The 72,089-nt window shown below is 37.7% G+C and overlaps 2 protein-coding genes across 2 annotated transcripts; one reads left to right on the top strand and one right to left on the bottom strand.

The window, feature by feature from the left end:
- Window positions 1-23,058: 23,058 nt before the first annotated feature.
- Window positions 23,059-53,978, top strand: LOC107817701 (uncharacterized). The gene is made up of 24 exons (XM_075232275.1): window positions 23,059-23,447; window positions 23,587-23,696; window positions 25,029-25,101; window positions 25,297-25,358; window positions 27,408-27,549; window positions 28,296-28,514; window positions 28,687-28,747; window positions 38,320-38,719; window positions 39,649-39,796; window positions 39,881-40,041; window positions 41,377-41,476; window positions 42,908-42,982; window positions 43,110-43,244; window positions 45,224-45,313; window positions 45,813-45,989; window positions 46,070-46,174; window positions 46,250-46,408; window positions 46,900-46,944; window positions 47,057-47,278; window positions 51,936-52,042; window positions 52,154-52,210; window positions 52,303-52,363; window positions 52,449-52,692; window positions 53,623-53,978. The coding sequence occupies exons 1-23, from the start codon at window positions 23,307-23,309 to the stop codon at window positions 52,608-52,610; spliced, it is 3,012 nt and encodes a 1,003-aa protein (XP_075088376.1). The 5' UTR covers window positions 23,059-23,306; the 3' UTR covers window positions 52,611-52,692; window positions 53,623-53,978.
- Window positions 33,898-35,485, bottom strand: LOC142170369 (uncharacterized). Its single transcript, XM_075232268.1, has 2 exons — window positions 34,315-35,485; window positions 33,898-34,211 (listed from the first exon to the last, which is right to left on the bottom strand). Exons 1-2 carry the CDS (start codon window positions 35,345-35,347, stop codon window positions 33,958-33,960), a joined length of 1,287 nt encoding a protein of 428 aa, XP_075088369.1. The 5' UTR covers window positions 35,348-35,485; the 3' UTR covers window positions 33,898-33,957.
- Window positions 53,979-72,089: the final 18,111 nt, after the last annotated feature.

Raw genomic sequence — 72,089 nt, 5'->3', positions numbered from 1 at the left:
GTACTGAGTTTAACTGTTGAACTTAAAAGCATGCCTACATTTCTGTACTGTTATTTCTATATTGGATTGTACATGTGGAGCTCGTCACTACTTTCAGCCCAAATATTAGTCTTGTTACTTATTGAGTACATGGGGTCAGTTGTACTCATACTACACTATGCACTTCGTGTGCAGATCCAGGTACTTCCGGACATAGCGGTTGCTAGTTTTTGGAAGATTATCTGTTGGAGACTATCGAGGTAGCTGCTTGATATCCGCAAACCTTGACTCTCTTTCTTTTTAGTAATTTGTATTGTCCTACTTTTCCAGACTATGTTTGTATTAGTCAGACTATATTATCATTTAGATGCTTATGTACTCAGTGACATCAGATTTTGGGAGTGTATTTATATGAGTATGTGTGGGATTTTTTATTAAATCTAAATATTATGTTTTCAAACTTAAAAGATTATAGTAATTTATTGAGGTTATCGGCTTGCCTAGTATTGAGATAGGTGCCATCACGACATGCAAATTTTGGGTTGTGTCAAGTAGGTATCAGAGCCTAGGTTACATAGGTCTCATGAGTCATGAGCAGGTTTAGTAGAGTCTTTTGGATCGGTACGGAGACGTCTGTACTTATCTTCGAGAGGCTGCCGAACCCTTAGGAAAATTTCACTTTCTTGTATTTTGTCGTGCGAATTTGTTGATTCACTATAATCTTTTAAGTTTGAAAATATAATATTTATATTTAATAGAAAATCCCACAAATACTGATATAAATACACTCCCAAAACCCGGTATCACTGAGTACATGAGCATCTAATGATAACATAGTCCGACTGATAAAACACTGTCTAGAAATATATAACAGTATAAATAACTGAAAGGAAAGAGAGTCAAGGTCTGCGAACACCAAGCAACTACCTTGATAGTCTTCATCAGATAAAACTCCAAAATCTAGCACCCGCCGTATCCGGAAGTACCTGGATCTGCACACGAAGTGCAGAGTATAGTATGAGTACAACCAACCCCATGTACTCAATAAGTAACAAGACTAATCTTTGGGCTCAAAGTAGTGACAAGCTCAATAGGTACAATCCAATATAGAAATAACAATACAAAAATATAGGCATGTTCTCAAGTTCAATAGATAACCCCAATACAAATAAAATAGATAAATTCTGCATGATATGAGGAATATGACATCTCTATATCTATATGCCAAAATACATGATGTATGTGATATACCATAATGGAAACCTTGTGTACTCATACTCTCAGAATACTCAATCACTCAATATTGTATATAGCCAATCTAGCCCAGGGAAGATCTATCCCCAAATATATATCACTGGCAGTCAGTCACTCAGTATTGTATAAGGCTAATCAAGCCTAGGGAAGATCCATCCCTCAATATAGATAATTAGGCAAGATCCATGCGAGGAAAAATCTATCCCAAAAATATAAATGATTCGGGCAAGATCCATGCCCAGGGAAAATTCATCCCAAAAATATAAATGATTTGGGCAAGATCCATGCCCAGAAAAGATCCATCCCTCAATATAAAATCAACCGCGCTCAATGTGTGGGATGCAGACTCCAGAGAGGCTCCTTCAGTCCAAGCACTATAATAGCCAGATCCAGGTATAAATAAATAAAATATGTTGTGGCGCGCAGCCCGATCTCATAAATATCACTCACAATCTCCAGTCTCCCGGGCTCACATGACATGAAAATCAACACGACATAATGATATGATGTATCAATGAATGACAACAGAAACTGAGATATGATGTGCAAATAATAGATGTGACTAAGTATGAAATTTATATTTTTAAACAAATAATTCAATAGCAATACGAACTATGTGGGTCCCAAAAATATCGGCACGTAGTCTAAAAATAATCTTTAATACGAGTCTCAGCTCAATTTCTCTAACACGCGGAGGATATGTGGATAATGACATGATTATTTGATTAGGCAACTCCATAGAATCAATTAAGCCATAATTTCTATGGTGCACGCCCATAAGCCCGTCACCTGGCATGTGCGTCACCTCCAAACAAATCAAATAACATGTAGTTCAGGGATTTATACCCTCAAAACAAAGTTTAGAAGTGTTACTTATCTCAAACCGTGCAAATTCTTTATACCAATAAGCCCTTTCCTCACGATTCGGCCTCCGAACGCCTCGAATTTAGTCACGAATAATTCGATACAGTCAACACAAATTATAGGAATCAATTCCATATGAAAATACTAAATTTTCCAACAAAAATCTGAAATTCAACTTAAAAATCATCAGTGGGGTCCACGTCTCGGAACCCGACAAAAGTTACAAAATATGAACGTCCATTCAACCACGAGTCCAACCATACCAAAATTACTCAAATTCGATCACAACTCGACCTTCAAATCTTAAAATTATAGTTTATGAAGTTTCTACAATTTCCCCAAATTTTCATCTCAAAATACTAATTAAATGATGAAAATAATGATATACTCATGTATATTAACCAAATCCGAGTTAGAATAACTTACCCCGATGAATTTCATGAAAAACCCATAAAATATCGCCACAAACCGAGCTCTCTAGGTCCAAAAATGAAAAATGAGATGAAACCCTCGTTTATATGGTACCAATCTGATCTCCCAATGTGCTGACCACACATTTTTTGTGTGGTCCGCACATTCCAGGTTTCGCAGCCGCAATCCAAATTTTGCGGTCTTACTTCCGTAATGACTGCACTATGAGGCTTCAGTAAATTGGCCATAACTTTTGGTACAAATATCCAAATGATGAATGGTTTATCTTTCTGAAAACTCGACTCAAAGGTCTAAAACTTTCGTTTTTGATTCATCTCCAAATTCCTTGTAGATTAAAAGATATAAGCTTCTGAAGTGAGATCATCAAACCTGCATATTCTCTTTTCTGCGGCCGCAAGAGGATTTAAGCGGTCCGCACATTTTCTCTGCGGTCCGCACCTTGCCTCTACGGTCCGCACATGAGGCTTTGCCTCAGCACTCCAAAATGTGCCCTCCGCACTCCAATTGTTTCCACAACATAATTAGAGTGCCGAAATGCCCAAACTCATTCAAAACTCACCCCGAAACACACCCGAGCTACTCGGGACCCCATCCGAATATATCAACAAGTCCCGTAACATAACACGGACCTACTCGAGGCCTCCAATCTCGTCAAACAACATAAATTCAATGAATCGCAACCCAATTTAAGACCAATAAAAACTACAAAATTCCAACTTCTACATTCGATGCCGAAACCTATCAAATCAAGTCTGATTGACCTCAAATTTTGCACACAAGTCATAAATGACATAACAGACCTATGAAAATTTTTAGAACTGGATTTCGACCCCGATATCAATAAAGTCAACTCCCGGTCAAACTTCCAAACCTCCTATTTCCAATTTTGCTATTTCAAGCCAAAATCAACTACGGACTTTCCAATAATTATCCGGACACACTCCTAAGTGTAAAAAATCACCATATGGAGATATTGGAATCATCAAAACTCTATTCCCGAGTTGTTTATACATAAGTCAACATCCGGTCAACTTAAGCTTTAAATCTTGAAACTAAGTGTTCCAATTCATTCTGAAACTTTCCCGATAAATCACGTAATCACAATTGAGTATAAAATATTCAGTAAATGGGGAAACGGGGCTGTAATACTCAAAACGACCGGTCGGGTAGTTACATTCTCCCCCTCTTAAACAAATGTTCATCCTCGAATGAGTTTAGAATCATACTTGTAGTCTCAAATAGGTGTGGATATTTACTCCGCATCTCCCGCTCAATCTCCCAGGTAGCTTCTTCGACTGGATGGCCTCTCCACCGCACTTTCACTGAAGCGATATTCTTTGATCTCAACTTTCGAACCTGCCGGTCCAAAATGGCCACCGGCTCCATATCATAACTCAAATTACCATCCAACTGCACAATACTGAAATCCAAAACACGAGACGGATCTCCGACATATTTTCGTAACATAGATAAATGAAATACTAGATGAACATCCGATAGACTAGGCGGCAATGCAAGTTCATAAGCCACCTCTACAATCTTCTTAAGTATCTCAAAAGGCCCAATATACCTATGACTCAACTTGCCCTTCTTTCCGAATCTCATAACACCCTTCATAGGCGAAACTCAGAGTAGTACCTTCTCTCTTACCATGTAAGCAACATCGCGAACCTTCAGGTCGGTATAACTCTTCTGTCTAGACTGCGCCGTGCGAAGTCGTTCATGAATCATTTTAACCTTTTCCAAAGTATCCTGAACTAAATCAGTACCCAATAGCCTAGCCCCACCCGGCTCAAACCAACCCATCGGAGATCGACACCGTCTTCCACACAAAGCCTCATACGGAGCCATCTAAATGCTTGATTGGTAGCTGTTGTTATAGGCAAACTCTGCAAGTGGTAGAAACTGATCCCAAGAACCCCTAAAATCTATAACACAAGCACGTGTCAAATCTTCCAATATCTTAATAGTGCGTTCGGAATGTCCGTCCGTCTAAGGGTGAAATGTTGTACTCAACTGAACATGTGTGCCTAATTCTCGTTGCACTACTCTCTAAAACTGTGATGTAAACTCTGTGCTCGATCTGAAATGATTGACACTGGCACACCGTGTAGGCGAACAATCTCGCGGATATAAATCTCATCCAACCGCTCCGAAGAATAAGTAGTACAAACTGGAATAAAATGTGCGGACTTGGTCAACCGATCCACAATCACCCAAATAGCATCAAACTTCCTCAAAGTCCATGGGAGTCCAACTACAAAGTCCATGGTGATACGCTCCCATTTCCACTCTGGAATTTCAAGTCTCTAAAGTAATCTGCCTGGTCTCTGGTGTTCGTACTTCACCTGCTGACAATTTAAACACCAAGCGACAAACCCCACTATATCTTTCTTCATCTTCCTCCACCAATAATATTGTCTCAAGTCCTAATACATCTTTGGCATCACCGTGCTGAACTGTGTCCTTGAGGACCAGTAAATGGGGATCATCATACTGGTGCTCTTTGATGCGGTCATATAAGGAAGACCGAGAAACCACACAAGCTAGAACTTGATTGGGCTTTGAAACATCTAATCTCACAAAATGGTTGGCCAAGGCCTGAACAATAACTGCAAGAGGACTCTCACCAATAGGAATGAATACAAGGCTACCCATAATCAAAATGACTAATTTTTCGGACACACTACTAAGTCCAAAATCACCAAACAAGGCTATTGGAATCATCAAAACTCTATTATTGGGTCGTTTACACATAAGTCAACATTCGGTCAAGCTTTTCAACATAAGCTTTCATCCTTGAGACTAAGTGTCTCAATTCACTCCGAAACCTCACCAGACCTGAACCAATTACCCCGGCAAGTCACATAACAACTATAAAGTACAAAATGAGCAGTAAATAGGGATAACGGGTCTGAAATACTCAAAACAACCGGTCGGGTCATTACATTCCCCCCCTCCCCCCACTTAAACAAATATTCGTCCTCGAACGGGTTTAGAATTATACCTAGAGTCTCAAATAGGTGTGGATATTTGCTCTGTATCTCTCGCTCAATCTCCCAAGTAGCTTCTCTAACTGGCTGTCCTCTTCACCTCACTTTTACTAAAGCGATGTTCTTTGAGCTCAACTTTCAAACCTGCCGGTCCAAAATGGCCACCGGCTCCACATTTAAGTCAAATCACCATCCAACTGAACCATACTAAAATCCAAAATATGAGACAGATCTCCGACATACTTCCGAAGCATAGATACATGAAATACTAGATGAACACCCGATAGATTAGGCGGCAATGCAAGTTCATAAGCCACCTCTCCAATCTTCTTAAGTATTTCAAAAGGCCCAATATACCTAGGACTCAACTTGCCCTTCTTCTCGAACCTCATAACACCTTTCATAGGCGAAACTCGGAGTAGTACCTTCTCTCCTACCATGTAAGCAACATCGCAAACCTTCCGATCAGCATAACTCTTCTGTCTAGATTGCGCCGTGCGAAATCGATCCTCAATCAATTTAACCTTCTCCAAAGCATCCTGAACTACATCAGTACCCAATAGCCTAGCCTCACCCGGCTCAAACCAACCTACCGGAGATCAACACTGTCTTCCACCTCATATTGAGCAATCTGAATGCTTGATTGGTAGTTGTTATTATAGGCAAACTCTGCAAGCGGCAGAAATTGATCCCAAGACCCCCCGAAATCTATAACACAAGCACGTAGCATATCTTCCAATATCTTAATAGTGCGTTCGGACTGTCCGTCCGTCTAAGGGTTAAATGTTGTACTCAACTGAACTTGTGTGCCTAATTCTCGTTGCACTACTCTCCAAAACTGTGATGTAAACTATGTGCTCGATCTAAAATGATGGACACTGGCACACCTTGTAGGCGAACAATCTTGCGGATATAAATCTCAACTAACCGCTCCGAAGAATAAGTAGTACGAACTGGAATAAAATGTGCGGACTTGGTCAACCGATCCACAATCACCCAAATAGCATCAAACTTCCTCAAAGTCCATGGGAGTCCAACTACAAAGTCCATGGTGATACGCTCCCATTTCCACTCTGGAATTTCAAGTCTCTGAAGTAATCTGCCTGGTCTCTGGTGTTCGTACTTCACCTGCTGACAATTTAAACACCAAGCTACAAACCCCACTATATCTTTCTTCATCCTCCTCCACCAATAATGTTGTCTCAAGTCCTGATACATCCTTGGCATCACCGTGCTGAACTGTGTCCTTCAGGACTAGCAAATGGGGATCATCATACTGGCGCTCTCTGATGCGGTCATATAAGGAAGACCGAGAAACCACACAAGCTAGAGCCTGACTGGGTTTCGAAACATCTAATCTCACGAAATGGTTGGCCAAGGTCTGAACAAAAACTACAAGAAGACTCTCACCAATAGAAATGAATACAAGGCTACCCATAATAACCGCCTTTTTACTCAGGGCATCGGCCACCACATTGGCCTTCCCGGGATGATACGGAATAGTAATATCATAGTCCTTTAGCAACTCCAACCATCTACGCTGCCTCAAATTTAGATCCTTATGTTTGAATAAGTGCTGAATACTCCGATGATCCGTAAATACTTCACTGGATACACCGTAGAGATAGTGCCTCCAAATCTTTAATGAATGAACAATAGCTACCAACTCTAAATCATGAACATGGTAGTTCTTTTCATGTGGCTTCAACTGGCGCGAAGCATAATCAATCACTTTACCCTCCTGCATTAAGACACACCCAATACCGATCCGAGAAGCATCACAATACATTGTATAAGAGCCTGAAGCTGAAGGCAAAACTAGAACTAGAGTTGTGGTCAAGGCAGTCTTGAGCTTCTGAAAGCTCTCCTCACACTCATTCGACTACCTAAATGGAGCACCATTATGGGTCAATTTGGTAAAGAGTGATGCAATAGACGAGAAAACCTCCACAAAGCGACAATAATTACCGGCCAAGCCGAGAAAACTCTAACTCTCAGTAGTTGAAGACGGCCTGGGCCAACTCTGAACTACCTCTATCTTCTTCGGATCTACCTTAATTCCCTCACTGGACACTATGTGTCCCAAGAATGCCACCGAACTAACCCAGAACTCACACTTAGAGAATTTGGCATAAAGTTTCTCCTCTCATAGCCTCTGTAGTACAATATTCAAATGTTGTGCATGTTTCTCCTGGCTACGTGAGTACACCAGGATATCATCAATAAATACTACGACAAACAAATCAAGATACGGCTGGAATACACTATTCATCAAGTGCATAAATGCTGCTGGGGCATAGGTCAGCCCAAAAGACATCACGAGAAATTCATAGTGACCATAACAGGTCCTGAATGCCGTATTTAGGATATCCGAATCCCGAATTTTCAACTGGTGATACCCAGATCTCAAATCAATTTTGGAGAACACCCTCACCCCCTGAAGCTGGTCAAAAAAACCATCAATACGTCGCAAAGGATACTTGTTCTTGATTGTAACTTTATTCAACTGCCTGTAGTCGATGCACATCCGCATAGTACCATGTTTCTTTTTCACAAACAGAACCGGTGCACCCCAAGGTGACACACTAGGCCTAATAAACCCATTATCAAGAAGTTCCTAAAGTTGTTATTTCAATTTCTTCAACTCAGTTGGTGCCATGCGATACGGAGGAATAGAAATGGGTTGAGTACCCGGCACCAAATCAATACCAAAGTCAATATCCTTGTCGGGTGGCATACCCGGTAGGCATGTAAAAAATACATCCGAAAAGTCTCGCACTACCGGTACAGAATCAATAGTAGGAGTGTCTGTATCAACATCTCTCACAAAGGCCAAATATGACAAACATCCCTTCCCAACCATTCGTTGGGCCTTTAAGTAAGAAATTACCCTGCAGGGAACAAAATATGGAGAACCTCTCCACTCGATCCTTGGTAACCATGGCATCGCTAATGTCACTGTCTTAGCGTGACAATCCAGAATGGCATGATATTGAGACAACCAATCCATACCCAAGATCATATCGATATCAACCATACTAAGCAATAAGAGATCAACTTTAGTCTGCAATCCCCCAATAGTTATCACACACGACTGATACACACGGTCTACAATAATAGTATCGCCCACCAGTATAGATACACGAACATGTGAAACTAAGGACTCACAGGGTATTTCCAGACAACTAGCAAAATAGGATGATGCGTAATATTAAGTACAACCAGGGTCAAATAAATTGGAAGCATCTTTGTGGCCCACTAAAACAATACTTGTAACCGATGTATCTGAAGCAACGATCTCTGGCCTGGTAGGAACAACATAAAATTGAGCCCGACCGTCGCCTGATCTGCCTCCCCCTCTAGGGAGACCTCTAGCTTCATGTGCCCCACCCCTTGCTGGCTGGACGGATGGCAAAATAATTGGTGCAGGAGTCGTAGCCTGACTCCTCTGCTGAACTGGACCTCCCGACAGGCGGGGACAATATCTCTTCATATGACCCAACTCTCCACACTCAAAGCAACCCCTCTCTGAAAATGTCAGCAAGTACTGAGTGGACCTCGAGAACCAGAATAACTACCATAAGAACCTAGTACAGATGAACCCTAACCTGATGGTGCCCGAGATGAACTCTGAGATAGAAGTGCACTAAGAGAAGACTGACTTGGTAGAGCACTATATGAACCATGGCTAGTTGATGCACCACAATGAGCTGGTCGAGCCATCCGAGCGGGCCTATAAGGTCGACCCCTGTTGTGATAGGACTGTCCCCTAGAAGGAACACTGCCGGAATTACCCGGACCATGAGACCTTTTGGACTCCCTCTCCTCATGCTCCTGAATACGGACCATCTCTTGCCACCGAGCACTATCAACCACCTCGTCGAATTTAGCAACTGCTATATTTCCCAAGGTCATAACAAAACAGAACTACTGGTTGAGGCCATTATTGAACCTCCAGATCTTCTCCCTCTCAGTGGGAACCAACCAAACTACATGACGAGCCAATTCTGAAAATCGCATCTCACACTAAGTCACAGACAAGTCCTTTTGAATGCTCAAAATGCCTGCGTAGTTCCTCTCTGCGGGTCTGTGGCACAAACTTCTCCAAGAATAATACGGAGAACTCATGCCATAAAAGTGGTGTTGCACCAACTGGTATGCTTCTCTCATAAGTCTCTCATCATCTGAAGGCTGCTCCGGTCAGCTGAAAAGTAGTAAATGAGACCTCACTGGTCTTCAGAATACCCGATGTACGAAGAATCCGCTGGCATCTGTCCAAGAAATCATGGGCATCCTCCGACTCAGTTCCACTGAAGGATGGAGGACGGAGTCTCCCAAACCTCTCTATTCTCTTTTGCTCCTTGTCATTCATAATAGGACCCACATGGGCCTGAGCAACTACAACTGGTTGGGCTGGTAATGCCCCCGGTATCTGAAGTCCCTGCACTACCTGTTCTGGAGTACGGGCGACAAGGGTATGAGTACCTCCCCCGACCTGAGAAGTGGCTGGTGCGTCCTGAGCCGAAACCACCAGAGCAAGGCCAGTGCAAACAGTCAATATGTGGGCCAAAGCCTCCTGAAGACTTGGAATCACAATAGGCATAGCTGCTGCCTAAGATGGTCACGCCGGCTTGACTATATCTGGAACCTGCTCCTGAGCTGGAGCAACTGATGGTTCTACAAGTTCTGCTCTAACAGTTGTACGAGTTACACCTCGGCCTCAACCATGACCCCGACCTCTCGTGGCCCTAACTGGTGGCACCGATGGTTGGCCGTCCGATCCGGTAGTACGTGTTCTCACCATCTGTGAGAGAATAGAATAACAAAAATTTAGTTTCCGTAATCAACAAATTCGCACAACAGAATACAAGAAAGTGAAGTTTTCCTAAGGGTTCGACAACCTCTCGAAGATAAGTACAGACGTCTCCGTACTGATTCGCAAGACTTAACTAAACCTGCTCATGACTCGTGAAACCTATGTAACCTAGGCGCTAATACCAACTTGTCAGGATCCAAAATTCGCATATCGTGATGGCGCCTATCTCAATACTAGGCAAGTCGATAACCTCAATAAATTACTATAATCTTTTAAGTTTGAAAACATAATATTTAGATTTAATAGAAAATCCCACAAATACTGATACAAATACACTCCCAAAACCCGGTGTCACTGAGTATATGAGCATCTAATGATAACATAGTCTGACTAAAAAAACAATGTTTGGAAATATAGAACAGTACAAATAACTGAAAGGAAAGAGAGTCCGGAAGTACCTAGATATGCACACGGAGTGTAGAGCGTAGTATGAGTACAACCGACCCCATGTACTCAATAAGTAACAAGACGAACCTTTGGGCTGAAAATAGTGACGAGCTCAACAGGTACAGTCCAATATAGAAATAACAGTACAAAAATGTAGGCATGTTCTCAAGTTCAATAGATAAGCCCAATACAAGTAAAATAGATAAATTCTGCATGATATGAGGAATATGACATCTCTATATCTATATGCCAAAATACATGATGTATGTGATGTACCACAATGGAAACCTCGTGTACTCACACTCTCAGAATACTCAATCACTCGGTACTGTATATGGCTAGGGAAGATCTATCCCCAAATATATATCACTGACAGTCAGTCACTCAGTATTGTATAAGGCCAATCCAGCCTAGGGAAGATCCATCCCTCAACATAGATAATTAGGCAAGATCTATGCGAGGGAAAACCTATCCCAAAAATATAAATGATTCGGGCAAGATCCATGCCCAGGGAAAATTCATCCCAAAAATATAAATGATTTGGGCAAGATCCATGCCCAGGAAAGATCCATTCCTCAATATAAAATCAATTGCGCTCACTGTGTGGGGTGCAGACTCCAGAGGGCTCCTTCAGCCCAAGCTCTATAATAGCCAGATCTAGACATAAATAAATAAAACATGATGCGGCGTGCAAGCCGATCCCATAAATATCACTCACAATCTCTAGTCTCTCGGGCTCACATGACATAAAATCAACCCGACATAATGATATGATGTATTAATGAATGACAACAGAGACTGAGATATGATGTACAAATAATAGATGTGACTGAGTCTGAAATTTATATTTTTAAACAATTAATTCAACAGCAATACGAACTATGTGGGTCCCAAAAATATCGGCATGTAGCCTAAACATGATCTTTAATACTAGTCTTAGCTCAATTTCTCTAACATGTGGAGGATATGTGGATAATGACATGATTATTTGATTAGGCAAATCCACATAATCAATTAAGCCGCAATTTCTATGGTGCACGCCCACACGCCCGTCACCTAGCATGTGCGTCACCTCTAAATAGGGGTGGCATGTGGGCCGATCCAGTCCCTAAATGGGCCAAGTGGACCGGTCTCGTAGGTCGCGGTCCCGGTCCCTAAATAAACGCGCTTAGCGGTCCCGGACTAAATAATCTTTTTGTAGGAACCAGCTGGGACCGAGCCCACGAACTCATGGTCCCTGGCTAAACGGGTCGAGCCCGCGGGCTAAGTGGGCCCAATGGTTAAATCATGATTTTTTTCAAAAAATTAAATAGAAATTAGAGACAAAAAGATGTTAAAAAAATATCTAAGGCAATGCCTTGTAAATTTATTATAGAATTGTGACCTAAATTTTTTAATTCAGATTTAAACACAAAAATATTATAAAAAGATATTCAAAGCAATGCCTTGTAATTTTATTATAGCATTAAAAAATATGGCAATATCTTTTTTAGTCTTCCTCCCCCTATGGAATTAGCACAATATCATAATTGAGAAGAAAAAGAAACTAATCAAGATGTGCCAAAATACAAGTTACATAATACATACTAATTTTTGTTCATACAAGTTACATGGTATCTCTTACAAGTTTCATAAATCCTTCAAGGTTCGAAAAAAGTTCCGTTTGTGGTGGCGGAAATGTAGCTTGGTCATCGCCGCTTCCATTGTCGGGCGAAGCAGTATCCTCAGCAAGTTCAGCTAGCATTTCTTCGTCCATTGCAAAATATTAAAGGAGCCGTCAGGATTCATTTCCTCAATTTGCTGCGACAAATAAACTTCAAGCTCATTTAGTTGTGAAAAATAATTACTACTAGAACCAAAAAATCCCTAAACCCCGCCCAAGCACTAAGTGCTCTTACTCTCACAGTTCTTTTAGATGATTGAGAATCAGAAGAAGAAGGAGTTCGAACATTTGGTCTAGATTATTTAATGCAACTTGATAAGCATTATAAATTATTAATTCCCGGTTGAAATTGATTTGAACCGGTACTATGGTCAGCCGGACTAGGACTAGGTACACTTTTCCCCTCGGCCAAAGCTTTCAGCAGTTCGTATCTCACTCTATCTTTAGGGTATTTTTTTATGTGTCTAGTCAAAGTCCCTCCCCCGCGATCCAAAATATTTAAAAGCTAACTCCATACCACAAGTTTTATACTTAGACTTATTTTGTGGAACTAGTTAAGTAAAAAATGGCCAAATAGGAGATGTTTCCTGCCGTTTTGTAGGTTGTCTAGAAAAAGTAGGGGAAGTAACAAGAGTTTGGTCATCATTTGGATTAGCAGCGTTATCACTAGTTGGGTTAACACCAGGAGCAGGACTAGTGGGTGTATCATCATCCGGTTGAGTTTCATCAAGATCAATTTCCTCCTCATCATTTTCATCAATAGTATTATAATTATTAGAATAGAGATCATTCATTAATTCATGGTCTAATTATTCACCGGGTGCAATATTATGGCAAAATTGACTCTCGATAAATTGTAATAAACTATTATCGGTATCAAGAATAGCAGGTGTAGGATGGATATGGGATTTGGTTCGAGGAGCCGGGGGCAGGGGAGGAGGAACAACAGTACCACTAGATTCGCCAGTCTTGGATTTTCCCTTATTCTTATTTTTACCAAAAATATATTTTAAGGAAGACATCTTAATTAATCAACTAATAGCAAATAAATAAAATAAATAAAACAATAATATTAAGACTTAAGAGTTGGAACAAGTTTACCGAATTGACGAACAACTTGTTGATAATTGATTATCGTTGAAGACTTGGAGACTTCAATTCAACAACTTCACAATTCTTTCACAAATTGTAACAACCTCAATATTTTTTACTATTTTTTGGAATAAAGTAAGCAATAGCAGCAAGTATAGAAGAAAATTAGAGAGAGATTGTGATAGATTGATATTGATTTTGTAAGAAAAATGAAAGAATGAAGGGGTATTTATAGTTGTAAATAGGGAAAAAGTGTAATTATAAAAAGTTTGGGGTTAAAACAAAGTTGGGGGGGGGGGGAGGGGGTTAAATGGCTATTTTTTAAATAGCCAACGACTATTTTTTAAAGCCAACAACTCTTTTTTTAAATAGCCAAACGACTAGTTTTTTTTAAAAAAAATTACCGTTGGGCCCGTTTGGCCCGCCAAGGGACCAGTCCGATCCTGGTCCCTTGGCGGGCCAAACGATCCCGGTCCTAACGGTTCCTACTCATAAACCGGCCCACGAGATCGGCCCAAGCCCACCTCTAGCGGTTCTACCGGTCCCGGCCCACTTAGCCCTCTTAGCCCGGGCCCGGCCCATATGCCACCCTTACCTCCAAACAAATCATATAACATGTAGTTCAAGGATTTATACCCTCAAAATAAAGTTTAAAAGTGTTACTTACCTCAAACCGTGCAAATTCTTTATTCCAATAAACCCTTTCATCGCGATTCGGCCTTCGAACACCTCAAATCTAGTCACGAATAATTTGATACAGTCAACACAAATTATAGGAATCAATTTTATATGAAAATACTAAATTTTTCAACAACAATCTGAAACTCAACTCAAAAATCATTAGTGGCGCACACGTCTCGGAACCCGACAAAAGTTACAAAATATGAACGTCCATTCAACCACGAGTCCAACCATACCAAAATTAGTCAAATCCAATCACAACTCGACCTTCAAATCCTCAAATTATAGTTTATGAACTTTCTACAATTTTCCCAATTTTTCATCTCAAAATACTAATTAAATGATGAAAACAATGATATATTCATGTATATTAACAAAATTCGAGTAATAATCACTTACCCCGATAAATTTCTTGAAAAACCCATAAAAAATTGCCACAAACCGAGCTCTCTAGGTCTAAAAATGAAAAATAAGATGAAACCCTCGTTTATATGGTACCAATCTGATCTCCCAATGTGCTGACCACACATTTTTTGTGTGGTCCACACATTCCAGGTTTCGCGGCCGCAATCCAAATTTTGCGGTCGTATTTCCGTAATGACTGCACTATGAGGCTTCAGTAAATTAGCTATAACTTTTGGTACAAATATCCAAATAATGAATGGTTTATCTTTCTGAAAACTCGACTCAAAGGTCTAAAACTTTTGTTTTTGATTCATCTCCAAATTCCTTGTAGATTAAAAGATATAAGCTTCCGAAGTGAGACCATCAAACCTGCAGATTCTCTTTTCTGCGGCCGCAAGAGGATTTATGCAGTCCGCATCTTTCCTCTACGGTCCACACATGAGGCTTTGCCTCAACACTCCTAAATGTGCCCTCCGCACTCCAACTATTTCCAGAATATCATCAGAGTGCCGAAATGCCCAAACTCGTTCAAAACTCACCCTGAAACACACCCAAGCCACTCGGGGCCCCATCCGAATATACCAACAACCCCCGTAACATAACACTGACCTACTCGAGGCCTCCAATCTTGTCAAACAACATAAATTCAACAAATCGCAACACAATTCAAGTCCAATGAAAACTACGGAATTCCAACTTTTACATTCGATGCCGAAACCTATCAAATCAAGTCTGATTGACCTCAAATTTTGCACACAAGTCAGAAATGACATAACATACCTATGAAAAGTTTTAGAACTGGATTCTAACCCTGATATCAATAAAGTCAACTCCGCTCAAACTTCCAAACTTCCTATTTCTAATTTTCACTATTTCAAGCCAAAATCAACTACGGACTTTTAAATAATTATCCGGACACACTCCTAAGTTTAAAATCACCATACGGAGCTATTGGAATCATCAAAACTCTATTCCCTAGTTGTTTACACATAATTCAATATACGGTCAACTATTTCAACTTAAGCTTTAAATCTTGAAACTAAGTGTTCCAATTCATTCCGAAACTTTCCCGACAAATCACGTAATCACAATTAAGTATAAAATATTCAGTAAATGGGAAAACGGGGTTGTAATACTCAAAACGATCAGCCGGGTCATTACAAATTATGAGGATTTCATAAGAGAGGGACCTAATGTTTACGATACTCTTGAAGAGTACGCCCCATGTTCATTCTGGCACTTGCATATGAAGTTTAAGTAACATTCAATTCAAAATCATATTTACATAAGCCGGAAAATTTATAAATTTGCTTAAGTATATAAAGCTGCCAATACATGTGGCTAACTTATACAACTTGTTTCTACGAAGCTAGTCATACAGTCCCTGGTCCTGACTCGAGGTCTTTCATAGCAACTGAACTTTAAAAGTTCAAGAAGTAATTGCCAGTTCTAGTAGTCCACGATCCCATTTGACACTTTTAATGTTCTATTATACAATAGATCCCCCTAGTGTTCAGATGCAAAGTATGAGAATTCGAACACTGGAGTTCTTATTGCTATCAACGATCCTTCTTCGGAGTACGTTTTACATTGATGCCTCATTACAAATCTTGCTAGAAAAATCCATTTTGGACAAAAATTGGACGAAGAAAATTAGTTGATATGACCCTTTACCGGTTATAGCTAAAATCTGACAGGGTCCTTCCCGGGTATTATGAGTCACCTTTCATAAAATCAAGTCTCCAATTTCGAAATAACGAATATTTGCTCTGTGATTATAGTATCATTATATCCTTTGCATTTTTGCCACCATTCTTACATAAGCTAAGTTTCGATGCTCCTCAAGCAAGTCCAACCTAACCAACATTGCTTCATCATTCTCTTACTCGTTTGCTCGGGAATACATCATGGTTGTTCCCCAATCTCTACCGGAATCTAAGCTTTTGCACTGTACACAAGGAAAAAAGGCATTTTCCTGTGCTCCACTTTGTCGTTATTCGATGTGCCCACAATACTCCCGGTAGCTCTTTTGCCATTTGCCTATAGCATTCTCTAATTTCTTTTTGAGGTTTTGAATTATACCTTGTTGGTTGACTTTGCTTGACCGTTAGCACTTGGGTGGTATGGGGAGGATGTGATCCTTTTAATCTTCAATCCCTCTAGGAATCATGTAATTTTGGAACCTATAAATTGTGGCCCATTTTCACATGCAATTTCTTTTGGTACTCCAAACCAGCAAATGATATGATCCCAAATGAAATCAATCACTTATTGATCTCCAATCTTCTTGAAAGCACTTACTTCAACCCACTTAGTGAAATAATTAGTCAAAACTAAAAAGAAATTTACCTACTCGGGCCCTTGAGGCAAATGACCGACTATATCCATCCCCTATGTCATGAATGACCACAGTGACACTGCTTAATGCAAAAGCTCTGCCAGTTGATGTACCAATTGAGCATGACGTTGGCACTTATCACATTTTTGTACAAACGCCTTTGTATCTTGTTCCATATGGGGCCAATAGTAATCGACCCTCATTAATTTGAGCACCAATGAATCCACACCAGAGTGATTTCTACAAATCACTTCATGAACTTCTCTCATCACATGATTAGCCTTTGATGTTCCTAAACACCGAGCCAACGGACCCTGGAAAGACCTTCGGTACAATTGTCCATCTACGAGACAATACTGGGCAGCTTTTGTTCGTAATGCCCGGGAGGCTTTAGAATCTTCATGCAGTTTTCCGTGCCTTAAATATTCTATAAACTCATTTGTCCAATCCCAGATTAGGTTGGTTAAGTTAACTTCGCAATAGCCATCCACGTCTAGGACTGAATGCAACAGCTGGACAACTATACCATAATCAACTCCTTTTATTTTTACGGATGAACCTAAATTGGCCAACACGTCTGCCTCCACGTTTTCTTCTATTGGAATATGAATCACTAACCACTCCTTGAACTGGGAAAATCAATCTTGAACTTTATTCAAGTACTGTTGCATGCGCCCTTCTTTGGCATCAAAGATTCTATATATCTAATTTACCACTAGATGGGAGTCGCACTTTGCTTCAATCACCTTGGACCCTAGTCCTCAGGTTAATTCACGTCCTGCAATCATAGCCTTATACTCGACTTCATTGTTAGTCAATGAAACAGTTATAATGGCATGTCTCAGGGTTTCTCTCGAAGGAGTGATTAGTACGATCCCAAGACCGAAACTTTTTACATTGGAGGCTTCATCCGTAAACAAGGTCTATACACCAGAGACAGTTCCAGATACCAGAACTACTTCTTTAGCAGCTAAAGGCATCATTCCCAGACTAAAATCAGCCACAAAGTCGACCAAAACTTGTGACTTAATTGCAGTCCGAGATGTATATTCAATATCAAATTCACTAATTTCAACTGCCCATTTAGCCGGTCGACCTAATAATTAAGATTTATGAAGGACGTTCCTCAAGGGAAAAGTCATCACAATAACTATTGGATGACATTGAAAGTAAAGTCTAAGCTTTCGAGAGGAGACTACGAGAGCTAGAGTCAACTTTTCTAAGTGCGGATAATGTGTTTTCGCACCCGATAATACTTTACTAACATAATATATAGGGAATTACGTACCTTCTTCCTCTCGGACTAGGGCTGCACTTACCGCAACCTCATACCGCTAAATAAATTAATAATTATTCCCTCTCATTCAGTTTAGACATTTACGGAGGACCGAACAAATACCTTTTCAAGTCTTTCAATGCTTACTGGCATTCTGGAGTCAACGAGAAGTCATTCTTCTTCTTTAATAGTGAAAAGAAACAATGACATTTCTCTGACGACCTCGATACGAATCTGCTAAGGGCCGCCAATATGACGTTTAACCTTTGCACATCCTTAACACTTTTCAGTTGGTCGGGAATATCTTATATTGCCTTAATCTTGTCGGGATTTACTTCAATTCCTCTTTGAGAACCCAAAAAGCCAAGAAATTTTCAGGACCCAACTCTAAAAGTGTATTTCTCCGGATTGAGCTTCGTGTTGTACTTCCTCAAGATGTCGAATGTTTCTTGAAGGTGGGTCAAATGATTCCATGCAATGAAAGACTTAACCGGCATGTCGTCAATATAAACTTCCATGGTTTTGCCAATTTGATGGTCAAACATCTTATTAACGAGCCTCTGATAAGTAGCTCAGGTATTTTTAAGCCCAAAAGGCATCACATTATAGCAATATATGCCAAATTTGTGATAAATGAGGTTTTTTCTTGATCCTCCAGGTGCATCCTAATTTTATTATACCCGGAGTATGCATAAAAAAACTCATCAACTCATGCCAGCAGTAGCATCGATCATTTGGTTGATGTTTGGCAATGAAAAAGAATCATAGGCAAGCCATATTTGGATCTTTATAGTTTATACGTATTCTATTCTTATTATTCTTTTTTAGTACAACTACTGCGTTAGCTAACCAATCGGGATAACTTACTTCATGAATTAAACCTATATTTAGTAACCTGGTTACCTCTTCTTTCACAAACTTGTTCCTGACCTCGGTTATCGGCTGCTTCTTCTGCTTTATCGGAGGCAAATTAGGGTCCAAACTTAACTTGTGGACAACCACTTCTAGTGGAAAACCTATCATGTCTGAATAAGACCACGCAAAATAATCAATGTTAGCTTTAAGAAATTCAATAATTCTAAGCTTGTGTTCGGGGCTCAACCCCTTTCCCAAGTAAACCTTCATTTCTGGGAAATCTGCAAACAAAGCGATTTGTTCAAGCGCTTCTGCGGTTGACTTCGTTGCATCCACTTCTTCCGATACCTGGAATGATATGGACACCTGGTAAATATTCGATGTTTCTTCTTCTCCATCGTCCTCTACCTGTAATGGAAGGGAAGTTGACACTGGTTCATATAGTTGCTATTTGCAGATTTCTTCGGCCTTGCTACTAGATAAGGTGACTGTATTTATCTCCCTTTGCAACATGTTGATCACCCCTAATCTTCTTGATCTCATCCGGTGTAGGAAACTTCAGCAATTGATGATAAGTTGATGGTGCAACCTTCATTTTGTGGATCCATGGCCTACCAAGAATCACATTATAGCCCATATCGCCATCCACAACTTCGAACAAGGTGGATTTTGTTACCCCTTCGACATAGGTAGGCAACACGATCTCTCCTTGAGTTGTTACGCCTGTTAAGTTGAATCCATCCAGAAGCTTTGTCACCAAAAATATGTTTCTAGTTACATTTGCTTGTTCCAAAGCCCTCAATTGGATGATATTGGCCGAACTATCTGGATCAACCAACACACGTTTAATTTTAAAATATAAAACATTTAGAGATATTACCAGAGCATCATTGTGTGGTAAAATAAGGCCGTCCACATCTTCCTCCGTGAAGGTGATTTCATCATATTTCGATACTTCTCGGATTCTTTTTCCATAGGTTATTAATATCTCCGTCTTCTTCGCGGCCGAAAACATCACCCCATTTACTTCACCCCCACCAAAAATTATGTTTATTGCTAAACGGGGTGACCTTGTAGTTGGTTTTGCCAGTTCCGTTGCATCTCGACTCCTCTCGTGGTTGTTCTTAGCCCAGTTACTTAAAAATTCTCTTAGGTGACCATTTTTAACAGCATTTCAACCTCTTCACAAAGACATCATCAGTTCCCAATCCTATGACCATGTGTTCTGTGAAATTCACACCACAAACTAGAATCCCTTTGACTGAGATCTGATAGAATTGGTTTCGGGAACCTTGCCTCTTTGATATTTCTCTTGGCAAAACCAGCTCTACCAAACTAATGTTGAAATTGTAATCCGATAACGGGGGATATAATGAATCCCGAGACCTCGATAGTTCTTTATCCTTTAAAGTTCTACTACCCCGACCATGATCTGTCCTTCTATCCAGTCCGAATCTTTTTGATAACTGAAAACTTTTAGCTCCATGCCCATAAGTTTTTTCATTTGAATAAGGCTGGAAATGGTTCCTGGATGATCTCCAGTCTGCATCAGAATTATTTTTGAACTTTTTCTGATTCCGATCGTCATTATGACCCTTGGATGAAACTGAAGAACTCAACTGATCATCTTCAATTCTAATCTTTGATTCATAACGATTATGGACATCAACCCATGTGGTTACCTGGAATTTTAATAGGCTCTCTTTCAATTTCCTCGAGGCATTGGAGCTTAAAGGATTGAGGCCTTTGGTGAAAGCCTTTGCTGCCTATTTATCCGGTACTGCTGACAATAACATCCTCTCCTTTTGGAACTGGATCACAAACTCTCGCAGCAACTCCGATTCTTCTTAAGCGATTATAAATATATCCGCTTTCCTGATTTGAACTTTCATTGCTCCAACATGAGCTTTGATAAAAGAATCTGCAAGCAATTCAAAAGAATCAATTGAATATTCTAGTAAGAGTGATTACCAAGTTAGAGCTCCCTTTGTTAGGGTTTCGCCAAATTTCTTTAGAAATACATATTCGATCTCATGCAAAGCCAAATCATTTCCCTTTACAACCATAGTGTAAGTTGTGATGTGCACCTGTGGATCCGAAGTTCCATCATATTTTGGAATATCCGGCATCTTGAACCTCTTTGGAATCAACTCAGGGGTCACACTTAGTTTGAACGGTAACTGAATGTACTTCTTTGAATCCGGGCCCTTCAATACCGGAGGTGCCCCCGGGATCAGATCCATCAGAGCGTAAAATTCTTTAGCGTTTTGATTTATTCGATCATTCGTTTACCTCATGAGCTCGGGTTTAAGAGGATCATCTGTGTTGTTATCATTCCCGGATCCACTGCCTGCACCACCTGCTTGATTATTATTATATCTGAACTCGTCCCTTGAAGCGATGTTATCGGTTCTTTACCCTGTCTGATTTGCAGGCACAGTGGGAGGGACTCGAACTCCTCCATTGGAATTATTTGAGGCAACCGATAACACTTTCTGGAGCTCAGTCATTATCTGGTCTTGTCTTGAGAGATGATTCGTGATTTTCCTTTGCTGTGCTCTCAAAACTTTTATCGTCTTGACAACGGGTTCATCATCCATATCATCAGAGGTAGGACTCCTCGCACGCCGAGTATTTCGTTCTTCGCGGACCAGAGTCATTTCATTTTCGTCAAATGCAGGTTTCACTAGTCAAATCATCATGTTGATCTCCACCAGAGAAATTATCCTCGTGCTCATTGAGTGAGTTTTTAACATCATTAGATACCATATCTGTTTTTGCTTTACTAAAGAACAACTTCAAAGTATATTAGTAAAAGATGAACAGATCAAAGTAATATCACAATTGTCTACGCCCCACAGTGGGCGCCAAACTGTTTACCTGAAAACGGTACAATTGAATTTGTACTGTGGTTTATAAACACGAGAATTAAATTGATCTACAAATATAAAGTAATAAAGAGCAAAAATAAATAAATAAAGAATAATTGAAGAAAATACGAGTCTGGGCCTTGAATTAAACTTCTTCGAAAGCAAAAATAGTATCAAGAATAAAGAGCTTAATAAGATGATTTGAACAAAAGTAATATTAGCCCTTTTTCCGTACTAGTGTTTTGTGTCCTTCCATGAATATAGATTTCTCTATTTGTAGCTAAATTAGGGGAGACAAGAATTTCAAATCAAGCTCCTCTTTAAAGTGAATAAAGACCCTCTTGATAGCCGCATAACGGTTGAGTGTAAATACTAAGATTCTTTATAATTATTGCTCCTTTAATGCTGCTTTCTTCAACCAGTATCTTGCTTTCAAATTCTTCTCTCCTGTCTTGATGACATCAGGACTCATGCAATACCGACCACATGCTTAGATCCTGTGTGAGTTATTTGCTGACTCATCTCCTACGTGTCTTTATTGCAACGTGTTCACTTGACGAACATCCACCTAACATTTGCTAATTTTACCCTATACAGATTCACATTGAATCCAAATAAGTATAAAAACATCCTGTATCATTTAATTTTCTACATCTTTCACTCTGCACTTAGTGTCTGCTTATACTCATGTACTAATCTATAGTCGATTAATGGTAAACTAATCAACTATCCAGAATTTTTTTTAAAGGGTAACAATTCCCCCTCCCTTGTACTTTCAATGTACAATATACAAAAAATAAAATAAAATGTACAATATACAAAAACCGAATGTTGGACATCCCAACCTTCAGTATGAGCTTAGAAAGTGGAATAGCAAATCAAAATGTGTATTTTCGGCTCAATAATTTCAATGGTATGTTAATTAAAAAAAAAATGCAACACGCCTTAATATGAAATACAATTTAAGGAGAAAGCATATAGTAAAAGATTTGCCAATTTGTAAATGAGATATATATGGCGCAAGTCGTTTTTAAAATGCAATTAGTCACAAAGTCCGATTATGAGAAATCCATTTAAGTCGCATTGACCATCTGCAAATTATAAGTACATGGATATACTCTTCAAAACGTGAGCAGGCTCTTTGCCGAGGGCAGAACTACAACATTTTTTCCTTCTCCTTCATTCATTCCATTTTTGTTCCTATCAGATCGCTAATCCATTGCCATTTCCATACAAAACCCTCCGCAGAATCCCCAAACTCTTCGCATTTTCCCATTCTACGATTCGACTCAGTATCAACTCAACTCCGGAACTCAACCGAACCTTCAACTCCTTAACGCCATGGCTCTATCAGCCTCCGACTTACCGGCGATGTATTCGTTGCTGACAAATTCACTCAGTAGCGAACAAATCGTGCGTAAACCAGCTGAAGCTGCCCTAGCTCAATCAGAAAACCGCCCTGGTTTTTGTTCTTGTCTCATGGTAATTTTATTTATTTATTTATTTATTTATTTTTTTTTTTTTGGTTGCATTCGATTTTGTTGTTTAGGGTTTTTGAAGTACGTACATTGAATGATAAACTTGTGGAAATGGTGATGTTTTGTTGCCAATTTGTATGTAGGAAGTGATTACTGCTAAGGACTTAGTGTCTCAAGTGGATGTTCGATTAATGGCATCCGTCTACTTCAAAAATAGCATTAATCGGTATTGGAGGAGCAAGCGCGATTCCTCGTGAGTATTTCGCCTTGCTTTGAGTTTGTTACTAATACACATATGCATTTATGTTTATTATGTGTGTGTGTAAGATAAGTTAGTGTACTCCCCGAATTGTGCAGAAAAATCCTTTGAAATTGCTTAACAGATATAACTAGTTCTCAAATTCTGGAAATTTAGGGATGAAGATGAAAAGAATGGCATGAATGCCAGGAATAATAATAATAATAATAATTATTATTTCTGATGATGGTGGTGCGTAGGACAACTTGCGCATCTAGACTATTCCACTGTGTACTTGCTACCTCCACCAACACAATTACCGGGTAACTTGCCAACCAAGGTTTAGGTAGATTGGAAAAAATCACCTTGTGTTTTCAGCCTCCACTGGGATTTAGGAATGCTAGGAATTATTATGCTCCTTATCTCCCAAAGTGATCATGTCCTTTGAAAATTTTGTCTTATTTGCTGCAGAAATTCCCTGTGTTTTTCCTAACTAGCTATTCTAGGTGATGCCCTAAGTTATGTTTGACTGAATAGTTATTCGTTAAAGGAAATGGACCCCCATATATTGGGACTTTCGGGTAATGGACAGTAAATTGGGATTGATGAGTATCAGTTATTAGCATACTTTCCTGCTTCATTGTCTAAAGTGAAGTAATCATTCAAAGGAAATGGTCGGATCATATTGTTGAGCTTTTGTTATTTTTCCTGTGAAGGAACCATTCTGAATGCATTTAAACTTATAAATTTATTTCCAAGATATTTACCAAAAGAAATTACTCATTTACAGCTTACAAGGTAATATTAGCTTGGAACTTGTCAAAAGGTTGTTAAATTGATAGTGTTATTTGGGATATCAATAATCAAACTATGTACCTTTCCTCTCTCTCTCTCTCTCTCTCTCTCTCTCTCTCTCTCTCTCTCTCTCTCTCGCTCACTATATATATATACACTCATACAGATAGATGATATTCTGTGCTAAAATAAAATTATGGAAGTATAGTTACAAATGCTAAAGAAGTCACTATGTGGGATAAGAAGTCACTATGTGGGAAAGTTGGATGTTACTGTCAATATAATGATGGAAAATTTTAGTGATCGCCTGCTATAAGGTAGGTTATTATCCAATTTGTCTGATGATGCAACATATGAATGTGGATTGAATTGTCAGATTGCGTGTTCTTCCGGACTCTAGCACACTCCAAGCATCTTTTTATTTTTATTTTTTTTTATTTTGGGTGATTTGCCTTTTATGTTCCATATGTTGTGATTTCTCCTCCCCACATGTTTTATATTTGTATTACTGCTGTAAATGACTATTCGCTTCTTTCTGAAACATCTTGGCAGGGGAATTAGCAGCGAAGAGAAACTACATTTAAGACAAAAGCTGTTGTCACACTTGGGGGAAGAGAATTACCAGGTGATGCTGCTTTACTTATTTTTTTTGGTTTCGTAACGAGTACACAGTTAGCTGGAGCTCTCTTTGCGCTAAAATTTGTTCATTCCTGTTATTGACATTTGTTGCTTCAACTGCTATCACCACTTAGATATCTGCATAAAATTGTCATTGGTGCTTGCCTGATTTCTCAACTGGGTACATGATTGCATGATGCAGATTGCCCTTACGTTGTCTGTGATCATCTCAAAGATTGCTCGGATTGACTACCCCAAAGAATGGTAATTTTTTTGTAATGATTCAACTACGATAAATTATTGAGGAAGAACTATTCTATTCTTTTGTCTTTTATGATTATTATCTTGACTTCTTAGATTCTTTTTGAACATAAAGAGATTATAGAAAGAAATATGAAATCACAAGATGTTGTGGTTCACATTTTAGATGTCAAAGAGTTGAACCCTAACTGACAATTACAAGGCCCTTTTGGCGCCCAGGGGTTATAGCTCAATTGGCAAAGGTTGAGGGACTTGTGTCTTAGGTTAAAGGTTCGAGCCCTACGCCAAGCGAATTAACTCTGGTACTTAAATAGAGAAGGGTAGAGGGTAGAGCCCAGCATACCCGAGTTTCGAAGACTGTGATTGGTCCAAAGGGTTGGCTCCAGAGGGATTTCTCGGTAATTAACTTCCTTTTGTCTGGGGTAGACGCAGCCTCCTTATGCTCATTTTGAAGATTTGAACTATTCTAGTGAAAGGATTCCTTTGCTTGTCCACCCTTAACATAATCAGTTTTTTTAATTGGTAATTCACATGTAATTCATCTGATGGACGTATCACTTGGCCCATACCCCACCTATCGACCAGAATTGAAAATCGCTTGGTTATATTGCCAGAGCTGTCTCAAATTTTCAAAGAATGGTGATTCTGTACCATGTATTTCAGCCAATAATCTCATGCGTTCAATTTTATTGGGATAATTTTTGGTTTAAGTGCAAATCCAAATTTATATAGCTTTAGTTGATAGAGTTAAAGAGTGGCTGGAGTCGCATCCAAGAGGCCCTAAAGAAGTTAATGGTTTTGGTCTCTCAACTGTACTACTGTAGTTACCTGATTTCTTTTCCTGGACCACCAAGATGAATATTTTTAAGTTATAAAGCAAAACTAAACCACTGATGGTTTATGTTTGTGTTGGTTCTGAAGGAAACTAAGTTTCTACCAGCTTTTACATTTATGTGAATTATCCATCCTAATTACTATAATTCTTGTTTTGATACATTTGATTTTTATGGAATTGAAGAGCGTGTCAAGGTGAAGAATTGTCCTTTAACAGTATTATAGCGTTGATTATGACAGCACTTGTTTTGTTCCTTTTTCAAAAGGTATCCAACATAAAGAGATTATCTGCTAGAGCTTCTTTTTGATATTAGCTTCTTTTTGAAGGATATAGATCTTTGCTGCACCTTAGGGTTCTAATTACTTGCTTCTTGATGACATGCTAATCAATTGATAGTTACTCATTAAAAAAACAAAACAAATGAAGGCATTATGGAGATAGACTGGGGCTTTGAAGTTATTATCCATTTATATGATCCTTATAAACTATTACAAATTTAGACTCAATTCATTTTTACTCAATTAACAAGTTTGGTTCTGTAGAGGTCCTTGTTCATTGGAAGTGGTGAGCACCCTCCACTTCCAACCAAGAGGTTGTGAGTTCGAGTCACCCCAAGAGCAAGGTTGGGGGAATTTGGAGGGAGGGAGCCGAGGGTCTATCGGAAACAGCCTCTCTACCTCAGGGTAGGGGTAAGGTCTGCGTACACACTACCCTCCCCAGACCCCACTAGTGAGATTATACTGGGTTGTTGTTGTTGTTGTTGTACTACCAATTTCACAAACGTACCTTTTCTTGTTATAGCTTATTATCAGCTATCAAGTATTAACCAGTCAAGTCAAGCAGAAAGAGCATGGTCAATTGCATTCGAATCAAATCAGGTGTTCAAACCCCCCAGGAGTTTTAAAAATAGCTGATTATTGCATATTAGAATTATAGCATTCCACCTTGAGCTCTATGTTATGCCTCGTTCTTTAGTACTATCCTGATTCAGTCTTGGTGGTCAAGAAGATAATGCTGTTGTTCTAGGTGGTTATACTAGCAATACTATGGATTGCCATAATCCCTAAGATCTCCCCCGGTCCTTAATGGACTTGCTGCTCTATGCTTTGGTTGGTTGTGTTCCGATAGTTATAATGAAATTTTATTGTCTAATTACTTTTCTGGTATTTTCCATCTTTATCTATGCACTTATCTTTGATTTTTGAATTCTTGTACAGGCCAGATCTCTTTTCCTTTTTAGCACAACAGCTTCAATCGGCCAATATTCTTACTTCGCATAGAATATTCATGATTCTTTACAGAACCTTGAAGGAGTTGTCTACAAAGCGGCTTACATCAGACCAAAGGACGTTTGCTGAGGTGCTGTCTTCTTCTTCTTCTCCTCTTTATATCTTTGAGGATCAAGTGATTTTCTGAAAAGTTAAAAGGTTTGGCAGTGCATCTATATCTCCTCAAAGTTGCATTAAGTATTAGACTTATAACTAAGACATTTAGTCCTCATTTGTGAAGAGAACACTAAGAAATCTATCTCCAGCTAGCTAGTTTTTCCTTCTTTGAGTTGTGGGAGTCTTGTGTTGTCAACTTTTGGGTTCAATAGCTGAATTGTAGGTAAGAGCTCAAATATGACATGGCACGCTTACTGCTATCTATTTTATAGAACCTTTCCACATGCACACACGCTTTTTACTTGTAGATGTTTGTACATTACATGTATCATCAGCTAGTGTTGTTGCATTGGCATCCTGAGGTCATCATATAATTTTACTCCAAGGTGTTAGAATGCCTACTCTTTGTCCATGTGAATCATAATTTGGCATATTCTCCTCTTCTTCCTTTTCTTCATCTGTCTCATCACTTTCTGCTTTATTTTGCTGACTGCTCATTTGAAATCTCTCTCTCATTTCACTTATTGGTCAATGGTCATTAGGTGACAGCTTAGTTTTGAGTATCGAAGTAAACTATCTTGTCCACCATTTCCCTAATAATTTTCGGTCATCACATACTTTTGGCTCTTTGAGTCTGCTGTGGATTGTGGTCATAAACTTTAATATGAAGGATTGCACTTGCTGAGGCGTCTCGCTTGTTATTTTGTGATCTTTTAACAGATATCCTCCCAGTTCTTCGATTACAGTTGGCATCTTTGGCAGACTGACGTGCAGACAATACTCCATGGCTTCTCAGCTCTTGCTCAAACTTTTGGTGGTAATACTGCTGAGTTGAATCATGATGATCTCTACCTTACATGCGAGAGATGGTTTCTATGTTCAAAGATAATAAGGCAGTTGATAATTTCTGGTTTTCCAAGTGATGCCAAAACCTTACAAGTATGGATCAATTCTTTCTTAACTAACTCCTCCCCTCCCACACCTCACCCCCCTAAAAAAAAAAAAAAAAAAAATCAATAGGAGAGAAAAAGGGGGGTTTCTAGCTAATTCCCGTTGGTCAGAGTGGTTTATTGACTTTTTCTTCCCCTCTCCCCCCACAAATTTTAGGCAGCGGCATGTCAAAGAGGTTGCTCCGGTGCTGTTGAATGCCATCCAATCGCTACTTCCATACTGTGAGAACTAACTTTGGATCCTTATCTAAACTTCGTATTTACTTCTGCTCTATGATTATTTTTTGTTTGAATATACTTGCATTTATTTTAGTGTTAGTGTATCATATCAGAGTATTCAGGTCAGGCAACGTTAATTCTTAATTGTCCATCATGCTTTTTCTTTGTAGTTCCAGATGTGAAGAAATTTCACATTTTGCATTTAACTTTCCAGTAGAATTTCGTGAAAAATTGCAAAAAAATAAGGGTTGCATTTTATTTGTAGGAATTTGTCATGCTAACCTGATAATAAATGGTAATCAAGATATGGATGTCAGTGTCTTCTTGTCAGTCCCTTTCCTGACTATCAGCCTATCACATGACAAGTGAAAGAGTTACTTGGTTTGGGTCTTCTTGTTCTTTCCCCTAAGTGCCACATGGAGAAAATGCATTGAAATGCTATTCCAGAGTAATTTTAAATTTGCTTGCTTATGCCGTAGTACTCCTAGGAGTCATTAACTGAAGTGTTGTTTGCTGACTTCTACTAGGAAGGAACACCGTGAGGTACTCAAAGAATATTATGGTTGACTCAGAATTTTTTTATTGGTGGTTATTTCGGGTGCTTCATTGTTGGCCAAGTGTAACAAAGAGGTCTTTTCTCTATTTTCTTTCTATTCTCTCCACAAACAACTAACTGTGTCACAAGTTATCCTCTTTCTTGTGACCTGATTTGAGAACTCGCGGTGCACAATGTTTTGTCAGTTTACTGTTACACAAGTTATCCTCTTTCTTGTGACCTGATTTGAGAACTCGCGGTGCACAATGTTTTGTCAGTTTACTGTTACAGGTGGAGATGCTATTTTTCTTATGCGGAGAAAAATGGTGTTGTACTTTCTCATTAGAAAAAAGAAAATTAGTGTTGTAGCTGTTGACTATGACAACGAATTGTATTAGAGAGGCGGCAAGAGAAGTGTTAGGGGTCTCGAAGGGTTTCTCTGGTGGCCATAAAGGGGATTGGTGGTGGAACGAAGATGTTCAAGGGAAAAAAGCTAAGAAAGCGGCATGTTTGAAGCTTGTAGAGAGCATAGACGAGGTGGAGAAGAAGGCAAACAGAGAATGGTATAAGAAAGCTAAGAAGGAGGCGAAGTTAGAGGTTACTGCGGCTAAGACCGCGGCGTTCGGTCGTTTATATGAAGAACTTGGAGACAAAGGCGGGGACAAGAAGCAGTACATGCTAGCCAAAGTGAGAGAAAGAAAGGCCCGTGATTTGGACCAAATAAGGTGCATAAAAGACGAGGAAGGTATAGTTTTGTTGGAGGAGGTACAGATCAGGCGAAGATGGCAGTCTTACTTCCATAAACTCTTGAATGAAGAGGGAGATATGAGTATTGTGTTGGGCGATTTGGAGTACTCGGAGCGACATCGAGATTTTGGGTACTGTAGACGCATAAGAGTGGGGGAGGTCGAAGGGGCTATGCACAGAATGAGTAGGGGTAGAGCGATCGAGCCAGACGAGATCCCTGTTGAATTCTAGATGAGCGGGGGTATGGCAAGCTTGGAATGACTCTCTAGGTTGTTTAACATCATTTTTAGGACGAAGAAAATGCCCGAGGAGTGGAGGTGGAGTACGATGATGGGGATATCCAAAACTGCAACAACTATAGGGGTATCAAGTTGCTAAGCCATACGATGAAAGTTTGGGAGAGGGTGATAGAAGGGAGGATGAGGAGTGTGTCCATTTCCGACAACCAGTTTGGTTTCATGCCGGGACGGTCGACTACGGAAGCCATTCACTTTGTGAGGAGGTTGGTGGAGCAATACATGGCGATGAAAAAGGACTTGCATATGGTGTTCATTGACCTAGAGAAAGCTTACGATAAAGTCTAACGAGAGGCCCTATGGAGATGTTTGGAGGCTAAATGAGTGCCTGTAGCCTATATTAGAGCGGTCAAGGACATGTATGAGGGAGCTAAGACACGGGTAAGGACAGCAGGAGGAAACTCAGAGTACTTTCCAGTTGAGATGGGGTTGCATCAGGGATCAACACTTAGCCTGTTTTTATTTTCCTTAGCGATGATGCATTGACGCTACACATCCAAGGAGAGGTGCCCTAGTGTATGTTATTTGTAGAGGATATAGTTCTGATTGATAAGACGCGGGTTGGTGTTAACGAGAGGCTGGAGGTCTGGAGACATACCCTTGAGTCTAAAGGTTTCAAGTTGAGCAGGACCAAGACAAAATACTTGGAGTGCAAGTTCAGCGGCGTTATCCAGGAAGCGTACGTGGATGTGAGGCTTGATACTCAAGTCATTCCTAGGAAAGAGAGTTTCAAGTATTTGGGGTCTGTGATTCAGAGTGATGGAAAAATTGATGAGGATGTCACACATCGTATTGGAGCGGGGTGGATGAAGTGGAGGCTCGCTTCCGGTGTCTTGTGCGATAAGAATGTGCCATTGAGACTTAAAGGTAAGTTCTACAAAGTAGTGGTTAGACCGACTATGTTATATGGGGCAGAATGTTGGCAAGTCAAGAAACTCCCATGTCCAGAAGATGAAAGTTGCTGAAATGAGGATGTTGAGATGGATGTGTGGGCTTACTAGGTTAGATAAAATTAGGAACGAAGTTATTAGGGATAAGGTGAGAGTGGCCCCCGTGGAGGATAAGATGCGAGAGGCGAGACTTTGATGGTTCAGACATGTTAAAAGGAGAAGCACAGATGCCCCAGTCATTAGGTGTGAGAGGTTGTCCTTGGGGGGTCAGAAGAGGGGTAGAGGTAGGCCAAAGAAGTTTTGGGGAGAGGTAATCAGGCAGGACATGGCGCAACTTGAGCTAACCGAGGACATGACCCTTGATACGAGGGTGTGGAGGTTGAGAATTAGGATAGAAGGCAATGTTTTGAATAGCGTGCGGCGACAAATAGCGACGAGGGCCCGCTTCATTGAGGCGAGAAGCGAAGCGCTCGCCTTTTTGATGTGAAGCGACAATTTATACAAAAAATACTAACTAAAAACTCAACATCAATAATATATTAATAAATATATCAATTCAAAAATTAAAAACTCAATACATAGTCATAGTAGATTCATAAACTAAAACAAGCAACATCTATTCTTCTTCATGTTTGAAATAAAGCTCTCTGCCTCAGCCCAAAGTGAAGCTGTGAAGGAATTGTAAAACAAAAAACAGAGCAAAAAAAGAAAGAAGAAAAAGAAGAACTGAAGAACAAAAAGAAAGACAGAAATCAGAACAGAGCAAAAACAGGGTGCTGCTCGATAAAAAACAGAGCAAAAGAAAAAAAGAAGAGAAGAAGAAGAAGAAAAAGGAAGAAAAAACATAGCAAAAACAGACTCTGTTCTGTTGACTGCTGCTCGATAAAAAACAGAGCCAAAAAGAAGGGAAGAAGAAGAAAAAGGAAGAAAGAAAGAAAGGAGAAAGAAGAAAAAAAAAGGAAACTCGAAAAAGAAGAGAAACATAGGTGGGTCGAATTGGATGAAGAAGAAAATGGCAGAAACTCGAGATGTGGCTGGGTCGACCACTGTGGCTATGGCTGGAGAAAGAAATCGATGTGGCTGCTCTGCTGTTTGAAGCGTGAAGAAAAGGGAAATGTCTGAAAGCTCAAAGCCCTAATCGCGAGTCGTTTTCTTTAATCCCTGCGCTGTTTTAAATCCGCATCTCGCTACACTGTCGCCTCTTGCTACACAAGCAGAGGCGAGCGTTATTTGTAAAACGCAACGCACTGTGCATAAAAGCGATGGAGGCTCGCATCGCTATGCCTCACGCTATTAGCGCTGAGGCGAGCGCTATTTACAACCCTGATTGAGGGTGCTGACTTGTCAAAGAAAATACTAGTTAAAATTTTGATATTTAGATCAGTGTTTTGGATAGCGTGCGGCGGCAAATAGCGACGAGGGTCCGCTTCACTGAGGCGAGAGGCGTGCAGCGAAGCGCTCGCCTTTTTGATGTGAAGCGACAATTTATACAAAAATATAAAATATTATATATATTAATAAATATATCAATTCAAAAGTTAAACTCAACAGATAGTCATAGTAGATTCATAAACTAAAGTCTAAAGTGTAAAACACGCAACATCTATTCTTCTTCAAGATTTTCAAATTCTAGAACTTCATGAATGTTAGCATTATATTGGCTATCATCTTCTTCATCCTCGGAGTCTTCATCATTTAGGGACCGGCTTGAACTTGCTACTCCTTTTCCCTTGTAATTTGAACTTGAAGAACTCCCTCTAAGACCATAGATATTCTCCTCAACACCAGCCGCCATAGAAACAGTACCCCAATCAAGATCATCTCCTACATATACTTGTTCTTCTTCATGATTTTGTGGGGCTCCAGTTAACCATTCATTTGCCTCGTCAATGTTATCCAACAAAATTGGATCAATGGTATCGCGAGCTTCATAACGTCGCCTCAATGTTCTATTGTATTTAATATACACTAGATCATTAAGACGCGATAACTCAAGCCTATTCCTTTTCTTGGAGTGAATCGGCGCATAAATTGTTTAGATTAATTAATAGATACTAATAATAATACAATATAGAATATTTTAATATAATAAGTCTGTTTCTTACATGCTCAAATACGCTCCAATTTCTCTCGCATCCGGATGCACTACAAGTTAGGCTTAGTATTTTGATGGCAAACTTTTGCAAGTTTGGAGTTTGATGTCCAAATTGCATCCACCATTTAACTATAGAAAAATATTTTAAAAGTTAATAAGTATAAATCAAATAAATTAAATTAAAGCTATAAGGATATCTATATTAAAGTTAGTTATCTGGCGACCTTATTTCTCTGGCTCTAATGGCCGCCTGTAAACCAAAAAGGCCATCTGCTTGTGAGTACCTACCAAACTCCTCCCCTATTTGATCTACCATCGCTGAATAAGGGACCAACTTCTCAAGACATTGATGGTATCCAACCCAAACCTCTGAATCCAAAGTGTCATCTCTAGTGTTCTTGCAAAATAATCCTGGGTTCAGAAGATGGCCTGCTGCATGCAAAGGTCGATGGAGTTGATTCGACCACCTGCTATCAATAATCTCAAAAACTTTCTCATATTTCCTAACATCTCCCTCAAATGACGCTTCAATAGTCTCTTTGGCTCTATCCATAGCTTCATAAAGATAGCCCATTGGTGGTTTTCTCTCCCCATCCACCATACGAAGCACCCTAATCAAAGGACCACCAACTTTAAGAGCCCGAACAACGTCATTCCAAAATGATGGAGAAATAAGAACTTTGGCAACTTCTTTCCCCGCAGCTTCCTTTGCATTCATTTGAAAGAACTAGCTTTCTCAAGTTTTTCTTTTGCAAGTAAAAACTATGCAAAGTTAAGAAAGCCGTTGCAAATCTAGTCTTGGCCGGTCTCACCAAATTTCTTTCATTTGTGAATTTCCTCATCAAATTCAACAACAACGGCCTCTGACTGATGTAAGAATATATCTTGACGGCCTTAGTGAAAACTATAAAAGTAACAATAACAATTTTATAGTTAATACTTAATAGGACATAAGTATAAAACTATAAATAAAGTTAAAGCTTTAAAGATAACTATATTAAAGTTACCTGAAGCATATGGGTTTTCCTTGAATATGTCACCAAACATCAAGTTGATACAATGGGCAGCACATGGAGTCCAATAAATGTGTGGATACATAGCTTCCATCATCTTACCCGCACTAACATTCTCACTAGCATTATCGGTAACAACCTGTACAACATTTTCCTTTCCAATTTTATCAATAGTCTTTGTAAACAAGTTGTACATTTTGCTTCCATCCGTAGAAGAGTTGCTAGCATCGTAAGATTCAAGAAAAACACTCCCTTTTGGAGAGTTCACCAACACATTTATGATCATTTTCCCATTCCGCGTTGTCCATTTATCCATCATAATGGAACATCCAAACTTGTTCCATTCCACTTTATGCTCCTCAATAATTTTGTCTATCTTCTTCACCTCTATTTTAAGATGAGTTACTCTAACTTCATGATAGCTAGGAGGCTTCATTCCTGGGCCATATTGTCCTACGGCCTCAATGAATTTATCAAAAGTTTTGTAGTTAACACAGTTGAAAGGAAGCCCTGCATCGTACATCCATGCTGCAAAGGCACTTACCGCGCGATCCCTCAAAATCTTCTTGGCTTCTAAACCTGAACTAGAATCATCTTTTCCCTTTTCTTGTTGTTTTGCCGAGAAATAAAGATTGAGAGGACCTTTTGTCACAGTACGTGCCGTGGATGACCCACTAGAACTATTAGAAGATATCTTTTGAGTTTTTTGGAGGGGAGGTCCCATTTGATCATCTTCATCCATTTCATCATCTTCATCAATTAGATTCACCGATGCTTCAAAATTTATTTGAGTTTTTATCACATTTTTCTTATCAACAAATGCTTTTACTTCCTCCCTAACCTCGGGCGGACAAAGAGGACATTGTACTACATTTTTAAATCCACCTATCAAATGTTGCTTGTGACGAGTTATTCCACCATGATATGTTTTTTCACAAAATACACATTTAATTGCGGATCTTGATGAGCCTTTTATAGCATAATTCCAAGCTATATCATTTCGTTTATTACTATCGGATGACGCCATTTCAATGCTGTTATATAGAAAAAAAATTATCACGTCAGTATGCAATTAATTCTATTCTGTAAGACTATAAGTTTATAATTGAAAAAACATAGCAAAAAAAAAAACAGAGCCTAAAAAGAGACTACTGCTACTGCCTCTGCTGTCGAAAAAGAAACCCAAAAAAAAATAAGAGAAGAAGAAAGAGGAAGGGAAGAAAGAAAGAAAGAGCCCCTGCTCTGCCTCTGCTCGAAAAACAGAGCACCAAAAATAAGACAAGAAGAAGAAGAAGAAGAAGAAGAAGGAAGGAAGAAAGAGAAGAAGGAGTTGATCGCTGAACTGAAGAAAGAAGAAGAAGAAAAAGAAAAAGAAAAATCGAAGTGTTGACTGTCGAAGTCGAAGTCGAAGAAGAAGAAGAAGAAGAAGAAGAAAGGAGAAGAAGGAGATCGCTGAAAAGAAGAAAGAAGAAAGAAGAAAGAAGAAAGAAGAAAGAAGAAGAAAAAGAAAAAGAAAAAAAAAGATGACACCAATGGTCGAATCCAAGTGTCGACTGTCATCGAAGAAGAAGAAGAAGAAGAAAGGAGAAGAAAGTAACATACCTGGTTTACTGTGCTGATGTTTGATTATGGAGAAGATGAATCCCAAGCCCTAATCTTTGAAGTTGCTTAGTTGTATTCGCTGAAGGAGAAGCAGTTAAAACCAAAGCCCTAATATTTACAGGCTTACACTGTCGCTGCCTTTTTCTTCTTTTTCTCCAAATAGCGTCGCTACGCTACGCCTCTCGCCTCGCAGCGCCTCGCGCTACACAAGCAGAGGCGTACGCTTTTTTAGAATCACACCGCAACAGCCCAAAATAGCGCTACTGCCTCGCGCCGCGTCGCCACACGCTATTAGCGACGTAGCGCTCGCTATTTACAACACTGGTTAGTATGATATTATTTTTTTCTTATATGGCTATTACTACATATCTTATATTGTATTACTTGTTATTAGTGCTTCTTTCATCTTGTATTTTGCTATCTTAGTCTCAGTTTTCTAAATATCTTGTACTGTTATTATTTGCTATCAGTGCATCTTTCATCTTTTCTTTAGTTGAGGGTCTATCGGAAACAATCTCTCTGCCCGTCCAGGGTTGGGGTAAGGCTGCGTACATTTCACCCTCCCCAGCGTTGTTATTGTTGGTGTTGTGGCTGTTGGTGAACTTTCCTGAGTTATTTCAAGTGATATCTGGCTGTACATATACTTTATATATAGAGTAGAATTTCTGTCACTGGTTTCATTCATGGACTTAAAAAGTACATTTCGATCCACTGCACCGGTTTCATTCCTGAACTTAAAAAAGTATATTTCAATCCAACCACAAATGCACTTAAGAAATTTAAGGCAACTTGCTTGTCTCAGATATTGACGTTCTCTTGACAGTCTTTGGGGCATGCTTATGATTTTATCTATAACTAGGAAATATCAATCAACAATGACAACATCATTAACTTGCTAACCTTTATAAAGGTCAGCATGCATCCTTTAAGTGAGTACAAGAACAACTACTCCTCAATCCCAAAGAAGTTGGGGTCGACAACATCTACGCCTCAGTCTTGTACAAGTTGGGTCGGCTATATGAATCCTCAGCGATCATGTTTCTTCATTTAAGCTCAACTTATATTATCATCATACCAAATAAAAGAAAAAGTGAAAAATAAGCTCTCTCTCTCTCTCTCTATATATATATATATATATATATATATATATATATATATATATATATATATATATATATATATATAAAATAGTAATAGTAATAGTAATAACAATGATGATAATAATAATATTAAAAGTTCTCAATGTCTTTACTAACGTATAAATCTATGATAAAGTCAAAATACTCCTAAAGAAGCATCGGGTTCAAAGTCGACATACCAACAAGACTTAAAACCTATTTCCAACTAGTAGATATCATCTATATGGATCTTTTTCTTTCGTTGTGCCCTATCTTTAGCTATGTCTGCATTGATACCGAGAAATTGTATGTCTTTCCGGGCAACTTCCTTTCATGTGTGTTTTTAGAAGGAGTTGATATTCCTGTCATGTGATTATAGGTCTACCTCTTCCTTTTAACACCTTTACTTATCATAGTTTTTCACTTACAGACTAGTGTATCTGTCGGCTGACGTAGGACATGACCAAACCATTTCAAACGACTTTCTCTCTTTTTATCCTCAATGCATGCTACTTGCACCTTCCGGCGAATGTTGTCATTTTTAATCTTATCTAATCTTGTATGATCGCATATCCATCTTAGCATCCGCATCTCTGCAACACCATCTGGTGGATATGTTGTACTTTAGCGGCCCGACTTTCACTACCATAGAACACTGCCGGTCTTGTAACTGTTTTGTAGAACTTACCTTTTTCACTTTTATAGGCATCCTTCTATCACATAGCATCCTTATAAGGGAGTAACTTAATAAAAAGTGCCAGTGTTGATTGTGCCTGCTATGCCAAAGTCTCTGCATCTGACAAGTGATTCATTGCAGCTCTAGTTACAAGCTTTGGAGCTGCTTGGGACTCCTTTAAATACTAGTGCAATTTTGCTAAATTACTGTTACCTTACACTATTAAATGTTGATTAGCATGATATTATGCCTCAACTTTTCTTCCCTCAGACAGTATATAGTGGAAACCCGAATTCCTGTTTTATTGGATACTAGGAAAGGAAGATTGACAAAGGAAAGTAGAATGAAAAGGTAGAGGGGAAATGAACAAATTTTCATTGTCTCCCTTCTGTTTGATTGATAATATAACAGAGAAAAAGTAAAAGAAAAATGAGATTTGAACTTCTTTTTTTTTTTCCGGGGGGGGGGGGTAAAAGTTTTTAAATTTTTCCTTGTTTCCTATTTTTTCTCCATTGCTTTGATGCTGCCTAACAAAAGTAGGGAATATGTTTTATTAATGCCTTCTGAACTAGGAGATATCCTTATCACTACTTAAATTTGCAGATTCATCTTTCGGGGACCATCATCCTAAATTTTGGGACTTCTTAAAAAGGGCTTGTACAAAGTTAATGAAGATTTTAGTCGCTATCCAGCAGCGACATCCTTATTCTTTCGGGGATAAATGTGTCCTTCCACTTCTCATGAAATTCTGTTTAAGCAAGATTATAGATCCTGAACCACATATTATGTCTTTTGAGCAATTCATGATTCAATGTATGGTAATGGTGAAAACCATTTTGGAATGTAAAGAGTATAAGACAAGATTGACAGGGCGTGTCGTTGATGAAAATAGGGTAACATTTGAGCAGATGAAGCAAAACATATCTAGTACGGTTGCTGGCCTTCTTACTTCCCTTTTGCCTACGGACCGGGTTGTGCTCCTGTGTAATGTATTGATAAGGAGGTGAGGCATCCCAACTCTTTATGGTCTTCTGTTGTTGCTATTTTTATTTGAAGAAATCGATTTCCTGAATTAAGGCTTGCAAGCACCACATTATAAATGAACAAGATTAACAATTTTTAATGATCTTTTGGTCCTCATCTCCATTCTCATTTGTGGTAGACCAGTCATAACATCCTTAATCAATCTAGATAGTCCAACTTGAGTGGCGCAATTTTTGGTGCCGTAGCTCGCTAGTAGTATTAGATGATGTTCCACTCATTACATCGTTTGGTCTTACAGGGTTATTTTAGATGTGTGTAGGGTGTGAAGGAGGTGGAGAAGGTGCAATAAAGGGTAGTTCTACTTTTAGGAAAGTTGTACACTTGTAAATCCTGCTATGTGAGATGGCCTATTCTGACTTCTGAGGACATTAGAATAATTGAAATATCCTCTTGATCACTTGTTGTCTTTCGAAACGCCATTTTGGTACCTGGCAAGCACTTTCAGTTTGTTGACTTCAAACACTCCGATTTGCACAATAAACTGAAAAGAGCATTTAGAAGGGAGTGAAGGTGGAGATTTATTCTGCTATGTGAGATGGCGTATTCTGACTTCTGAGGACATTAGAATAATTAAAATATCCTCTTGATCACTTAATTTTGGTACCTGACAAACACTTTCAGTTTCTGTTGACTTCAAACACTCTCCGATTTGCACAATAAACTGAAAAGAGCATTTACTTATCAAAAAGAAAACCAAAAGAAGGGAGTGAAGGTGGAGATTACTTTCTTAATTTCTAGGTATCATCTGAATGTCCATAAGCTACAAGTAAAGGGGGTAGTTTGAATATGAATTGATGGTTCAATCTTCTGAGAGAAAATTTAACCCCTTGTAATTAAAATATGTTGTTGTGACATGTCTCTTTATTCTTGCAATTTCTCCAAATGTAGGTACTTTGTTCTGACTGCAAGTGATATGGAGGAATGGTACCAGAACCCAGAGTCTTTCTATCACGAGCAGGATTCAGTACTATGGTCAGAGAAACTAAGGCCTTGTGCTGAAGCTCTATATATTGTCTTGTTTGAAAATAATGGTCAGGTATGTTTACCCCATTCGCTGTGTTATTCGACAATCTTAACATATTGCCTTAATCCCCGTATGAACCTTTTATTTAATCTTCAGTTGCTAGGACCTGTTGTTGTCTCTATTCTGCAAGAGGCTATGAGTGGTTGCCCTTCTGCAGTTAATGAAATAACTCCGGCACTGCTTCTGAAGGACGCTGCCTATGGTGCTGCTGCATACATTTACTATGAGCTCTCGAACTATTTGAGTTTCAAGGATTGGTATGTGCTTTGATATGCTGGAAATATTGCTGAATCAAATAGATTTGACCCCTCAGACATGTTCTAGAATTTTCTATCCTCTACTATATTACCAATGGCATCTGAAACAGGGGATTCTCTTAAAATTCCAAATAAGGGAACCCTAACATGTCAAAAAGTTAATCAGTGGTGATAAAACTAGCTAGAGCAACCACACTAGCACTGGAATGAGCCATTTGGTCCTTCCAAAGTGGCAGTTAACCATCATAACAATAAAAACAAGCCACAAGTAGTACAGGAATGGAAGTTGCTATTATTAATAAATCCCTTTATCAAAAACAAAGTACGGGGATGGAAATAGTAACCACTGTTAATGTGACTGATAAAAGAACCACTGTTAATGTGACTGATAAAAGAACCACTGTTAATGTGACCGATCAAAAAAAAAAAAAACACAGTTGATGTGCCATAAAAGAAAATATCAGTTGTTATGAAGAAAATCCTCAATTATTCACCATTTATTAGCCTATATATCACAACATATTAAATTGTGAAAAATATGTTAAACCAAAAGGAAGTTCATTTATGTAGTTCGCGACAAGAAATCTGTACCGAAGTAGAGACAAAAGAGGAAGAACTTCATCCCCCAGTATGGTAAAAAGCTTAAATCATGAGAGACAAATCTCTGGTGAAAGCAACCTAGATGCACTCACAAAATGTAAATCGTGGTTATTGGTAAAGCTTTTGTTTTTTCGTTTTTTTGTGTTTTGCCCAATGCAATCCTAGGAGGTTGTTCCTAGGGAATTCTGGAGTTCCTAGGTTCTTCTTTCCTCTTATTCTCTGGCTTTCTGCCCCAAGACCTTACAAATTTAGCCCTAAATCAAGCCTCTTTGATGTCCATATCAAATTGGAGAGATCTTGTACGTGTTTATTGCTTTGCTCTGTATGGAGGAAACTTTTTGTCCACCAACATTTGTCCTATAAATTCTTGATGAAGTTGCATTTCCTCGTTAGAAATACTCATAGAAGAATAAAAGAAATAGCAAATGATAGGTGGCTTCGCCTTGATGTGTTATTCCTATGAATGGAATGAATAAAGTCAACGACATTTTTCTCAACATCATGATTTATTAAGAACTTTTCTCCTATAATCTTAAAGTAAATTTAGGTGCCATGCATATTGAATGGTTTTGTTCTCCCATTGCTTAAGATAGTGAAACTCAGCTGTTAGAGACCACTCTGCTATACGTCATCATTATTAAATATATCACTAGAAATTTTTGTTTGGGTTTGAAAGTTGAAAGTCAAGTTCTATTGGCAGTATAGGTCTTCACAATCTCTTAACATGTTATGCAGGTTCAATGGCGCATTGTCCTTGGAGTTGTCAAATGATCATCCCAATATGCGGATCATACACAGAAAAGTAGCACTAATCCTTGGACAATGGGTTTCAGAGGTAATGTGAATGCAGTTATAAAAAAGGAGAATTGCCCGGAAATCCCTTTACACAGTATTTGAATCAAGAAGGGTAGATGGAAAGTTAAAGATGTCTGCTTCTTCGTTTTTGTCAATTTTGGAATGGGTTAGAAAGGCTGAAATGCAAGAGTTACTTACCTTCCACTTTTTCTTCCTACCTAAAAAGGCTGAAATGCAAGAGTTACTTACCTTCCACTTTTTCTTCCTACCTAAACAAGGGAGATGGTACTTTTCTCTTCTTTTCTTTTGGGTTGAATAACTTCCCCTTCTGCAGCTCCTCTTTTAATCGTACTACACAAGACTATTACTTTCCTTCTCCTTGTTGAGATTGAGCATAGATGAATTTCCTTGAGCCTCCACACTGCAGTGATAAATAAGTTATTTTATCTTTGAGGTTTGAAGTTTCCTTTACGAACTTCTCGTAACTCTTGATTGTCCCCAGTTCCATGCTCTTGAATAGGTCAAACAAATGATTTTTATTAATTCTCTTGTCATCACAGAGATACGGAAAAAAAAAGGAAAACCATTACTCAAGAATCTTTTTAATAAAAGAAGTTCAGCATTCTGTTAGTGAGAGTTCATGAGTGACAAGTTGGTCCAAAAGACCCTAACAAGCGTCTGCCCTAGGGGAAAGATTATATGCTGTTCCTCACATTTCTACATACTTCCGCTTAATTTTAAGTTACTTTATTTGGGTTTTTACTAAAATTTGCCAGACTACAAGTTTAATGATCACTTAATGGAGTCAAGTAAAGTGTTTCTATTGCAATGGTGCTCATACTTGTCTTGGAAGTCGAGCATAAGAAATTTATGTAGTTGGTGTTGGATTCCCAGTATGTATAAGGTGTATTTATGGGAATTTATAACGAGGAGTATTCTATGAAATGTCCATGCAATCTTCTCTCTTCAATCAGCAGATCTGGTAAGAAATTTTTTAATATGGTGAATCATTGTTGGTTCTTGGTAATCTAAAATTAGTATTGTATCTGGATCTGTAATTGGAAATCTTCGAGTGTTTCTGTTTTCTAATTTCTTGCTCCATTACTTTTCATATGCTATCATTCCACTGGCAATTGTAGGTTGTGAACCTCTTTCATTGTCCTAATATCACCGAGATTCAGGGAAGAGTAAATAGAGGAATTGGTTCAATGCTGGCGTCATGCCATCACGTTTTTGGCTATTTTGTTTGTCAGATGTTTTTAAGCCTCTTAAAAAAATAAAGAAATGTGCTAGTGCATTTGACTGACCACCACCCAGATTATTTGATTAAGGGAGGTTAAGTTAGATATGTAAGCTTTAAAGTGTCAAGACTTCTATATGATGTATCTGTGCTTTGTTGTATGTGCCATTACCCATAGTTTTTTGGAGCTAGTGATCGCGCGTACTTTTGTGTAACTATGTTTTCTCGCAGATTAAAGATGACACCAGAAGAGCAGTTTATTGTGCTCTAATCAGATTGCTTCAGGACAATGACTTGTGTGTAAGGGTATGCCACATTTTATTCAAAGCAACTACCTTCTGAAACAAGTTGTACATCTATCATTGTTTTCTGAATTTTGAGTTCCCATTGATTCACTTTATGTTATACTGAAGCTACTTTGTCTCTTCTTTAGCTGACAGCATGTCGGTCCTTGTATTTTCATATTGAAGATGCAAATTTTAATGAGAAAGAGTTCTTAGATCTTCTTCCCATATGTTGGGATCTGTGTTTCAAATTGGTGGACGAAGTACAGGAATTTGACTCGAAGGTAGATACCAGCTGGTGTTCTTCGTAACTTCACACGGCCTATTTAGTTCTCATTTATTCATTCATCTATTAGTTTTCTTTTCTGTGTGTAATTCTATCCTATTTCTGGTATACTTAGTTCCATGGACCTCCGCAATAACTTTCAGTAAAGGGGAAGCAGTACTGATTCAGTGGTTTAATACACACACATAAGCTAATTTTTCAACATATTTTGGGTTTTATGTGTGGTTGTTACTGGTTGATGCTTGACTAGATTAGTATGGTTGAGGAGACTCCCAAATATTTGGAGGGGGAGGTTAGAAAGAGGGATCTATCTCCGAGTTATCTCTTGCCTTGTTCTTTTTCTTTGTTCTGTATAAAGAAATGCTCATGTTATAGTTGTCAGAAAATGGACAAAAAAGGAGAAGAAAAAGAAACAAGATTTGTCCCTTTCACTTTTTTAGTATCATGGAAATCCTTTTGTCTGATTCATAAGGATAGGAATAAACCGCTTTATGCTCAAAATGAGCAATAGTCATAAAAGGTCGTGTCTTCTTTCTTCCATTTTTATCAATTGGATATTTAGTTTTTGCAAAAAAAATAAGTACTTTCATTATTATTCATTGTTTTTTTTGATGAAGTAAGAGTATTATCATTGAAAGGCATCAAGAAGATGCAAAGTAGTTACAAACATAAAAGCAATGCTAGCTCCAGAACAATGTTGGCTAAGCTAAGTTTAGGGAGCTAACAAAATCCAAAAAATTGATCGGGCAATTTACAGGGGTAAGGAAATTCCAGCTGTAAAGGCTGACTAAACAAATAGCCTTCAAAGTGTGTGTTGGAGTTGAAATTCTATCAAAACATCTGCGGTTCCTCTCATTCCATAAACACCAAAAAATAGTAGCTGGGACCATCCTCCAGACTCTTTTGATGGCTTTATCAACTCTGCAAAAACTCCAAAACTCATAGGTATCTTTTATTGACTGAGGTTGCACCCAGCTCAGTCCAAAAATAGAAAGGAAAAAGTTTCAAAGTTCTATTGCAATTGTGCAGTGAAGGAAAAGATGGTTGATGGACTCCATATTTCATTATTATTCATTGTTAATAAACAAGAGTTTTTCTTGACTCCGTTCTTACCCCATAGAGATATTGAATAGAAGGGTTTTTTTTGTTTCCCACCATAATTTTGAAAATGAACGTTTAAATGCCCTTCAAAAGTAACTAAATAGATCCGAAACATATAAAATGCGGTTAATCCAGCCTTGGCCCAAGCTATTATTGTGAAAATTGGCGAATACAACCAACTATCATCAAGAATTTCATCTTTGGACCAAAAACAAGCAAGAGGTGGAATACCACAAAGAGAAAGTCTACCTAATAAATATGTGATTTTGGTAATTGGTACATGTTTTCTTAAACCTCCCATAAGACCCATATTCTGGCTTTTAGCTGGAGAATATCCAACAATAGTTTCCATAGAATGAATAATGGATCCGGATCCTAAAAATAATAATGCTTTGGAATAAGCATGAGTAATCAAATGAAATAAAGCGCTTCGATAAGACCCCATACCTAGAGCTAACATCATATAACCCAATTGAGACATTGTGGAATAGGCTAAACCTCTCTTAATGTCTTTTTGAGCAAGAGCTAAAGTAGCTCCTAATAATACTGTTATTATTCCTATAACCGAGATCAAATACATTATTTAAGGTATAACTCTGAAAAGGGGAAGAAGCCGAGCTAAGGGCTCGGAATGGATTTAGGAGTCTTTGTGTGAGCCGTATGCGGTGAGAGTCGCACGTACAATAACGAGGGGGGTTCGTGTCTATACGTGTAGTGTGGTGCTTAGGCCTACCCACCCTATTTGTTCCATGATCTCGACTTATGATGTGTTCTTCAATCCGTCTTTGGTTTTCATTTTATTACGGAATCTTCTACATATTCCAGTTGCTTTTAAGTTTTCTGCTCACAGTGTTTTCTTTTTGATAAAATTTTCAGGTTCAAGTTTTGAATACTATCTCTGTTCTGATAGCACGTGTTACTGAAATTATGCCATATGCAAACAAGTTGGTGCTATTTTTCCAAAAGGTATCTTTTTGGGCTTTCTTCTGCTGCTTCTTGTTGATGGGTTCACTTAAATATGAAAATTTATGTGTAGTTGAAGTTTTGTTTTATTGCCGTTACCATTCCAGAGTACAATCTCTGTAAGAATTAAGATTTTCCTGAAATTTCTTTTAGATGTTAGGAAAAGGCTCAGGACTTTCTAGTAAAGCCTTTTCATTAGTAATGCCTTTGAAATTACTACCGGTGGACCAATATCCATGTGAGTGGTAGATCTATGAGTCACTTCATGCTGTTTCTCAAGCACTTATTTGGAGACCCAAACTTGATTACCTCTATTGTCCTTACTCTCATTTTGTTTAGTTTGTAAAACATGTAAATACATCCAGAGAAGACTTTGTTGAGAGAATTGCATGTGAGAGCAGGGATTCTTAAAGAATTCCATGTGTTTTTGTTTCCATTATGTTGTATCTGCGTGAGTTTTACAGTTATTTCTTTTTGCTGATTAGAGCTGTTCCTTTATCAGGCATGGGAAGAATCTTCTAGTGAAAGCATCTTGCAGATTCAACTTCTTACTGCACTGAAAAATTTCGTAGTTGCTCTTGGTTATCAGTCAACTAAATCATACAGCATGTTGTTGCCGATATTGCAAAGTGGAATTAACGTAAACAGCCCTGATGAACTACTAGAAGACTGCATGCAGGCATGTTTTATACGTGGCCCATTTAATTGATTAATTTCATGTTAGAACTGTGTTCTAATTCCAGCCAGGTTATCATGCAGTTATGGGAAGCAACACTAATCAATGCACCTTCTATGGTACCAGAGTTGTTGGGATTTTTTCCATGTCTTGTGGAAATCTTGGAAAGAAGTTTTGATCACTTGAAGGTTGAGGAGAGATTTAACGAACTAATATTTTCAGTTGTCGATTGTTTTTTGTGCTGATCTTCCATTGACATGTAGGTTGCTACCAATATCATTGAAGACTATGTTATTTTGGGTGGAAGGGAATTTCTCAATTTGCATGCGTCTAGTGTTGCTAAACTTCTAGATCTGGTGGTTGGGAATGTTAACGACAAGGGATTACTCTCAGTTATTCCAGTCATTGACATCCTAGTTCAGGTGATTGATTTCCTTGCCACTTTTATTAAATTATGTATTTGGAAGGCTGTGGATTAACCAAATAAATAATATGCTACCTAAGCTGCTTTAGTTTCAGTGTACTTCTTTTGAACAGGAGTGCAAATGCTCAGAAATGAAGGGAGACTAAAAAAATAATGACATGCTTCTTAAAATGTATAATTCCGTATGTTCTGAATTTGAGCTTAGATAAGAGAAAAGTAAAGGAAAAGAGTAGTTGATATGATTCTTAAAACCCTCAATCCGTTTGTTCTACAATTTGAGCTTTGATAAGGTTAAAATGGATCAAAACTAAGTTTCAATACAAGCTTCTCATGTTATAATTTTGAGCTTTGATAAGATAAAAATGTATCAAAACCAGGTTTCAATACAAATTTCTCATTAACTCCCACTAGAACATTAGTGGATATAATATAGACCTAAAATGGTGCTTCCTATGAATGATATGTGCTGATGCTTTTGTGATGTGGCAGTGTTTCCCGATGGAAGTGCCTCAGCTAATCAGCTCCACTCTGCAGGTAGTTGTAGTTCTCTGCTATGTCTTTTCTTGTTTTTTCCTAGGCACTCCAACATGTCTATTTACCTTTTCTTTTATGGAATGATTTAATGTGGTTCAATGAATGTTGCCAGAAATTAATAATCACGTGCCTGACTGGGGGAGATGATCATGATCCTTCCAAGGCAGCTGTAAAAGCATCATCGGCAGCCCTGCTGGCAAGGGTTTTGGTGATGAACACCAATTATCTTGCACAGCTGACTTCTGATCCATCACTGTCTATACACCTTCAGAAATCTGGTTTTCCTGGTGAAGAAAATATACTGCTTTGCCTAGTTGACGTATGGCTTGAAAAGGCAAGTTAAATGATTAAATTTTGAGTTTTGATAGATATCATTGTGATTGATGGTTTTCTTTAGGACCTCTACAAAACCTGAGCTGGTATTTATGATAGTAAATGTGTTCTTGGTTTGTTTGTTCAATCAAAATATTGTATCAAGGTGCAAATATGTGAGCCATATCCATTACGATCCCAGTTGAGCACAAACATAGATGAGAGGCCTTTCCAGAACTATCAGAGAGATGCTACTAGTTACAATAGTATAACTGACTTTTCGGCCATAGCATCATTCAGTATAAGATGACCTATAAGATGAACTATTTGACATATCAGTCATGTGTAACTTGTATGGCTATAAATGCACTTCTACCATAAATACACTTCTATAGTAACAGGAGTTGCGACAGTTTCCTGAACCTGTAGATGGTTCTATAGTATTATCAGTTTTTAGGAAGCTAGTATGCTCGTCTTCTTTTATCAGTAACGAAGAATGATTTTGTTAATGATCAGAGCCAATCACGTTGGTGTTTGGCCTTTTACAAAAGTTGGCCGTCCACTGTACAAGAACGGCGATTGGGATCACCTCTACAAATAACTCCAGAAAAGTGCTAATGAAGTCCTACCATATTTTGTAGCTCATGTACTTCCTGAAGTTTACACCATAAAGCCAACATACACGAACATATATATGCGCGCAGTGTCTCGGCTTCGCTTCGGTTGTCAGATTGGTTTGCTTGTTATTGCCTCTCCCCTTTCTCCTTCCCGAGCCGAGGGTCTTCCGAAAACAACCTCTCTGCCTTTTTAAAGGCAGGGGTAAGGTCTGCGTACACTCTATCCTCCCCAGACCCCACTTGTGGGACTACACTAGGTTTGTTGTTGTTGTTGTTGTTGTAGTGTCTCGGCAAGTGCGTTGCACGTGTATGCCTAGTCGTGTATCAAACAATTTTGTAAAATAATATTAATATTATTAAGTCAAATCTTTGAGTATTTAATTATACATGAAAGAATAAAGTACAAGTTTCTATGAATGCTGAATATGGTTTTTCGTATAAAGGCTTGTTTATCGAGGTAAAGATGATTAAATATCATCTGAAACCTACGAAGATGAACAATCCAAGTTTAAATAGATACATGTGATTTTTTCAAGAGGCTCAGTGTATCACCTATCACTTCTACGGAGAGCTTTGATTCCCGATCCACTAGATCCATACTCACACCATGCACCTTCACCCATAATTCCAAAATTTTAGCTCAATATTGACATTAGCGATCAAATACACCAGAAAGAAAAAGTGAGGAAAGAAGATGTGAAGTTCATATTTGCAGGCCTCGTTTTTTTTCAATTTTATAAATAAGGTATTTAGGTTATTTAGATTAGGTCTTTAACTTTTTAGTTTAAGGGTTCAAACTTTTTTTAATAATATAATATAGATTTAGATTTGTATATACCCACAATGGCACTTTTTAATTGATGCTAATTCAACATAATCTTCTTCATTTGCTCACAAATTTAATTTATATGAATTTAAAATGTAGTAATTATTCAAGTGCCAGAGTGCTAATTTAGGATGATCAAGATGCTTTTGATATTTTCTTTTGTAAATAAATAAAGGGCACAAAAACTATTGTTCCCAAAAGACACAATTTTTTAGGAGTTTGAATATGCGTCTTTTGCAATTTGAGTTTGAATTGTTGCAAATAAACACGACTTGATAATGCTTATTGACTATTTTGTTCATTTCTTCTCACCCACTTCTACAAATTTGATATGAAAAATTAGACGTTATTCTTAATTTCATATTTAGTTTTCTTAATGTTTAGTACAAATGGCGGAGAAGAAATAAACTATTCCTTCATAGATCAATATAATTTATTAGTTTGTAACACCAATAATAAAAATCACATTGAATAGCTATAGATAATGGTATTATTTATTAATAATAATAATAATAACAACAGAGCCGGGGGTCTATTGGAAACAACTTCTCTATCCTCACAAGGTAGGGGTAAGGTCTGCTACTCTGCGTACACACTACCTTCCCCAGACCCCACGGTGTGGGATAATACTGGGTATGTTGTTGTTGTTGTAATATTAATAATAACAACAATATAAATAAATAAAATGTTGTATCTTTTCTCACACAAAGAGTTGTGCCCTTTAATAAAACAATTAACCTTTTGAAAAGTTTTTTCCTAACTGCTAAATACCAATGAAAAAAACACAAATATTTAGCGAAATATAATATAATCACTATTTAAAAAAAAGGGTATTTTGTCTTTATCTCTCAAGAGGTATCAAATTCATGATAAAAGATCATCAACCTTTAAATTCAAGTATTAATGTAAGACTATCCACGTCTTACTAACTTTGGAATATAATCTTTCACATAATACATGCATGAAACTAAATTGTATACCAATAAACTAATTTTCTACGTCAAAATGAATAAATAATACTCCCTCCGTTCCAATTTCTGTGAACCTGTTTGATTGGGCACGAAGTTTCAGAAAAAATGAAGACTTTTGAAATTTCTGGTCCTAAACAAATCAAAAAGGGCCCCAGAGTATTTGTGTGGTTATAAAAGCTTCTCATTAAGGGTAGAATTGTAAGTTTAAGCTATTGTTTCCAAATTTAGAAAGAGGTCATTCTTTTTGGAACGGACTAAAAAGGAAATAGGTTCACATAAACTGGAACGGAGGGAGTATAAATTTTCTTGTTTCTAATCATAACAAGCATGCAAGACACAATATATATCATGAGACCATGATCCTTTACCCTAACAATTATAGAAATTGTCTTTCATAAACCACTAAGGGTAGGAAACAACAAATAAAATATAAGTCGAGTAAAAGAAAATAGAACCTGTTTTGTCGTCATCAAACCATTCCAATATCTCCAAATAAAGGCCTGGCATGGTAGAATCCTTGCCAATGTCATGTGAAACCTTCTTATATAAAATCGTATTACTTTGACGTAATTTTACCAGAGCACTATTCATAGCCAACTTTGCAGAGTCAAACACCGCTCCTTTGTAGATCTCTTTTTGTGCTGGTGTCAGTGCTCTTAAAATTCATTTCAATTCCTCCACCCTCATTTCTTTACTTTTTGCTATATCGTTAAAATTGCTGGGTTTGTTTTCTATATGCGTGCCTTTAAGATAATTGCTTTAACTTTCAATCTATAAGACCATGTTTTTCCCCTCTTCAACATGATATTTATTCAAGGAGGCATCTCATTCAATCACAATGAACTTGGGTCTTAACATTTGAAGACCGCGTAATTTCATCATCTAAAGTCAACACATGTTTGGTCTTCTAGTTCCTGGGAATCGATATGTACGTATTGGTTACAACCGTTGGTGAAACAATATCTTTCATTATGGAGGCATCTGTACTAACACAAGAGTACTATATAAAATTCGACATTGCCAATATTCTCATTTTTTATTCCCTCTAATCTGAAGAGCAAAGCAACTGTTTTGTATTGTACTCATAGTGCAGTTTTGCATTTTCCTTTTTCTCGTCTTATGGAAGGCTGTTTCATGAGTAACTTTGTAACTATCTTCTCTTTGGTTTCACAAAGGCACAATCGTACTTGGGAGGCCCCTAATTTGAAGAGTAGTATAAAATTAGAGAGTACCTAGGAATCGTTAGTTAGAAAATAATCTAAACATTAGTAACTAATCTTTAAGGGTTGCTTCCTTCAATAAACTTGATATTTTTAGTTAACCTTTTTAAAATAATAAATAGGGTATTTAGCTTTTTTAGAAGGATATTTTGGTAATTTAACTTTTAATTTATGGGCTTTCCACTTTTAATATAATATAGATAGATTGTTCCTTCCAGGTTTTTGCCAGCGGTAGGGTTCGAACCCGTGGCAACTGGCATGCGCGCCTAACCCACATATCATGAACATCTATATTTTAATACCTATGCAAAGCTTGCTTACCCTCTAAACACCTAGAATTTCTTTCTATCCATAATGCCCAACAATCACAGACCTGGGATTGTCCTCCAAACTTTCTTCATCAATTTGTTCCTTCCTTTACCCCAATGACAATAGATCCTTCAACTCCCATTTCCTTTGCGCCTTCCGGATGACAGTCTGCTTCTTCAGCACTCAGAATCGCCTTTTCCAGTTCATGTAAGAGTAAGGCCATCATTGACACTTCCCAGTTGAAATATTGCCTTCTACAGTTCACGCACCAGCCAGTGCCACTCCAGTATTAGTGAACTTACAATCCTGCATCCTTAGTAAAACTATATATGTCAACAAAGGGGAGCAATTATTCTTGTTTCAACAAAATGTCCAACAGATGAAATTTCAGCGAGTAAAAGATCTGTTCTAATGGTAAATTGCGCGTCTATACATGCCAGAAGTATGGCTTTTTAGCTACTGTGCAAGTAAGATACGTCTTTCGTTTGTAGCAGCACCTCTTATGATTTTGACCTGTGTCCGTGAATTATTTATGCATCTTTATTGTGGGTTCATGTTGTTAAGCCTGTATTGCTCACACTTGAGGTCTTGCATCTTCTCAATCCTTTTATAGAAGGTTTGGGGACGCTTAGCTTGAAATTCTTCTTTGAACCTAGTTCTGATAACAACTTTGTGTGGTTTCCGTACCTGAAGTTTTATGTTATCCTTGGTTTTTTGTTTTCTGAAATTTTCGTAGGTTGACAATGTTACTTCGTTCCAGAGGAAGACAATTGGTTTGGCCCTTTCTATAATTCTAACTTTGAGGTTGCCTGAAGTACTTGATAAGCTAGATCAGATTATGAGGTATTCAATTGAATTTGTATTCATGAAATTTATTTCTGTATTTGTTTTTAATTATCCTAATCTGATATGTACTTTTTGTTTATGCCAATCTAACCTCTATGCTTTTGCTAGTGTATGCACTAGTGTTATGCTAGGTGGAAGTGAAGATATAAGTGAAGAAGAGTCTAGGTATGGTCTATAATCTTGTTTTTACTTTAATGGCTCTTGAGATTTTGACAACTAGTGAGACTCTCTTCTCATTATAAAATGTGAAACCACAGTAGTGACAGTGTAAACTCTAGCAAGCCTCATGTGCCGAGCAAAGAGTTGAGGAGGAGACAGGTAACCCCTGGTGCTAGTACTTATAAATGAATAGCGCAATGTAGCTTTTTACCGAATCAGTTTCTTAGTGAAATTTTCTTTCTAGATGAAACTTTCAGACCCAATAAACCAGATTTCGTTGGAGAACTCAGTGAGAGACAATCTTCAGACTTGTTCAGCTCTTCATGGGGAATCCTTTAGTGCAGCCATTGGTAGACTGCACCCTGCAGTACTCAGTCAATTAAAACAAGCATTGAAGATGCCATGAGTTAAATATTGGGTGTCAATTCTTGATGTAATTTTCTAAGTTGGTCTTTGAGTTCCAATGATCCCACCAAGGGGTAAGGAAGGTGAGTCATTCTTTTTATGCATGCATTTAAGTTTCTTCCTTCTCCTTGATCCCCAAATACAGAAAAATTTCGTCTTAATGTTTTTTGGACATATGTTAAGGGGGTGTATAATATCACAACAATGAATCTGTAGCAATTTAAAGGAATACATGCAGTAGTGAGTTATTATAACGGATCTTGCTCAAGGCTTTTGACTATGAACTTCTGCGTAAACTTCCTCTATTAATCATGATATAGGGTGTTTGTCTTGATTGCAGTGGAAAACCACATATATGTCTCAAATGTCTTTTGGTATTCACTCTCAAGTATGAATAAAAATGACAAAAGGGGGAAGGGTGGCGGGAGGGGGGACATTATGCTGCAAGATTTCTTTCATATTTGTTCGTTTAATATGGATTTAGTTTTGTTTAAGCTCAAGTCAGTGATTTCCTCTCACCTTTGCTTGCAAATTGAAAAAATGACTAAACAGCTGACAAAAATGGGAATAACTTCTAATATCATGGAGATTATTTCAAAATGTAGTACAGTGGTTTCTGAAGTTCCTTTTTTTTTTGAAATGGTTAGGTGTAGGTTTCTGAAGTTGATTGATTATTCGACCCTTACATTTGATCGTCGCAATCTGCAAAACTTCCATTTGGCTTCACTTTAACTTGCTATGTAACATTTTGCTTTAGCAGACTATCTTCACCCTAACATTGACCTGCATCCCCCCGCCTGCCCGCTTTATATTCTTTCCCACATCTCTCTCTCTCTGTGTGTGTGTGTGTGTGTGTGTGTGTGCGCGCGTGTGTATGGGTTCCTTGTATCATTTAAATGTGAAAGTTCGTTTGTTGATGAATGTAAGATTATTAGGGAGCTCTCTTGATTTGCATCTGTTTATGCTTCCTATCTTTACCAAGATTAAAACTGATGTAGTTTTCTACTGTCCAGGTCTCACTTGGAACATGCTGCTGCCCGGTTATTAATGAAATATTCCGAAAGTTCGATTGTTTAGCCCCTATGATTTGGTTGAATTTTGTTGTTCTGGATGGGTGAGCACCAATTTGTTCACTTTTTGGGCCCTAGTGGTGCAGGGGGGCTGGTGTTGACCTAATTTTTCTCTCCATTTGGTGTTCGGGTTACATTGTAAATAGCATGATCCTCTCATGTCGTGGTTTTTAAGGCATAAGGATCAGAGCTTGAGGTCTCAAGTGCACGAAATACTTTATAGTGTGCAGTTAAGATACTGCGTTCAGTTTTTTCGCCTCTTCAAAGTTATACCGAGTTTCATATTTCATGTGTGAAAATGTGACTGCATTTTAACATTTGCTCAACCAGGCAAGGACAATGACGGAGCCACTCCTAGAGACGACAATCTGGCTTAGCGACATTATCCAACTATTCTAGTTGTGTGCCTGTTTTTTTTTTTTTTTTTTTTTTTATTTCTTTGATGTGTTTGAAACAATATATGAAACAAAGCATTTAGCGGCTACATCGGTTCAAATTTCAACAGAGTGCTGCATGCAATAATGTAGAAAAGCTGCGTGTGCATTATTTTGAGGTCAAAGGGTGCAAGATTCAAATATAGCCTTATTGTCTTTTTGAATGATAATCTAGTGTTATAGACTAAGGACGGAGGATGTTGTAGAGTCCAAAAACCTCAGCTTATAGGCTCTTAGTAGAACAAAGTGAAGCAAGAACTTTTGAGTTCATTTCTCATGCATTAGTTGGGGGCAAAGGGAAGAGGAGGGACATTGCATGAGGGAGAGGGACAGTGGGAGTGAAATCTACATTATGTGCAAGACTTTCAGCGGTACCATTGGGCTACAAGTAGTTGCATTTGAAGTAACATAACGTTTGTGTACCTTTACGTGAGATCTCGTTGAAGTCCTAAGCTTATTGGTAACAAATAAAGGAATTGAAACAAGATTTGCGAAGGATGATTATATGAATCCTCATAATTTCCGCTACGGCTTTACTCATTTTTCATATCCTGGATATTACGTGGATAAGAATACTACGCTGGGAATCTTATTACATAGGGTCAAGTCTAGTAGTGCCTTTTCCTTCTATTCAGCTTAATTTAGATACTTGGCACTCCTAGACAGCTATAAACTGGTCCAAGAGAATAAAAACCAGATTTATCTTGTTGTAAATGGCATGATAGGAAAGGTCTGGTTATTTCACTGAATATGATTCTTGATGCTCTCTTCAGGTGTAGTTCTTATCAACGTTCGCTTATATATACTCTACTAGTTCTTTGCTTTTCGTCCAACAATTTAGGCTGCGTAAGTGCAGCAGATTCATATAGTAGTGTTAAAAGCTAGGGAGTTAGAAGGAAAACAAAATGAGACACGTTCCTATATTTGTATCATTTACCTTGCTTGTCACCAATTAATGCTTCTTTTATATTCGAGAAATCTACAAGGCCAGCAGGCGCAACCCGAGGGCAGTGCTTGTCACTAGCATTAATTTCATTCTTTTCAAACTCAGCATCATCCACTCTAATCTCAGGATTTGAAACACTTCGAACGACCTAATTTACATCAATCATAAACTGTTTCAACTGATACAAGGACACACCACCTACATTTTTGCAGCCTAGGCAGCTGCAACCATTCTATATCCTTGTTTGAAAGCATTTTAGACCATATGTTTTGCTTTTCATAAGCATCTGTTAGTAAAACTGTGTCAAACCAGAAAATCAAAATGTTAGTTAACACAAAACAGAAAATGCAAAAATATTCCAGAGCCCACAATTTTCTTATGCTGTCCTTAACGAATTTAATCTCTTTACTGTTGCCCAATGTCGTGGATTAATTCCTCTAGGATAGAACGGAAAAATTATTTTTTAATAGCTACACTTCAAATTACAGAACTTGAGCAAACTCAAATGACACTTATGTTTATTTTGAAAAACAATGCAACAACATAGAGGAGGGGAAATGTTTTTAGATCTTTCGGTGCGTAAAAAATGAGACCAAGCCTCTGAATTTTATAGAGAATAAAGAGTGAGATGGAGAGATGCAATTAAAAATGTGCATCTTCCATTTCCCCTTCACACCCTTACAAAAAAACCCAACAGCATCTACAATGGGCATTCAAGTGAACAACCGACTGTGATCATTAAGAGTTACTGAGTTACGCAAATGCCCAGGATTGAGACCTTATCAGAGTAACTATGATAAAAAGCCTCATTTAGATGTTAATCCATAGCTTACTTGAATTACTCATCATTTAGGATGAATTCCTTCATGCACAGAATAAACAAATCCAATTGAAGGAGAAGAAAAAGATGAATAAATTCATCTTTAGGCAAATCTGGTATTACACTATAATCAAAGTGGAGTCATCCAATTACATTCAGAGGTACAGGTAATGTTGACGAAATTATGGACTTCGCCAATAATGAGAAGTCAAAAACGTCTTTGTTTTTTAGAGAGAAAACGAATAAGATGTTTTTTGGCGAAGTCCAACACGACTATGATCCTAGTCAAGAGATGACACATTAAAGCAAAAACATCTTATCAACAGAGTAACTAAAAATGGGCATTAATGTTCACATTCCTACGACAAAGAAAAAATATTTAGGCACACCCATAAGAGAAAAAAAAAGGAAAGCATTGCCATATAGTTCAAAACGGAAGGCTTAAGCATCAAAAAATTTATTTTTAGAAAAAATGCCTATGAATCTAGTCAAGAGATGACACATTAAGGCAGATCCATATTAACAAAAGAGGTTTTTATTTATTGACAGAGTTCAAAAACAGGGAAGGATGGGCTAAAAAATAGATGTCAGCAGTCACATTCCTGGAATTCTAGTCAAAAGAAAAACAATTTTAGGCTTAACCATATCAAAGAAACAGTATCGTCATCCATTATATAGAGTTGAAAAGGAGATAAAAATTAACAAAAAGTATATCTTTAACCATAGGGCAACTCAAAAATAGGAGTAAATTTCATGGGTGATCATTCAACTTTGTGTTCATTACCCAAAAGTCATTTTTCTTTCCTTTGTTTCGTAAAAGTCATTCAACTTTATGTTTATTACCCAAAAGTCAATTTTTTTAAATCTTTTGTTACACAAAAATTTTACTATGCTCTAGTTATCACAATAATCACTTTGACCAGATTTACAAATCTTTCATCTGAAAAGTCTATTATGCCCTTGGCATTATAAATCATCTCATTTATGTAATACCTTCTATATTATATGCTATACAATATACTTTTACCAGGTATTTTACTATTTTATTTATTATTTTTATAATATATAGACCCTTGTGATCTGGCCCTTCTCGGACCCCGCACATAACGGGAGCTTAATGCACCGGGCTGCCTAGCATTCGTACATTTAATTTTTTCTTAACATTAATTTTCAAGATATATAAGTAGCATTATTAAATTTCCAGTAATATTATCGTGAATAAATCTCAAGTACATGTTCTTAACCATGCTTAATGAATATTTTTAATAAAAATTATAAAATTAAAGCTCACTGATTTATCAGCCAAACCATACTCATTAATCCAATAAATAAATACCCACATTTAGCACAATGGCACATCAAATTAATACTCTCAAATAAATAATATTATTAGATAAAGCTTTAAAAATTTAATATTAAACACAAATATCTATGAAACTTTTTTAAATATTTTTATTGACTATAAAAACTATAATTTGATTAACAAATTTGTTTGTTATTACTTCAAATAAATAATTTTTTTTTATCATTTTTATATTTAAAATATGTTCATGTTTAAATATGATTAAAAAAATTGAGTGCCATGAAAAAAATTAAATGTATGGATATATTATAAAAATAATTAATAAATAATTTAAATTATTTTAATTATACATAAAATACCTAGGTAAAAATATATTATATAGTATATAACATATATAGTGTATTACATATATGAGAGGATTTATAATGTGTGCATAATAAACTTTTTAAGTGAAAGTATTATAAAATCTGGCCATGGTGACTTTTGTGATAAATAGAGTAAAGTAAAATGACTTTTGTGTAACAAAAGAAAGAAAAATGACTTTTAGGTATGGAACACAAAGCTGAATGATTTTTACGTAACAAAAAGAAGAAAAATGATTTTCGCGTAATGAATACAAAGTTGAATGACTATCCATAAAATTTATTCCAAAAATAGATGTTAGCATTCACGTTCCTAAAATTCTACGATAAAAAGAGAATATTGTTAGGCGCGCATATATATATATATATATATATATATATATATATATATATATATATATATATATATATATATATAATAATAATAATAATAATAATAATAAAACAGCATTGACATCCATTACTAAGAGTTCAAAAACAGAGAAAAAAAGGCTAAGGTATCAAAATAACTCTTCTTTCTTCTCTTTTCATTAATATTCCCGCGCCCTAGCTCCATAGCTCAAATTCTCTAGTTAGGCTTGCATTTCGATTCATAACTCGCATAAATCACAAATCTCTTAAGCGTCCTAATCTATGTGACAGTGTTTGACTCAATACGAAATTATTATTATTTTATTTTTTAAAATTTGTGGTCTAGAACAACTATAAATTTTTGTGTAACTATAAATTAATTTATTAAGGGTAAAATAAGAATTCTAAAAATAAATTATTTCTAAAAAGAATATGATATTCTTTTCGGAATGGACTAAAAAAGAAAATATGTCACAGAATATACATTTTTTGTTTTTTGACTGTTTCACGAAACCCATATCTGAGAGTTTTATTGTTTCTTTGCTACATAAAGTAAGTAGCTCATTTCTTGCAGCACCTCTTACTTCAAATTAATTTTTGCGTCCTTTCCTGTCTTTAAAGTGAACTGTTAGATTGGACTTATAGTGCCGTATCTAGATAAGAGATTGTACAAAGTAGTTGCCACAGAGATTCTTATGCCACAAAGTATCTGGTATATTTTGTTTGGATAGTTCATGAGGCCTCGATCATAATATTGAACACGTTTTATATGTTTAAGAAGGCGTTGTAAAATGTAAATAATTTATTTTATATTGTGTTGTAGCAAATGCAATTGCTGCTTATTCCCGAGCATTTTCGCGTTCAAAGGGTGATGTCAAACTTCTCTAAATATTAGTTTCTATTTAGTTGGAAATGGAGGAACTGTTTACCCGTAAAACGGTATAATTGAATTTGTAACGTGGTTTATAGACAAGTGAATCGATTTGATCACAAAATAACAAATAAATCAAATAAAATGCAAGACTTACCGTTAAAATCGAGATAAGGCAGCAGATAACGTAGTTCCGGGAGCAGAGCTTCTGAAGACAGTCAACACTACTAAAAAACAGCAAATTTGCGACTGAATAATTCCGACCGATTTAATTCAGTCGCAATTTTCAATAGATTCGGCCGGAAACTTTATTAAAAATACATGTTATTTTTTTTTAATTTTTGGCTCAAAATTGCGACTGATTTAGTCGCTCTATTACGCAAAAAATACCGCGAAAATATTTTTTACTGTTTGCGACTGAATCAGTCGCAAAAATTAAATTTTTTTAAAAAATAAATTAAATATTTCGACCGATTTGGTCGGAATCTACAATAAAAACGAGGTCTGACTGGTCAACGGGATTTGCAACCGAATCAGTCGCAATTTGAAAATTCAAATTTCAAATTTGCGACCGATTCAGTTGCAAATCTTTTTTTGTAATACACCATAACCTGTTTTTTCTTCTTTCTTCTTTCTTTTCTAACTTTTTTTCCTCTCCTCCCCTCTCCTTTTCTGCCTCCACCCGCTCTATTTCTTGATTTTCTCCTCTAATCTAACCATATTAGGTATGATTTCCCTCTCTCTCACTCTCCCTCTCCCTCACCCGCTCTATTTTCCCGTCCAGCCCCCCCCCCCCTCTAAATTTTTTGTTCCCAAGTTGTTTAACTCGTTTTTGGTCCAGGATTCCGGCGGCTCATCTCCCCTCTTGTGGTGGTTCGGCAGCAGATCCGTTGGTCATTTTCCGGGTTTTATTTTTGGATTAAGTTAGAAAAATATTATGTATAAATTAACTATATAATTTTCAATATAGTATAGATAAATTAGCAATAATTTTTGCAATATAATATATATATAGTGATGTTAAAATTTTATTTGTTTAGATTAATTAGCTTTTGTTTCTTTTTCAGTTAGATGTTCTTGTGAAAATGGCTAGTATACTTGTATGTATCCAATAGTAAATCAAGAAAAAGGTTTAGAATAATTTGGGTATGTTCTATAAGTATGGAATTCTTATTTATATAAAAACATTTAGAATAATTTGGGTATGTTCTAAAGAAACAACTTAAGTGCTAATACTTCGTATAATTTAGGTTATAATAGTTAGAGTTGAACAATATTTTAAAGAGTTCAAATTTTTATACATTCAAGTTATGTTAGTTAAGAAACAACTTAAGTGCTAATACTTCTCCGTTTCGGCTTTTCGTTTGGAAATTCTCTATGATCTATCTATGTGTTAATTATATTATTTATTATTGAAATAAAATGAAGAAAATGCAATCAATTAAGTATTAGAGCGCTATCATATGCTAATTTGAAATAAATTAGATTAATTTTTATATTTTAGGACTTTTTTGTCTTACAATTATTTAATGTACATATTAATATTGAAACCACCCAAGTATTATAGTAAAATATATAATTAAACTATTTAGATAACCTTTGGGAGAATATAACTTAGTAAGTAGTATAAATAAAATAAATATGTCAATTTCTAGTTTTTTTTGTTTGTGTAGATGACATTTGCGCATCATAGATGGATGTATAATAGGAATCATCCTAATCGTGTGGGGTTAAGGGATGAATTTAAAGAAGGGGTTGCTGGATTTATTGCAAAGGCAAGGACACTTGATGATTTTCGTATTGAAGGAAAGTTTAGGTGCCCTTGTGTGAAATGCAAGTGTGTTAAGTTATTGTGAGAAGATGTTATTACATGTCATCTTTTTAAAAAGGGACTTATGGATAATTATTATGTATGGACTGCTCATGGGGAGAATCTTGATAACGTAAATGATGTTGATTTTTATAATTCTTTTGGTGGTGAGGAGGGTAGTCCCGTAATGGAGAATAATATTGAAAATTCTAGATTCAATGATATGATGAAGGATGCCTTTGAGATGTTCCCGAGGACTCAATCTGAACCAAATGATGAGACTAAGAAGTTCTTCAAAGAGTTAGAGGAAGCTAGTTGTCCGTTGTATAAAGGCTCAGTGTATTCTAAGCTGTCTGTTGCTGTTCGATTACTTCAGATTAAGTCGGATAGTTCTATTTATCAATCGGGCCTGAATTCTATCATTGGGCTTATGAATGAACTTAATCATAGTAACATTGATCTACACAAAGGTTTCTACACGGCAAAAAAAATTAGTTTGCAAGTCGGATCTTTCATCAGAGAGGATTCATTGCTATCAGAATGGTTGCATGTTATTCTATAAGGATGATGCATCTCTAGAGAACTGTAAATTTTGTAATAAGCCTCATTACAAGGATGCCACAAATGATAAGAAGAAGAAGATCTCGGAGAAGGAGATTCACTACTTACCCCTTATACTAAGGTTAAAGAGTTTGTATGTATCAATGAACTCTGCTCCTCATATGAGATGACATTATTAGCATAGAAGGCCAGGTGGTGTTCTATGTCATCCATCAGATGGAGAATCATGGAAGCATTTCGATAGGGTGTTACCGAACTTTGCTTGTGAACCAAGAAATATTAGGTTGGGATTATGCGTTGATGGATTCACTCCATTTGCAGTCTCTGCTGCACCATATTCATGTTGGCCGATGTTTGTTACACCGTATAATCTTCCACCTGAGTTATGTATGACAAGTCCATATTTGTTTCTAACTTGTATTGTTCCAGGTCCACGCAATCCAAAAAAGTTGATTGATGTTTACATGCAGCCTTTGATTGACGAGTTGAAGTTATTATGGCATCAAGGCGTGGAAACATATGATGTATCAATATATTACTTAATTTTTAATATGGTCTTATTAAGGGTAAATTATAATAAGTTATATATATTTAAATAATTCTAAATTTTTTTGCCCTCTATAGGTTCATAATCTAGTTAATGGCATAAATGATCAATTTTTGTAAGATATAGCTTGGGGACCTGATCCTAGTGTGAGAAAGATGTCTAAGTATTGTATCAATGGGTACAAGTTTCATACAGAAGAATGGTCTCACGATTAAACAAATATATATATATATATATATATATATATATATATATATATATATATAAAATTACTTCTTAATTTTCAGGAAAAGGAACGTGGGGGAGCTGTGACTTATGCTGAGGTCTTTGCAGAGACCCACAAGAAGAAGACGAAGGACAACACACGAGAAGGATGGGTCGAATCGCGTGCTTCAGAGACATTTGTATGATCCCAACACCAACACTATATTATTTTTTCATCCTGGTTTATTTTATTTATATAACGTATATTATTTTTATTTCAGGATAAGTATCATATTGATCTTGATGCATGGCGACAAACTTAGCATGAAGGAACTCAGCCGGGCCCGAAGGATATGACTGCAATTTGGACACAAGCGGCTAGTGGCGTGAATAAAGTTATAAATATTATATAATTATCTATTTTAGTATTAGTTTGAAAGTTGCGTGTTTGTTTTCTTACTTCTTTTTCTTTCTTTTCTTTATTTCTCGTGAAAATAATAAATAAAGGCCAAGTCTACGGGATTGGAGTAAAACCATCTTCCAGTCGTCCACCAGCAATATTATTCACTGGAGCATCAGTTTCCCAAGAAGACATGGAAGCTATGCGTCAAAAAGTGGATCAAATGTCGCAAAAATTTCAAGAAACTCAGGCTTTGATCCAAAAAGTGTTAAAAAAGAAAAGCAAGAAAGGAGTTGCAATGGAGTCTGAGTCTGAGGAGGAGACTAATTCTGAATAGGCTATTTGAATATTTTAGAGTTGAAGTTAGAGACATGTGTAATTTATGTTGTTTGATAGTTGGTTGTTTGATTAGTTAGTTGTTTGATTAGTTGGTTGAATTACTACAAATATTACTGTTCGTTTTGTAGTAAATATTGGATCTGGATTGTTATATTAGGTTTTGGATTGTTATATTAGGTTTTTGTTTGGTTGTTAGGTGTTTCGTTGGCTGTTAAGTTTGGCAAGTGGTGTAATTAGAAATATAATTGAATTTTACTTAAAAATGCCTAGATTTGCGACTGAATCGGTCGCAAATTTCACCAGGAATTACCTAGATTTGCGACTGATTCAGTCGCAAATTGAAAATTTTCTAACAAAATTTAATTGATATTTGCGACTGAATCAGTCACAAATGGAGAAATATCGATATTTTAAATTAATTAATAATCAATTTTTACAATTGTTTCAGTCGGAATAATTAATTAAAAATTAATTTTATTTTTTAATTTTTCGACTGAATCAGTCGCAACTTTTAATTTATATTTATTTTTTTAATTCCGTTTAGTGATTGAATCGGTTGCTAAATTTGTGACTGATTCGGTCGCAAATGGCCTAATTTCAAATGTCTCCGTATTTTTCAGTTTGCGACTGAATCCATCGCAAATTTTTGACTGATTCTGTCGCAAATATATTGCGACCACGTGTTTTCTGAATGACACTTTTCAGTCGAAAATCCGTCGAAAAAACACGATTTCTGATTGATTTGACGTTAGCAAATTTGTTGTTTTTTAGTAGTGCAATACAAATATCAATAGACAAGAAATAAAGTATTATTGTTGTGATGACCCAAAAAGTTATCTTTAAATTTAATAATTAATTTTGTGTTCTAAGACCTCGAAAAGCACTATTTATTATTTCTCGACTTGCGTGCACAATCCGTAAAATTTTCCGAAAAGTTTTCAGGTGAAAAATGGATTAAAATGTGAATAGGAAGTTTAAAACTCAACTGAGTTGACTTTGATCAACATTTTGAGCAAACGGACTCGGATCAATGTTTTAACAATTCCGGTAGGTCCGTATCGTGATTTGAGACTTGGGCATATGCCCGGAATCAAATTCCGAGGTTCTTAGTCCGAGATACAAAATTTTGATGAAAAGAATTAAAAGTTTAAGTTCAAATAGTAACCGGATGTCGAATTTATGTGCAAACGACCCCGAAATAGAGTTTTGATGATTCCAATAGCTCCGTATGGTGATTTTGGACTTAGGAGCGTGATCAAAATTTTATTTGGAAGTCCGTAGTGAAATTAGGCTTGAAATGGCTAAAATAGGAATTTAAAGTTTGGAAGTTTGACCGGGGAGTTGACCTTTTGATATCGGGGTCGGAATCCAGTTCTGAAAATTTTCACAGCTCTGTTATGTCATTTATGACTTGGGTGCAAAATTTTAGGTCAATTAGACTTGATTTGATAGGTTTCGTCATCGAATGTAGAAGTTGGAAATTCTAAGTTTCATTAAGCTTGAATTGGAGCATGATTCGTGATTATAGCGTTGTTTGATGTGATTTGAGGTTTCAAATAAGTTCGTATGATGTTTTAGGACTTGTTGGTGTATTGGGTTGAGGTCCCAAGGGCCTCAGGTGAGTTTCAGATGGTTAACAGATCAAAAGTGGGACTTAAATGCTGTAATATTTTTGCTGGAAATGCTGTCAAAATCGGGCTGCCTGCCAAAATCGGGCTGCCTGTCAAAATCGGGTTGCCTGTCAAAATCGGGCTCCCTGACAAAATCGAGCTCCCTTACAAATCGAGCTCCCTTACAAAATCAAGCTCCATGACAAAATCGAGCTCCATGTCAAAATCGGACTCCCTGACAAAATCGAGGTCCCTGACAAATCGAGCTCCCTGACAAAATCGAGGTCCCTAACAAAATCGAGGTCCCTGACAAAATCGAGGTCCCTGACAAATCGAGGCCCCTTACAAAATTGAGCTCCCTGACAAATCGAGCTCCCTGACAAAATCGAGCTCCCTGACAAATCGAGCTCCCTTACAAAATCGAGCTCCATGACAAATCTGTAAGTTATAAAAACAGGTGACTTCGTCCCATTTGCCCTTTTGACGAATTGGAGCTTGAGGAGAGGCGATTTTGATATATTTTCAAGGAAAAATATTTGGGTAAGTGATTCTAACTCGGATTTGGTCAATATACACGAACATATCATTGTTTTCACCATTTAATTAGTGTTTTGAGATTGAAATTTGGAAAATTTTAGAAATCTCATAGAAACGAATTTTTGAAATTTCGGTGTCGATCCGGAGTCGGATTTGAGTGAAACTGGTATGGTTGGACTCGTAATTGAATGAGTTGTAGGATTTTGTAAGTTTCGCCGAATTCCGAGATGTGGGCCCCACGGGCAAATTTTGAGCTAATTTCGCATTTCATTGAAAAATATAATATTTTCTTATGAAATTAATTTCTATAACTTTTGTTGACTGTATCAAATTAATTATGACTAGATACGAGTCAACCGGAGTCAGAAAATCGAGGAAAAAGCATAATACTTGATTAAATTGGAGCAAGTCGAGGTAAGTGACTTGTCTAACCTTGTGTGGGGGAATTATCCCCTAGAATTGATATTGATGTGATTATTGAAATGTGTTGAAAGTCATGTACATGAGGTGACGATTGTGTACACGGGCTAAATATGAAAGATTATATTTTTAAATTGTGTAGATCATTGTTGCGCATTTATTAAATTATTTTATCTTGTTATATTCTTTATCATTGGTCTGAGATATATACTTTAAATTGTTTGACCTTTTCCTGCTAATTGTTATACTTGTTTAGTTGAAACTTGAATTCTTTTACTCTGTGCATTATTTGAAGGGTGATTTTCTTTAAATTAAACATTATTAATAGGAAGTATTTGACATTTTTAAATTTGATATTGAATGCAACGTATTAAAATTTTTTAAATATTATTTTCCTGAATTATTTATTCTTGAATATTTTTGTAAGATTTTTTGTACTCATTGTGATGGAGCCGTGAGCTCTTTATTGTGGAAAAATATTATTGATGATTTATTTTGGCATGAGCCGTGAGCTCTTTATTGTGGAAAAATATTGTTGTTGAATTATTTTGACAAGATAAATTATTTGAGCACTTGAGGTGCAAATTGTGATATATATTGTGATATTGATACGCATGCGGTGGTATAAGGTCTGGGTATTGAAACGCATGCGGTGAGATAAGGGTGGCTTGATACGCGTGGCTAGTAGGGGAAACTACTAGAAGTCATGCGGTGTGATAAGGATGGCTAAAACGCGGGATGCTATTTTGGAAAAAATATTTTCTTTAAAATAAATTGTGAAGGCTCCCGCGGTGAGATAAGGAACTGTGATATTGTAAATTTATTTATGATTTGGGACTACGAGACGGTACCTCGGAAGTGCCCTTATTGATATTGATTTATGGCAGCAGTTACCTTGATTATTTGTTGTGATTTTCTTAATGTTGAAAGGAAATTCTGTTTTGTTTCCACGAGATATCATTTGCCATTATTTTGCGTAACTAAATGGTGACATACTACTTGATTCATTTCCAATGTCATTTTATTTTACTACATTGATAAACATTTTACCATGCCATTATTATATTCCAGTAGGGCCTCACCTGACCTCGTCACTACTCTACCGAGGTTAGGCTTGGCACTTACTGGGTATCGCTGTGGTGTACTCATACTACGCTTCTGCATATCTTTTTGTGCAGATCCAGGTACATCTTACCAGCCTAGACGTCAGTGAGTTACCTGCGCACGGAGACTTCGAGGTATATCTGCCAGCGTCCGCAGACTCCGGAGTCCCCTTCTATCATTTTATGTTGCTTCCGTATATTTTATTTAGACCTTGATATATAGAGACATTGAAAAAAAATTATTAGAAGCTTGTGATTTATTTCTAGCGGGTTTTGGGAGTTGAAATTGTTTGAATTGTAGTTTATTTCTTTCAGATATTTATTATTATTCCGCATTGTTAGGCTTACTTAGTTTTAGAGACTAGGTGCCATCACGACATCCTACAGAGGGAATTTGGGGTCGTGACAATTGTGCTCTTGAATAGTATATAGCATCAGTTTATAAGAAAATTCCTATCCTTACAATGGCTGTTGAAGTCACTATTTATAGTTGCCCCTAGGGAACAAGGTCCTAGGATCAAGCTTCTCTTAAATGACAATTATAGGGGCAATTGAAAAATGTGTAATGGTAGACTATGAATGCCAAAATTCTCTATAACAGACTGAATATTTAATACTTTAGAATATTTTTCATTGAATGCTATCGTGTGGTAGACATTCGTTTGTCTTCACTAGCAATATTCCCTTCTGGGGCTTCCCGGTGCTACCCGAAACTGCTACCCCCGTTCTTGATTTCCATCTGTCTCCGGTTCCACGTGTCGTTCTATTATACGAGTATTTAATATAAACCGATTTTACCCTATACAGATAGTCCCCATGCTCCGCGGTAGCACATCTTTGTGTCATCGGGAAGTTGGTGAAGATACCATTTTTGGCGGAAACTTTTCTGATCTCCTCTGAAAAGTTTCTCATGCTTGATTAGACACACGTCTCTCCGTATTTAATGCCCGAAACATGCGTCACTCCATGATTTAGCAATACTTTTGCCGGTTCTCGAGGTAATCATGGCCACGATTTTAGCCGCCTATTCCTTTACTTATAGGCCTCACCCTTCTTCCTTTACACTTCATAGTTTTTCAAAACTCTCTCAACTTATTTGCATTCAACTCTTTCTTGCTTTCACTCCTCTTTAATATTCTTCTTCAAAGAATTCTTAGTTCCTTCTACTAACAATGGCCTCCTCCTCCAAGAACTCAAGTTCTTCAAAAATCAAAGAAAGTACCGATTATTGTGCTCCTCCCACGGTGAGCACCATCATCCCTAGAAGGCTTAGTACAATCAAGGATTTTGAAGAGAATTTTCCTTCCGCCAACTCTTGTACATGGGCTGTTGGTGTGTACCCTTCCTCCATCCGTCCTTCTAGCATTCCTGCTGTTAAGGAAGATTGTGGTTTCCATGACCTAGACATCATCGCTCCCGACCTGGCGGAGCGAGTAACCTCCCCTAAGAAGGATTTTACATACATTTATACGCATCTCTTCACTTTGGGCCAATCTCATTGAGCGGGAGACTTGACCCCATAATTTTGGAGTTCTGCTTCCGGTATCAAGTCTACTTGGCACATGTGAGTCCTTCTGTATGGCGGACGGTAGCCTTTCTTCGGCGGTTATGCCAGGATACGGGGGAAGAGCTCTCCTTGGATTGAATGATGAACCTTTACTCCTCCAAGATTTCCGTGGAGGAGTAACAAACTTTAGCAAACGTGGTCACCATGCTTTTCTCACCATCATAGATGATGACAACGATTGTGGATGGATGGAGCTATTCATTATAGTTGCCACCAGGGACATCATCCCGACCATAACTTCATCTTTCCCCGAGTCATGGAATCGTACACGTAAGTTCAATGTCTGTCTTTTACCTGATTAAAGGTTGTTTCAAGTTGTTACTGATCCTTCTCTTTTCACTATTTCAGCAACTCGGTGGACACCACCGAGGGTTGAAGGTTTGGACCAGTAGGTCCAGAAGATTTTGGATATTACCACGCCCGAGACCTGCCGGTGGAAAAAACTAGCCCTCAAATACGGGTGGAAGGCCAAAAATTATAGTAAGTTGATTCTCGAACTAATCTTATTTTCACCTTGTGTAAAGGAAATTGGCTAGCTTCTGTTTCCGTTGAATTCAGTTCTTCCGCAGGGCTCTGTTACAGTCCCCAAGGAGGATATTTTAGTTGATCCCACAGATGCGGCAAGGTTACTGCTGGAGGCTTTCACCCGAATGGGCACCATCGAACCTCCTTCTGGTATAGGTGATTCCTTTCAGAGTCCCAGGCCGGAGAACAAGCAACAAAAAAGGAGACATTCCTCCACGGTCGAGGGTAAAAATAAAAGGGTAAAGAACACCGCGATTGACGATGATGGGGAAGCAAGTGATGAAGGGGCTTCCCTATGGAGGAGACAACGACCTTCATCAGCTCAACAAACTGCTCATAACCCTAACCGAGGACGATGCCCAAGCGCTCTGGGGAGAGTATAACCTAGTGGAGAATGCCAATTTACCCTTTCCAGTCCCAACTGCTGCTCCCAGTACTATGAGGCTAAATACCAGGTCTCTTTCGTCTTCGGCTGATGAGCAACCTATAACCAGCACTGCCTTTGTCGCAGCTGCTTCTCATCCCACAATACCATCGGATTCATCTCCTTCCATGCCAATCATGCCTTTATCACCAACACCTGCTATATCACCCCCACCGGCTGCAGACACCGGAGAGGAGGATGTCCCTCCTCCCCAGTCCCCAAACCATGGGAATTTGGGGCGCAACTATTCACCCCTTTCTTCGGATCCTCAGAGAAGGAGGAATGTCTCTCTCTCGGTCTCTATTGAGTGCCATCTGCTATCTTGGCCGGTGGAACTCGCCAATTACCTGAAGCCGCTGATTCAGAGAAATATAAGAAGAAAATACACTCTCTTTCGGGGAAGTTTTTGATAAATAATGCCATGCACAATGCAGCAGCGGTATGGTACTCGTTCTCTTTGCTAACTTTTTTCTTTTGATTTGTTATGGAATAATTTATGACTTGGATTTTTGCTTCGTAGGCCAACTTCCTTGCTTCTAAGGGCCTTCAAAAGTTGATCCTTGATAAAGAAGAACTTACATCCGAGCGGGATCAACTGTTGGTCGAGCGAGACCAGATCGCTGCTCGCCTCCTAGTACAAGAAGCACAACCTACTGAAGGCGGTGAATTGGAGGCTCGGTTGTAGCAGAGTAAGAAGGAGGTGATGGCCCTTAGCCAAGAGGCCGCTCTGTTAAATGTACAATTTCAAGAGGCCAAGGCTATGTGGTCTAAGGTCCAAAATGATGTTCTTGCTGCTGCCGAACGCGAGGCTGCCTCAACTAAAAGACTGAATAATTTGGAGGCAACCTTGAATTCCAAAGATGAAGAGGTTGCTGCTGCTGAGGAGAAGCGTGCCCAGATGAAAGAGAAGTATAAGAAGGTCATGGAGCATAATAAAGTTTTTAACTCCACTATCGTGACCTTGATCTCAGCCTTCAGGCCACAAGGTCCGAGCGGAATAACCTTTCGATCGAGGTTCATCAACTTAATTAAGGGCTTCAGCGCCGAGTGGATTCCCTCATTGTTGAAAAAACATATTTTATGTATATCATGAGGAGAAAAACCTTGGAAGAGGCTAAAGCGGGCGTCATTGATTTTGATGCCGAGATTGCCAAGGCTCGTGTGCTGGAGTCAACTGCCCGAAGGGGCCTCCCGGTTCAACCTGATGCAACTGACTCTTTTGGTTCCAGTCCGCATTCTCAGTAAATGAGGAGGAAATTGAAGGGGATGATGATGAAGGCCAAGGTCCCGAGCCTACGACAGATCCGCCTACTTCACCTGGGGGCGCAAACACTTCTCTTCCCCCAAGTTCTGGGGTGCACTTGTTTAGTTTTTTGCTTTCTTTTCCCTTTATTGTTCTTTTCATACTTTTGTACTTGTGCTGCTTGGCATGCTTGTTATATAAAAGTGCTTTTTAAGCATTGCGCAAAGTTTACTTTTTTGCGTCTAATTATACAAGGCTTCAGGTGTATTTCCCCCCGATAGCATTTGGATTTCGGGCATAAATGCTTCCGAAACCAACCCTTTACTGTGAGGGTTTCATGAGAGAGGGCCCTCTTATGTTTACGGTGCTCTTGAAGAGGACATCTCCTGTTCATTCCGGCACTAGCATTTGAAGTACTTGATTAACTTTCAAATGATAAAATTAATTCACCGTTTGGACAAGAAACAAGATAAAAATAAAAGGACTTTACTTTATTCCTTTCATTTTCAAAAGTACATAAGCATTTGTTGTGGTGAAAAGCATTTGCCATTACTTGTGGCTAATTTGTACAACTTGTTTCTACGGGGCTGGCCGCGCAGTCCCCGATCCCGATGATACATCTTTGTTCCCGGTTTTCGTAGTCCCGATTTATGTGGCAGTCATGTTTCCGTATTTGCATATCATTCCCCCCAGTGTTTGAATGCGTAGAATGCGAATTGGAACACTATAAATCTCGCTCCTTTGAAGATCCCACTAGTGAATGGTTGGATAATCTTTGGTCTGATAGCAAGCTTCACTTCCTGTTAGGAACTTTTCTATAGAGCCAAAGATTATCTGACCACCCCTAGTGTCTTGCACTCATCAATGGTCAAGTAACCTTTAGCTCAAAAGCAAGATTTATTTCCCGGTAGGAATTTTGCTACCGAGAAAAAGATTATCTAACTGTCCCATAGTGGTTCATTGTTTCCATGCCTTGTCGTTTAAAGGTCTTATTTATATTGACGGTGCTTCCTTCATAGTATTATTTTCATTGCTGACTCGTTAAAAACCTTGCCAGAAAAACCCAATTGGGACAAAACCTGGATGAAGGGAAAAAGAGTGCAGTACATACTTTCAGTATAGGTGGTGCTCATCAACAATAGTACCTTTTGAGGTGTGCCACATTCCAGTTGCTCGAAAATTTTACTCCGTCTTGATTTTCCAAGTTGTATGATCCTTTCTCGGAGACAACTAAAACCCGGTAGGGGCCTTCCCACATTGGACCTCGTTTTCCTGCATTGAGCTCTCGGGTGTTTTGAGTTACTTTCCTCAAAACCAAGTCTTCTACTTTGAAATAACGGAGATTGGCTATTCGATTATAGTATCTTTCCATTCTTTGTTTCTGGGCCACCATCCTTATATGTGCCAAGTCCCTGCATTCGTCGAGCAACTCCAATATGACCAACAACGCTTTGTTATTTGCCTCTTCGTCCGTCTGGAAGTATCTCATGGTAGGTTCTCCCACTTCCAACGAGATCAGGGCTTTTGCTCCGTATACGAGAGAGAAAGGTGTCTTTCATGTGCTTGACTTGGCCATTGTTCAATACGCCCATAGCATTCCCGGTAACTCTTCGGTCCATTTGCCTTTGGCTGCTTCCAATCTCTTTTTGAGATTTTGAATAATCACCTTATTTGTTGACTCCGCTTGGTCGTTTGCACTGGGTGGTATGGCGAAGACGTTATTCTTTTGATCTTCAAATCTTTAAGGAATTTGGTGACCTTTGCACCTATAAATTATGGCACGTTGTCGTAGGCTATTTTCTTTAGTATTTTGAACCTACAAATTATATTCTCCTACAGGAAATAGACCATTTCGTGCTCGCCGATTTTCTTGTATGGACCTATTTCAACCCACTTAGAAAAGTAATCAATTAAAATCAAAAGAAACCTTACCTTAACGGGAATAATACCGAATGCAATAGTTCTATTAGTTGATGCACCAATGTTGCCTGGCATTGACACTTGTCACATTTCTGAACAAATGTCTTAGCGTC

Source organism: Nicotiana tabacum, chromosome 2 (assembly GCF_000715075.1).
Source record: "Nicotiana tabacum cultivar K326 chromosome 2, ASM71507v2, whole genome shotgun sequence".
NCBI lineage: Eukaryota > Viridiplantae > Streptophyta > Magnoliopsida > Solanales > Solanaceae > Nicotiana > Nicotiana tabacum.
This window is presented reverse-complemented; position numbering and strand designations above follow the sequence as displayed.

Bases quoted from the DNA above. Each gene is read 5' to 3' on its own strand.
- LOC107817701 (XM_075232275.1), top strand. From the start codon at position 23,307: ATGGCTCTATCAGCCTCCGACTTACCGGCGATGTATTCGTTGCTGACA. The intron at 27,550-28,295 runs GTGCTGTCTTCT...ATCTTTTAACAG, and splicing joins ACCAAAGGACGTTTGCTGAG to ATATCCTCCCAGTTCTTCGA. The intron at 46,175-46,249 runs GTTGAGGAGAGA...ATTGACATGTAG, and splicing joins GAAGTTTTGATCACTTGAAG to GTTGCTACCAATATCATTGA.
- LOC142170369 (XM_075232268.1), bottom strand. From the start codon at position 35,347: ATGGCGTCATCCGATAGTAATAAACGAAATGATATAGCTTGGAATTAT. The intron at 34,212-34,314 runs GTAACTTTAATA...TTACTTTTATAG, and splicing joins GGAAAACCCATATGCTTCAG to TTTTCACTAAGGCCGTCAAG.